Source organism: Gossypium arboreum, chromosome 9, assembly GCF_025698485.1.
Source record: "Gossypium arboreum isolate Shixiya-1 chromosome 9, ASM2569848v2, whole genome shotgun sequence".
Lineage (NCBI taxonomy): Eukaryota > Viridiplantae > Streptophyta > Magnoliopsida > Malvales > Malvaceae > Gossypium > Gossypium arboreum.
Window position 1 is genome coordinate 8,335,386 of NC_069078.1, and position 72,089 is coordinate 8,407,474.

General features: G+C 32.3%; 4 protein-coding genes across 4 annotated transcripts; 1 reads left to right on the forward strand and 3 right to left on the reverse strand.

Annotated features, from left to right (window-relative positions):
- Positions 1–11,428: 11,428 nt before the first annotated feature.
- LOC108454746 (uncharacterized) lies at positions 11,429–15,284 on the reverse strand. The gene is made up of 2 exons (XM_017753304.2): positions 14,349–15,284; positions 11,429–11,629 (listed from the first exon to the last, which is right to left on the reverse strand). Exon 1 carries the CDS (start codon positions 14,923–14,925, stop codon positions 14,374–14,376), a length of 552 nt encoding a protein of 183 aa, XP_017608793.1. The 5' UTR covers positions 14,926–15,284; the 3' UTR covers positions 11,429–11,629; positions 14,349–14,373.
- Positions 15,285–25,385: 10,101 nt separating this feature from the next.
- LOC108455737 (60S ribosomal protein L27a-3-like) lies at positions 25,386–26,052 on the forward strand. Its single transcript, XM_017754279.2, has one exon. The coding sequence runs from the start codon at positions 25,449–25,451 to the stop codon at positions 25,887–25,889; it is 441 nt and encodes a 146-aa protein (XP_017609768.1). The 5' UTR covers positions 25,386–25,448; the 3' UTR covers positions 25,890–26,052.
- A 9,647-nt stretch (positions 26,053–35,699) lies between these two features.
- Positions 35,700–36,686, reverse strand: LOC108455623 (protein PHLOEM PROTEIN 2-LIKE A9-like). The gene is made up of 3 exons (XM_017754163.2): positions 36,571–36,686; positions 36,328–36,446; positions 35,700–36,254 (listed from the first exon to the last, which is right to left on the reverse strand). Exons 1-3 carry the CDS (start codon positions 36,619–36,621, stop codon positions 35,870–35,872), a joined length of 555 nt encoding a protein of 184 aa, XP_017609652.1. The 5' UTR covers positions 36,622–36,686; the 3' UTR covers positions 35,700–35,869.
- A 27,898-nt stretch (positions 36,687–64,584) lies between these two features.
- On the reverse strand, positions 64,585–66,469 carry LOC108456209 (WAT1-related protein At5g40240-like). The gene is made up of 7 exons (XM_017754804.2): positions 66,183–66,469; positions 66,026–66,091; positions 65,823–65,936; positions 65,490–65,727; positions 65,237–65,395; positions 64,976–65,127; positions 64,585–64,892 (listed from the first exon to the last, which is right to left on the reverse strand). The coding sequence occupies exons 1-7, from the start codon at positions 66,374–66,376 to the stop codon at positions 64,745–64,747; spliced, it is 1,071 nt and encodes a 356-aa protein (XP_017610293.1). The 5' UTR covers positions 66,377–66,469; the 3' UTR covers positions 64,585–64,744.
- Between the last annotated feature and the right edge of the window lie 5,620 nt (positions 66,470–72,089).

The window sequence follows — 72,089 nt, forward strand, 5'->3', positions numbered from 1 at the left end:
CCTTTCTGAATTTACCACACATGTTAAGAAATGGAATAGATCTATTTATGGTTTTATAGGTACTCGTAAAAGACAGTTAATGAAATCTCTTTCCAACATTCAATTGCCTTTAGAACGTTCTCCCTCTAATCGTTTAATTTAGTATGAGATGGATATTCGCAATGAGCTAGAAAATATTCTCATTCATGATGAGCTACTTTAGAGGCAAAATGCGACTAGTTGCATTTAGGTGATCGCAACACTAACTTTTTTCACAACCGCATAATCCAAAGAAGAAAATTCTATCATATTACGGCATTGCGTCTTGGTAATGGGGAATAGAGTTCTGATCAGAGCATTCTTAGAAATGAAGCAATGGTTTTCTTTGAAAAGCTTTATAATGAGATACCACAACCTATGAGACATCTTCCATCCAACATCTTTTCTTGGCTAGATCCCTCTGACATTAATTCCTGGAGAAGTCAATTTCGAATGATGAAATCAAGAAGGATCTTTTTGATATGGCCCCGCTTAAAGCCCCAGGAAGTGATGGCTTTCATGTGCATTCTTTCCAGAGTCAGTGGGACACTTTTGGTAGTGTTATTTGTCAGTCGGTCTAAGAGGTTTTTGCTGGCAATGCCATCGATCCAGAACTATATAATACCCTGCTTGTGCTCATTCTGAATATAAATAATCCTAAGACTTTCACCCATTTTCGTCCTATTAGCCTCTACTCTATCTTATATAAACTGGTTATGAAAGTGATTGCTAATTGCTTTAAAATAGTATTTCTTAACTTTAATTCGCAAGAGCAGGCTGGTTTCATTGCTGAGCGGAACATTTCTAGTACCATCATCATAGCACATGAGGTTATACATTTTATGCGAAGGAAATGTAATAGTAAAAATTAGATGGCGATTAAGCTAGATATAGAGAAGGTTTATGACCGATTGAGTTTGGATTTCATTGATGTTTCTTTACATGCTATTGGGATACCTGATTTTCTAAGGAAAATGATTATGTCGGCCATATTTTCCTCTACTATGCAGATACTTTGAAATGGAATACCTACTCAAAAATTCAAGCCTATTCGTGGAATTAGATAGGGATACCTGTTATCGTCGTATCTCTTCATTCTTTGCATAGAATAGTTAAGATACATTATTCACTCAAATATTAAGGATGGAAAGTGGTTTCCTATTCATCTTTCAAGATCGGGTCCTAATTTGTCTCATCTCTTCTTCGCGGATGATCTGGTCATCTTTTGTAAAGTTGAGTTAGAGCAAGCCCGGTTATTACAATGCATTCTAAAACACTTTTGTGATTTTTTTGGGCACAAGATTAGTACTCAAAAAAGCAACATCTTCTTTCCCAAAGGTATTGAACGAGGCTTGGGTGACCAAATTAGCCTTTTATTTGGCTTTCATGAAGTTCAAAACTTTGGAACCACTTTAGGAGTCCCATTTCTTCATGATACGGTTACTAATAGTACTCTGAACTTTATCGTGGAAAAAGTAAGATGCAAATTATAGAGTTGGACGACAAGAAAATTATCCATTGTTGGTAGAGTCACTTTGGCCCAGTCAGTCCTTTTATCCATCTCAAATTACTTCATGCAATTATTGATGATATCAAAAGGTATTTTTGTTGAGATTGAATGTTTGGTGCGCCAATTCATTTGGGGTTCATTCAATGGTCATCAAAAACTCTCTTTAGTAGGATGGGACTCCATATGTCAACCAAGGTCTTGTTGAGGTCTTGGATTCCAACGTATGTCTAACCAAAACACCTCTTTCCTTATGAAGATTGGCTTTAATTTAATTTCCAAGGATAATGCCTTATGGGTAAGGGTCCTCTGATCAAAGTATGCCTTAAAGCAGCAACTCGCATATTCTATAACAATGAGTCAATGTTCACATCTTTAGAAATCACTTTCCAAGATATGGCCTCTTTTTCGTGAAAACTTGCCTAGTCAATAGGTAATGGAAACAATATCAGATGTTGGAAGGACTCTTGAATTCCGGAAATTGGTCCCTTACTATCGTAAATTCCAGCACATACTAATCTTGATTAAGATTGCACCCTTAAGGATTTTGTTATGCCTAATAACACTTGGAATCTTGACTTATTTCGTGTCTGGTTGTTAGAGGACACGATTAAATATATTGTGAGCATTCCACCTCCTTCCCTGCCTCGGGTCCTGATAGAGTTGTTTAGACATGAACGACTTCAGGTACCTTCGCTGTTCAAAGTGCTTTCTGGTCTTTAAAGCAAGCATCCTCTAGTTAGCTTCCAAGCAAAGACTTCTTACCAACTCAAAATGAACTCATCAAAGGATTGTAAATAACAGCTCTTGTTTACTTTGTGGGCATGACATAGAAGATATCATTCATGTGCTTCGGGATTGTCTTGCAGCTAAGGAAGTATGGATTCAAGTGCTTCCATTTGACCAACGACACAGGTTTTTCTCTAAATCCTTTCAATCTTCGTTTTCTTCTAACCTTTATTGTCATATGAGATTGCATGGACGTGACACTATTTGGTTGAGTCTTTTTGGATTAATCATTTGGCGTATCTGGAAAAATAAGAATTTGTTCATTTTCCAGAATATCATTTTGATTGCATCTGAGGTTATTAAAGTCTCCCTTAGTTGGGCTCAACAATATGAATCAACTCACAAAGACCTTCAAAACAATCATCATATTTCTGGCCATCGACTAGTCTCTGACGAATTGCTAGTTCATTTATTCACGGATGGGGTTGTGACTACTCCAACCAGGAATGCATTTACCGGTTATGTGGCTCGGGATCAGGAAAGAAATTGGGTTTTAGGATTCAACTGACACTTGGGTCGATGCACGCCTTTTGAAGTTAAACTCTAGGGCATTTGCAATGGGATACTCATTCTACTTAGTAGAAGATACAAACATGCCACAATTCAATCTGACAATACAGAGTAGCCTTGATTGATAATAGGATGGAAGATTTAGGCATTACAGTGCTTAGAAGGGTACGACGACTTTTGAGAACTAAAAGACAATGGTGGTTGAGACATATAACTAGAGAATATAATATAATTGTAGATCGTTTGACAAAGTTGGGTCTTACATAGAAATCAAGCTTACAAACCTTTGATACTAATCCTAACGAAGTCTCAGATATTTTTCAACAAGACAGAGCGAGTTGCGCTTTTGATCTATTTAATCTGATGTAATATTACTGTTTTTTATCACCAAAAAAATTTAAAAGGTAAATAAGAAAGAAAAATAATTTCGTCTAAAAATAAAATATAACTTTACAAGTACGTAGTAAAATTATTTTCCCACCATTAATTAGATGAATCACTGCAAACCAATCGCAATGAAGAATTATACTTTAATTTTTTTTCTATTACATTGCAAACCCATTGTAATTATTTAAATTAAATATTTATATTATTAGTTGGGATATTGTTAAAAATATTTAATTTTTTAAATATTATGATATTTTATATTCAACACTTTAACTTTTACTAGATATTTTTATATTCAAATTAAAGAAAACTTCCAAAATTTAACATTTACATATAATAAAATTATATAGTTATATTCCGCAGTTAATTTTCGACTAAACAATTTGTATAATTCAAGTTGAACACTTATCAAATTTACCATTAAAAATTCAGTGCTTAATTTTTCGACACTTAATTTTTATTTTAACAAAGAATTTGTAAATAAATATATTCTTTTAATATTAATTACTTTTTAGTATCACATGTATTGCATGTGATTTTATGCATTTAGTATTAAATTAGTTTATTTAAATTAATATTTTTAATTACAGTAATTAATGTAAATTAATAATTCTTATTTAAATTATTAAATATAATTAAAATATATTAACTTATAAATTCAAATATTATAATAAAAATTCTCAAATAATAATTAAAGCATTTTTAACATATTCAACATACAATAAAGTTTTACTTTATGTAATTAATGCAAAGTAACATTATTTAAAATAATAACTAATTAACTCTAATTATGATGCTTAGAATTATAATTATTTTTAAATGTATAATTATCACAACTTCTATTTTATTTTAACTTTTTAATTAATAATTATAAATTAAATATAATAATTATTTTAAATATAAATTTAATAATATGATGAAAAATAATAGATATTCTAATCTATTTAAAAAAATTCAAACTCGTGTTTTGTTTATATTAAAATAAAATATAAATATAATAACTTTTAAAATATCTTAAAACAATAAGCTTGCCCACATGAACCAAGTGTCACATGAACTAAGCGTAGGAAAATTTTATTTTTTACTTGAATTCAAACTAAACTAACCTCAATTATTTGGTCTTATGTTTTATGTCTTAAGATTATTTATCAAATATCTCGAGATAAGGATCCTTGAAGCAAACCTCAGCTTTGATGTCTGGTTGACTTGTAACAAAGTTTCTCTATAGCTTACCTTAGGTTCAATGTTGGCTGGTCTCAAAAAAAAATAACTTTTGCCTTGAGACAAGGTTCCTTTGAAGCATTTTTAGCTTCGATGTTGGTCTTGTCTCAAAGTAGGCATGATTGTGTCTCGAGACATGATTGGGAACATTAAAAATATGACTTAGAAACTTTTAAAAGACTTGGAGGATTCTAAAAACTTTTGTACAAAGATTAAATCATTTAAAAACTTTATTTTTGAATTTGTAAGTAAATTCATTATATCAAAATAATTGAAAATAAAAACTAATAAAAGTTAATAGTAAAAATATAAAATGAATATTTCCAAAAATTAATATTTATATTTATAAAGAAACATATATTTATACTCAACACTTAATTTGAAATTTAATTTTATTTTCAACAAATAATGCATAACTAAACCTTTTTTTTTTGAACAATCGCATTATAGGCTTTGATCATATCTATTATTTTTGACACAATATTTAGAATTATCCATAGCATCTTCCTAGTCCATAAATAGGAAAATAATGCGCTTCAGTATACTCGAACTCAAGTCCTCTCATATTGAGAACAACATTCATGTCAATTTGTTAGGAATCGACCCGATTAAGCAACAAACAAGTAAAAATAGTAGAAGAAATTGAGAAATTGAACACATAAATTTAACGTGAAAAAACTCCTCCAAAAAGGATAAAAAACCACTGGCAAAGATAAATTTACTATAATAGCAAAAGAACGAAGAGTACAAAAGATAGAGATAAAAACTAAACCCAAAAACCCGAAAACAAAGAACCCTCAAAACGTAAACACAAAATTCTCTAAATGTGTTATGAGTTTTAATCTCTAATGAGTGTGTATTTTTAAAGTTGTAAAAGAGCCTATTTATAGGCTAAATTTATAGGTCAAATAATAATAAAATAATCTAAACTAATCAGTGTTTGATTGAAACTGAAAGATTATTTTTCAAATTTGACTGAAAATAGGAGTCATATTTAACAAATTTCCACCTTGATTCATATTTCCACAATGCCATCTTTGCCGAAGCCCGCCACGAGCCTATCTTGAACTATGCAGGGAATTAATTAATTCAAATTTGTGCTTAGAAAATGGAAGACTTCTAGCCTTCGACTTGTACACTGTCAAATCAAAACTAATCCGGGTCTGATTTTCACGAACACAGTGCCCTAACTTTTCAAAACCTGCATCCAAAAGAGAACCTCTCTTCAACGAAACGGCCATACCTTTTTCCCTCCTATGACCAAGTTGCCTCCGCTCCAAACGAGTTGACTTTAACTCCGTAACAGACGAGGGACGTCCAATTTCACCAATCACTGTAGAACCTTCTAGAATATAAAGACTGCCGGTTCTTTTACCTTTTAAAAAAAAGAGAGCTCCACGAGATACTTTAATGCCGCTCGACTCGATGCTAATTTTGCATCCTTTCAAGTCTAAACTACTTAAGGAGATGAGATTCTTTCGTAAATCAAGTACATACCTGACATCTGAGAGTGTCCTAATCGTCCTATCGTGCATCTTAATTTTAACAGTACCAATACCAATTACCTTACTCGATGAATTGTTTCCCATGCTCACAACTCCACCTTTAACCGAACTATATGTGGAGAACCATTCTCTATTGGGACACATGTGGAAAGAACATTCTGAATTTAGGATCCACTCAAACGTGAGCTTGGAATTATCGCTTGTTGATGCTAACTAGAAATCATCACCATTTTCATCTGCCAAATTAGCACCAGCTACATCTTCCTCGTTACTCTCAGTAGCTCTTTTATTTCATAGCTTATAATAATCTGCTTTGACGTGACCTAACTTTTTACAATAGTGACAACTTTTGTCTCGTTTCTTTGGTGCTACCAAAACGGAAGCTTGCTTATCTGTCTTGCTATCCAAATGAAGCTCATTGTCGAGTTTGTCTCTACTTAACAAATGACCCTTCACATCTTGAAACGAGAGTTTGTCTCTGCCATAAATTAGGGTCTCCTTGAAAGACTTGTATGAAGGAGGTAAAGAGCACAATAATAACATAGTTTGATCTTCATCATCAATATAAGCCTCAATGTTCTTTAAATCATTTAAAGGAGTAAATAATTGATTGATGTGATATTTAAGAAGCTCACCTTTATTTATGCGAAAGGTAAACAGACGTTGTTTCAACATTAAACGGTTAGCCAGAGACTTAGTCGCATAAAGAGTTTCTAACATTTTTCACAAGGTAGAAAAGGTCTTCTCCATCAATACCTCCTGCAATACCGTATTCGCGAGGCACAACTGGATTGCACACAAAGCCTTTTCATCAAGCTCTTCCCATTCTATTTTATTTAAATTCTCAGGCTTTTTTCTCGGTAACAACCTTTTTCAAACCAAATTGAACTAGAATTGCCATCATCCAAACTTGTAACAGATTCAATTTTGTCTCACCATCAAACTTCTCAATTTCAAATCTTGTTGCTGTCATATCTGAATGGGCTGATCTATGAAAATTAAACTAGCTCTAATACCACTTGTTAGGAATCGACCTGATTAAGCAACGAACAAGTAAAAATAGTAGAAGAAATTGAGAAATTGAACACACAAATTTAACGTGGAAAAACTCCTTCAAAAAGGATAAAAAATCACGGGCAAAGATAATTTTACTATAATGGAAAAAAACGAAGAGTACAAAAAATAGAGATAAAAACTAAACGCCGAAAACTCGAAAACAAATAACCCTCAAAACATAAACACAAAATTTTCTAAATGTGTTATGAGTTCTAATCTCTAATGGATGTGTATTTTTAAGGTTATAAAAGAGCCTATTTATAGGCTAAATTTATAGGTCAAATAATAATAAAATAATCTAAACAAATCAATGTTTGATTGAAACAAGTAAATAGAATTTAACTGAAAGATTATTTTTCAAATTTGACTGAAAATAAGAGTCATATTTAACACAATCAAACTAAAATTTAATCGACAACTAAATCTATTCTTTTAATATTAATATAAGTATAATAGCTTTTTAAAAATAAAAACATAAACTTATTCAAGGAGGGAGCAAATAAGCTTGCTCCATATGAGTTAAGTCGAGAAAATTTTATTTTTATTTTGGATTCAAATTAACTTAACTTAAATTATTAATTAATAAAAAACAAATTATTAATAATTTTAAGAATAATTATATTCCTTCATTGATACTATTTATTAAACTTATTCAAACCAAACCTTATTTTAATTTTTTTATAAAAACAACAACATTTTTTAAAAAATGACACAATCAAGGAACACTTTTACTACTAGAGCACTCAAAATAAAATTATTATTAGTTTTTGGAATTTCAAAAAATAAAGTAAACAAAAGGGAAAGTCAGTGTCATAAAAGGGACAGCATTAAGTGGTGTGGGGTCAAAAGAAGTTAAAAGTATAGGTTTCCCCCATGTGAGCCTAACTAATACAACCCCTTTTGTGGGACTTTAGGATATATATATCATTCTTCATTTTATCTATTCTTCCCCTATTTTCCTGTTTTTGTTAGTTATTTACAGTTGGAATTTTAACCCAACCCCTCCCCCACTTGTAAAAATTTAATCAACTTACTATGTTTAGGTTTCCATTTAATAACTCAAAGTTAGAGGTGGCTGAAATGGGATTTTAGTGGTGAAAGTATATTAGAGGTTGTTATATTAGGAGTAATATTGTATTTTATTTTATTTACTTAAAAGAATAAATAAATTAATTTTTATATGTTAGATTAAATAATAAATTAGTTTTTTGTTAAAATTTTCATCTATTTCTATTATTAAAATTAATGTGATTGATGAAATAGTCAGACAATTACGCGTGACTTAGCATTATTTCTTATGTTGACATACAAAGATTAGTTTTTAATAATAAAAACGGATGAAACTTTTAATAAAAGAATCAATTTGATCATTTTTTTTAAGTAGAGGTAAATGGAATTCGACTTCTATTATAAGGATCTCCATGATATTTTTTACCAAATTTCAATATAAATATTATCGTTCAAGAAATCACTCTTTTAACAGTGTTGGTATCAGTTAATCAGATCTTTTGTGGATAATTTTTTGTCATTTTCACTAAAAAACTATAGGAATTAAAAGAAAAAACCAAATGGGGTATGTGGTATGGTGATAGTGTGTCCTAGCAACCATGCATTTGCTACTCAAAAAAGACTCATCCATGGAAGCCCACAAGTAGCTAACAAGCAAGCATAAGAACATGGCTAGAGCTAGAAGATATTTTAAATTTTTTTTAAAATTCAAATTTGAAAAAAATTGGGAAAAAAGGAGGCTCTTTGGGGGTTATTTGGCAAATTGGCATGGCGTCACATGTGAGAATGGCTGTCCCCTGCTATTAATCCCATGTGATTAGCTACCCTGGCCATCGCTGTACCCTGCAATTTACTATAATATCAACTTCTAAAAACCTGAATTATTGATTTTATATACATACATATATCTTACAATGTATTTGAAGAAAAAATATTTCTATCATTCCATGTCAGTAAGATGAGTTTTTTAAGATCTGGATTTTTTACATATATTATCGTATTTGAGTGTAAATGTTGAATATTAATACGAAAAATCGAATTTAGATGCAAGTGTTGGATATTAATACGAAAAACAAAAGAGTTTGCAGGAAATAACACTCGACAAATGAAAAGAAAAGCATCAAATCATTCAAGTGTTCAGATAGTGCTAAATTTAGATACTCTTTTCAACAGTAAGCAAAATCAAGATGTGATCTATTCTGTCTTTGCAAAACAACAACTGAAATCATAGGATATAGGATCATTATAGTTTATGCATGTATTTATTTGCATCTTCAATGAGTTACATTTTCATTCATGGGGCATCTTTCAAATAATTGAACTCAACTTTTAATTTTGATTTTTCTGAAAATATTTGGGGAAATTATTTTAGCACTCAATTTAATGTTTCACTTCTTTTAATTCTTAAATTTTCGTTGATTGTCAAATCACTCTAAATTAAAAAGAAGACGTGACATACATGTAGATTGTCATAACAGATCAACAAAGTTAACAAATGTCAACTTTTTCATTCATTCTAGGATGACTTGATAAACATCACAAGTTTATGAACTAAAAAAATTACTAAAATGATTTTTTTTAGTTAAATTGAGATGTCAAATAAGTCATTATGTTGTTTTAATGATATTTAACTTAATGATGGAATTACCAAATCAAACCATTAGTAGTTTATAAATTGATTCGATTTTTACAATGCGGCATGACCAAAAATGGAAACCTAACTAATTAACCAAAAGGTGATACTAAAAAAGATCCAAAAGCTCTACAAATGGTTAAAAATGGAGGGCCAACAAATTTTTTTTTTTTCCAGTGTTGGAATTGCAAACAAAGAGAGGAGGTATTTAACATCTGTATCACCAGCTGCCGACAAAGAACATTTGCTGATTGTCCATCACTGAGTTGAATTATGGAAGTAAACTAAACCCCAGCGTATATCTCTGTGTCCTTACCCAAAAACAACCCCTTTTTATATATGTCTTGTCTTTATTGTTCAATTGATAAAAACATTGAATAGCCGCAAGAAATCTACTTTTACTGCAAGCCTTTATCATCCACGTAAGCTGACAATACTTGCATGTTATGCTGTTCCACCTCTTAATTATTTTTATTTAAAATATATATATATATTTGACACATATTTGAATACGAGTATGTCGAAAAAGGTTGGCGTTGGATGATAGAGGAATGGGGAGGAGATGGTTAAGATAAGAACAGAATGTGAGAGTGGCTCGACAATTTTGTCGAGATTCTAGCTAGTTTGGTGAGATGTCCCATTTCTTAACGCAAATGGTTCATCATGATTGAACCAATGGCTGCCCCCCCATGGCCTGTTTAACTACAAAAAAATGTGGTTCAAATATATATATATCTGCAAATTGCAGAAGACTGGCAACCTTACTGTGTCTTTTGACTTGCATCGTTGTTTACCTCGACTTTTCATTTTATCTGTAGTATTTCATGTTGAAATTTACATGAGGTTTAAACTTAAGCAGGGGATGTTTAGTGTCAGGTAGCTATAACATGGCCTCTAAAACAGGTGCTTAACCCATTATAGTGGATCTTGTCCTAAAGGCCCTGCATTTTTGTTCAATAAATGGATTGAAATTCCAAACTATGTAAACAGCTTAAAAAGATTCCTGATCCCAGCTGCACATTTTGATGTTTGTAATTTTATCAACGAGGATGAAGTTTAGATGCTATATTTAAGTTTGCGATTGAATGAATCAACTAAATTAAATTTCGAGTTTTGCTTTTTAACACTCATATGCCACTGAAAAACTATTACTAACTTACCGAATATATCAAGTTATCTGATTTTGATTCTACTTTCAGCCCTGTTCTGAATTTATTTTATTGAATCAATACCTAGTTTGTAATCTTCCCTGGAAAGGGAAAAAGGGCCAGCACTTGCTACAATTATTGAGCATTTCATCAATAGAATTTCCCATTAGTTGTAAAAAGCTATCTAGAAGTACAACTAGTTAGAATTTCAATCAATTAGGTGATGGGATTAATTACTATTGAGGTGAGATTAAAAGCAGTGATGAAGTGTTTAGTGTGTGTTTTGATTTAAATGTAAATATAATGATGAGATGAAAATAAAAAAAATTGATTATATTTAAATTTATTGTTACACTGACAGTGTTCTTTTTTTATTTCACAAGTAACCTTAAAAAATTAAGGTGCGTCTCTCTTTTTTAAATTCCACTGACAGTTTACTAAATATTTTCTCATAAAAGAGTACTTATATTATATATATATATATATTAAAATCATTGTATAATAAAAAAATATTAATTAAAATCAGTATTATATTAATGGAGGGGTAAATGAGAATTATACCAATAATGGGCAGAGATGAGTTAGGCCCAAGTACCTGGAAGAACAATGGACTCATGTATGGCTCTCACTTGTGAATCTAGAACTCTTTACAACAAACCATAAACATGCATTAATAGTTTCAGTTCAGGTTATTCAGAGATAACTGAAAACAAAAGGAAAAACTGTCAATTTCCTTTTTTACTAGCTTAGTTTTCTGATTTTTTACCGACTTCTGAAGAAAACTCTCCGGTCCCCTTTGATAGAATTTACCTGTGTCATATCCACTGCCTACTCAGCTCGTCACCACCTGACATCAACAAGACGTAGCAGAAACAGAAAATGAAACAATTGCACCAAAAAGAAAAACACGATATCGAACTATTATAGACAAGTCAAACATCAAGATTCTGACGGAAAACCCCAAGTTTTTGTCAATAGAACTGACCATTTCTCCATCCGGGTGATTTTATTGCCATCTTACTAAGAATGTCTCATTGCAAGTCTCAATCTACAGGGATTATGATCTCATTTATTCCTTCTATTGAATGAGTAGTTTCTGGTATTTTCTTTTGATGTTGTGACTAACAGGGACATCAAGCCCGGGTTCATGTAACTTTGTCTGTTTACAAGGGTCTAGAACCATGTCCTTATGTTAGCCTCGTGTGATGGCTGCTTGCATATTGTCTGAACAAGCACACCTTGCTACAAGATTAATGGATTGCCCTATTTCATAGTAACAGTAAGCAAACATAACTTAATTCTATAAAGATTTCAGGATTGGAGCTCAAAGGCTATATTACCCAGACTTGGGATGAGTATCATTACGAGCGTGCTCATATTTTCCAAAAATTTTCATATTTAAAGGATCGTATTTGTACCTCCTCCATACTCATGTTGGAATGTGTCAAAACACATGGATCGCGTACCTATAATTTAGAAAAAGTTTGGATAACACAGCTCAAGGGATCAAAGAGAATAAATTGTACTTTGATTCGGTACAAGTACCACAAAACTTATGTACTTGGGATTTAAATTACTTTTTATCTCCTCTACTCAAAAAATAAGTAAATTAGTTTCTTACATTAAATCAAAGAGCAAATTGGTCCTTTTTATTAAAAGTTTCCTATATTTGTATTGTTAAAAACTAACATGGTTGACAGAATAATTAAACAGTGACGTGTGACATGTCACACCTACCTCATGTTAACGTATAAAGATTCATTTTTAATGGTAGAAATAGATGAAATTTAAAAAAAAAAACAGTTTGCTCTTTGATCAAACGTACAAGGACTAATTTGCTTATTTTTTTAGTAAAAGAGACAAAATGCAATCTTTAATTCCAATAGAAAAGAATGTCCATGTACTCGGGAATCAATCTTTATGAAATTTGGCCTGTTGATGGCACTTCTGGTACACCAGTAGCTCACCTGCTGTTAACCACATTGTTAACAACCAGCAGGATTTGGCTTTTTATGAGTTGCCATTAAGTGAGGGAAAGGCAAAATGTCAACATATAAAAAGTAGTGACCTAAATCTATATATTTTTATAAATGCGTGTATGTATGTATGCCAATAACATGTTTCTACCATGCAAACAAAAATAGCAGACTGATAAAATATATGAACCAATCCGATATATTTTCTTCCCATCCAATATTTTTCTGGCCTTTTATGGAATGGTAGAACATATACTCATCAATGTTAGACAAACATACGAGACATTAGATGCGACAGCAACAACAAAAAGCTCATTTACTAAGACAAAAGATTAACAATAGGTATCGAACACATACGTTGCATACCATTACAGATACATATCCAATCTTTAAGAAACTTGGGTTGTTGATGCCATTACTGCCTTATAGGCTTAACCATATTGCTATCAACCAGCAGGATTTGGCTTCCTATGAGTTGCCAATCCAAAATGGTGAACACAGTATATGTATATATATGTATGTACATGCCAATAACATGCTTTCTAACATGCAAACCAGATGGCATATTGAAAAATGATTTGAACCAAACAAATACATTTCTCCTCATCCAACATTTCTCTAGTCATTCGTATCATGGTAGAACAAATCATCATCAATGTTAGAACTCAGACAAACATACAAGACAAACATACAAGAAGTTTAGATGCAACAATAACTAAAAGCACATTTACTAGAAAAAGTATCATGTAAACCACAGTACTAGAACTCCGATTGCATTTTGACCCATATACTAAAAAATGGGCAAATTAATCCCTATATGTTAGATTAAAGAACAAATTGGTCCTTCTATTAAAAATTTCATTCATTTTTACTATTAAAAACTTGTCTCTATACATCAGTATAAGGTACAAGTGACATGCCATATGTTATTATTTGATTCTTCTATCAGCCACTGCAGTTTTTAAAAGTACAAATGGATGCAACAATAACTAAAAGCACATTTACTAGTAAAAGTATCATGGAAATCTCAATACTAGAAGTCAAATTACATTTTGACTTATATACTAAAAAAATATGCAAATTAATCATTGTAAGTTACATCAAAGAACAAACTAGTCCTTCTATTAAAACTTCAATTCATTTTTACTATTAAAAACTTGTCCCTTTACATCAGGTACAAGTGGCATATCATATGTTATTGTCTTTATTATTCTATTAGATATGTCAGTTTTTAACAATATAAAGTGATAAAATTTTTAAAAATTAATTTATCCAATTTTTTAGTAGAGAGAGCAAAATGCAACTTAACTTCTTGTAATTTTGCACTCATTTATTCATTGGGATCCTTTACAATTTCCACCAATCATGTTATGTAGAAGACTAGGATAAAAGATAAATAAAAGGTTTGAGTTAAACCAATCCATTTGTTATCCCATCAAAACATACTTTTGTACAAAAAAATGCAAGCAATAAAACAAGATATGATAAACAAGTAAACTTTGCAACTAAGAATCCAACATTTACTAATTATAGAATCTACATTAGCAACACATCAAGTAAGCAGAATGAACAGAAAAAGCAAAGACTAACACTGTATAATGGACCTTCCAAATCTCTATGTGTCTATGGTATTCCCAAGTCCAAATGAGAAATGTTCACGAACAGGTGAAAACTCCACTAATCCAATATCCATTGCATACCCAGAAACAGGCAATTTCAACTCTCTCAACACACAAAAAGCCTCAGCCATTCTTGTTTTAGGCACTTCTTGAGCTACGGGACAATAAGGGATCCAAGCATCAGCTTTAAACTCTTCCCCAATTTCAATCCCTTCTTTTTTAATTGCCTCACATACCTGAGCCTGGAATTGTAGGAGCGTCATTGTTGGAGCTGGTGAAAGGAAGAGAACATTGTTTTCATTTGGGAAAGCCCCAATTGAAGAAAAAGAAATAGGTAAAGGTTCTTGCTTTGAAGCAAAGGACTTTATAACGGATTCAAGCTTTGCAGGATCGAGAAAAGGGCTTGAAAAGAGAGTAATGTGAGGCCTTGATTCGATTTCAATTAACTGAGTGCTGATTTGACGACGAGCCAAAACATTCCAAGCTTTTAAGACCTGGTTCTCAAGTGCTGGATCGAAGTAAAGCTCAATTGAGAAACCTTGTGACATTGAATTTTTTTTTTTTACGATAACAAAAAAGGATCCGAAATTTTTTTAAAAAAAAAACGGAGATCTAAAAGTACCCAGACAATGAAAATTGGAACTTGATGAATAATTAGGGATAACCAGGGAGGGGGGAAATTCAAAACCCTAGAAAGAACATGGGAATTAAAGATGCCCAAATTAGATTTGGTATTGTGAAGGCCAAAGAAGAAGGTACAAAGTGAAAAGAAATACAGGAATTTTATGTTGTTCTTTCACCTTTTTTGGCCAAAGATAGATAATAAAGAGGGGGAACTTTGTATGGGCAATTTGGAGTATCCATCGCCGTCCATGCGGCTCGCTCATAAAAGAGGAAAATTTTCTAAATTTCAAACTGAATATATCTTTGGCTTAACACCTCTTTTCACCCTGTATTATAGCTAAATTATCACTTTGGTACCTAAACTATTTTTATCAGTTTGGACCTTGTACTTTCTTTTGTTATTAGTTTGGCCCGTATACTTTAATTCTATAATCTTGTACTCTCTCAAAATTTAAAATTTAATCCTTATACTTTAATTTTGAGACATTAAATCTTTTATTTTTTTATTAAAAATCTTGATCTCTCCATTTAAACGGTATCAACGGTAAAATAATTTTTTAGCCCTCAATATTTATAATTTTTGTCAATCAGTCCTTACACTACATAAAAATTTTAAAAAAAAAATTTCTTATTTTAAATAAAAGCATAAAATTAAAAATTAAAACTTTTTCCAAAAAATTAAAAATTGTGGAAAAATAAAATGATTCTAAATATATTCCAAAATTGAATGTTATCTAAACTGCACCTGACCAACCAGTCGGATCAGGAATCAGTTGGGATATCAATTTGACGAGAGGTAAAAATAGGTTGACTCGCGAATCGGTACAGATTGATTGAACCAAGCTAAAAATTGGTTAAACGAACAATTGAACTATTTTCGATCTAGTCTAACCAATTGATTCTCAAAACGGCCAACACGATTGGTTCAAATCAAATAAATTATTTTAAAAAAAATCAAAGTTATAAAATAGGTTCAATTTCCAGTTCTACTAGTTTTTTAGTTTGGTTTAACCAATCCATACCAATTCATGAGTCAACCAGTTTTTTACCTCTCACCAGACCAATATCCCATTAGTTCTTGATCCAATTAGTTCTGCTCGGTTTAGATAAAATTAAATTTTAGAATTTTTTTATAGTTTTAAAAATCTTTTATTTTTATTTTGAATTTTAAACTGTTATTATTATTTTTTCAATTTTTTAAAAGATTATAATTATAGTTTGAATTTTTATTTTTTACAATAAGGAAAAGAATTAAATTTTTTTTAAAATATATATATGTACTTGGCATGGATCAAGTTGACAATAAACTTCACATGTTAAAGACTAACAAAATTTTAAAAATGAAAAAATCAATTGACTGCAAATTGGTATGCACCGGTAGAATTGGGCTAAAAAATCAATTGAACTAGTAATTGAATTGATATTTATAATTTTTGTAATATTTTTATTTTAAATAATTTATTTGTTTTGATTCAGTCGGATCAGTCGTTCTGGGAACCAATTAATCAAACCAGTTTGAAATCAATTCAACAAACTTTTTAGTTTGGTTCAACCAGTTTGTACCGATTCACAGGTCAACCGATTTTTTTACCTTTCACCGAATTGATACCTCAACTGGTTCTCGATCCAACTGGCTGGTTTAGATAACATTAATTTTTGAAATTTTATTTTATATTTTTAAAATCATTTTTATTTTTTGAATTTTAAAGAGTTTTTATATTTTTCATAATTATTTTTATTTTTAAAAATATTTTTATATTTTATGTAAAATATAAAAAAATTTAAATTTTTTATGTACGTTTAAAGAGTAAGGACTATATTAACCACGAGAGTTAGGTGAGATGGCAAATGTCTCTCCTACCTTAACCAATGGCCAAGGGTTCGATCCTCGTCCTAAGTATGAAGCAACTTTAAAACTCGTGGCCAACATCTGTACTGTAATGGGTCTACAAAATATGGAGGATTAATTACTAGACTCGCTCCAGTAGATACTTTAAGAAATAAAGAAAAAGAGTAAGGACTATTGACAAAAAAATTATAAATTTGGAGAGCTAAAAAATTATTTTTACCTTTGATGTTATAATCCAATTTCAGTAACTAATATTCATAAATTCCAACTCAATTTCTCTAAGTTGTCATAAATGGTAATTTAATCAAAGAACAACTAATGGGTTGGTTGAACCAATCTTAATACGTTGAAAATCTACAAGCATCACTCCAAAATAAGCTTGCTTACCTATTAATCTACGGTGGATTATGAAGAATAATCTTCAGTGGAAATGGATGGTGATGATTATATTTAGCCACTTACCTTAACTTAATTATGGCACAATTGATTTTAAGGACATGCTAAATTATTACATAAGTTTCTCTTATTTATTTCATCATTTGTTAATTTCTTCAATTTAATCCTTATATTATTTATTTAACAACTTAATTAATTTAATTACTAAGTTAATTCCATTTCTAATTCTCGTATTTGACTTGTAAATTTTCTTAGTTTAACTTACCGGATGGTTCGACTTAACAAATTCAATCTCGAAACTAATTTTTCTAACACAGACAAAAATCGGGTCATACATTATGACATTTTCAAATCAACTTCCATATCTAAGTTTCACCTAATTGAGTTAGTTTAACTCGTTTCAGAGCATCATCAACCCCCAGGGCTTGTAATACCTAATTCGCATGATCTTTTACATGCTATCGTTCATTATACTAATATTTACATTTAATTAATCAAATCAAGCATAAGTTATACATTTCACATATAAAGTAGAATCATCAATTACATAATACATAGTTTGTGGCCCCTGTCAATCGAGCACGGACTCAAGACAGTTACACGGATCATCCTACCATCACACCATTATAAATTGCATCCATTACATCATTGGTAAATTCAAAGTAATATGCACTTTACGCCTCATTGGCATAAGCCAAAGTAATGTGTGCCCAGTACCTCATCAGAATGTCTAAAGTAGTATGCGCTCAATGCCTCATCAGTACAAATCGAAGTAATCCCCATATAACTAATCCTTATGACATTTCAACTATACTGGACTCTATCTGAGACCATGTAATATAATATTCATCATATCAATATATAACTAATCCTTATGACATGTCAACTATACCCAACTCTATCGAAACCATTAATTTACATGGCATTTTTATATCATTTGCATATATTATCATACTTTCACATGCTAATATTTCTTTCATTATCTTATCATTCTTTCTTATATATTTCAAGCATTAAAACACATCTCCATATTAGCATTCAATCACATATATTTCACCATACTTACCAATCATGAAGCAAAGTACCAAATGTTACCTTATTCAATTAGATGCTTAATAAGCTAGAAATTGAAAGTACAACATTATTTGCATTCATCACCAAATACTTTCATAATCTCAATCATGTATAAGTATAAGCTTATTTGTATATATAACAAATTAAATCATAATCAACTGACTTAGCACACACACATATATATATATATATATATATATGTGAAAATAATAAAAATAAAGAAACACACAGATTTTTACGTGGAAACCCTTTCGGGAAAAAACCAAGGGCAAAGGAGAAGAAAATTCACTAAGTCGAATTCGAATAATTACAAGAGGAATAGACTATGTCTATTTATAGGCTTGTAAAGCCATATTTTAGAAAATCTGAAACACCTTAATCTAATCAATATCAAATAGATGGTATTTAATAAGATTTAAAAAACCTTATTCTAAAAATAAAATAAAGAAAGTGTAATTCTATATGGATTTTTCTTTTATTTTATTTTACCACTATATTTTATTTAAATAAGGATTCGGGTCACTAAATTCTAACAATCTCCACCTTGACACGAATTCTCAATGAACAAGTTCTTTATCGCGAACTCTCAGCGAACAAGTTCTCCACCTCTTCCATAAAACCCCTTAAGGGTTTAACTTCAACAATGAACACCAACCAAGTCTAAGCAATGCTCAAACTTGGTTATAGGAAGTGACTTAGTCATCATATCTGCAGGATTTTCATGAGTACTAATTTTGCTTACAACAATATCACCACGAGCAATAATATCACGAACAAAATGATACCGAACATCAATGTGTTTTGTTCTTTCATGAAACGTTTGATCTTTTGTAAGAAAGATGGCACTCTGACTGTTACAAAATACTGTGCTGATTTGAAGGTCTTCATTGAGTTCACTAAAGAGCCCCTTCAACCAAATAGCTTCTTTACAAGCCTCAGTAATCGTCATGTACTCAGCTTCAGTGGTAGACAAAGTGACTGTAGTTTGCAAAGTGGCTTTCCAACTGATTGCACAACCTCCGATTGTAAAGACATAACCTATGAGAAATCTTCTTCTATCAAGGTCTCCAGCAAAATCAGCATCAACATACCCAATGACTCTATCTCTAGTTTTTCCAAACTGTAAGCAAATATCAATAGTACCTCGTAAGTATCTTAAAATCTACTGAACTGCTTTCCAATGTTCTTTACCGGGATTCGCCATATATCTGCTAACTGCACTAACTGCATATGATAAATTTGGACGTGAACAAACCATAGCATACATGAGAGATCCCACTGCACTAGAGTATAGAACATGTGACATGTACTCAATCTCATCATCTGATTGTGGAGACAAAGCCGATGAAAGTCTGAAATGGGCTGCTAAAGGAGTACTAACAGGCTTAGCACTCTGCATATTGAACCTGCAAAGAACTTTCTCAATGTACCCTTTCTAACTTAGGTACAATTTACTTGCTTTTCTATTTCTGAGAATCTCCATACCAAGTATCTTCTTTGCTGGTCCCAAATCTTTCATCTCAAATTCTTCACTTAGTTGGGCTTTGACCTTTCTTATCTCTCCTTTATCTTTTGCTACTATCAACATGTCATCAACAAAAAGAAGTAGATACACAAAAAGAACCATCACTGTTTTTCTTAAAGTAAGCACAACTGTCAAAACTACTTCTTTTGAAATCATGAGAAGTCATAAAGGAATCAAACCTCTTGTACCACTGCCTTGGTGACTGTTTCAAACCGTAAAGAGACTTTTTCAGCAAGCAAACATAGTCCTCTTTTTCTGAGACTGTAAAACCCTCTGGTTGTTGCATGTAAATATCCTCTTCAAGTTCTCCATGCAAAAATGCAGTTTTTACATCTAACTGCTCAAGCTCCAAATCATGCATGGCCACAATACCAAGCAAAGCTCAAATCGAACTATGCTTTACAACTAGGGAGAACATATCTGTGAAGTCCACTTTTGAAATTTGACTGTAACCCTTTGCAACAAGCTTTGCTTTATATCTGGGTTCTTCAACTACTAGAGTCCCTTCTTTCTTTTTAAACAACCATTTACAATGAACAGTCTTCTTACCTTTAAGAAGTTTCACAAGATCCCATTTTTTTTGTGAAGTGATTCCATCTCCTCTTGCATAGCAAACATCCATTTTTCTGAGTTTTCACAGCTAACCGCAATCTTCAGCCACATTTAAAGCATAAGCAACTAAATAAGCTTCGGGATACTTCTTTGGAGGTTTAGTTTCTCTTCTAGTTTTGTTTTTGGCGATAGGGTATTGTGGTGAAGAAGCAACTCTAATCTCAATTTTTGTACTGGCTTGAAGAGTTGACTCTGTATTAATCTGATGCTCCATCTGCTTTTGATTTTTTTATTGGAAGAGTCTTTAAGAGATAAGTAAGGTAGCATAGCAGTTTCATCAAAAACAACATCTCTACTAATCACCACTTTTCTATTTTTAGGACACCATAACTTATTACCTTTTACACTAGCTTTATAACCAAGAAAAACGCATTTAATGGATCTCGGTTCCAATTTTCCATTATCAATATGAGCATACACAGGACACCCAAAAATCTTTAAATTAGAATAATTAGCAAGATTACCAGACCATACCTCTTGTGGAGTCTTTTTCTCAATGGCAATGAATGGAGATCGGTTGATAAAAAAACAAGCAGTAGAGGCTGCTTCTGCCCAAAACGACTTTGGTAAGTTGGCATTTGACAACATACATCAAACCTTCTCCATGATCGTTCTGTTCATTCGTTCCGCAATGCCATTTTGCTGTGGAGTATGGCGAGCTGTCAAGTGTCTCACGATCCCTTCTGACTTGCACAATCTATTAAACTCATCAGAACAGAACTCTAAGCCATTGTCTGTATGAAGGTATTTTATTTGTTTTCTCGTCTGTTTTTCAATCATAATTTTCCAAGACTTAAATACAGAAATCACATTACTTTTCTGCTTTAGGAAGAACGCCTAAACTTTTCTGGAAAAATCATCAATAAAGGTTAGCATATAATTAGCTCCACCTCTTGAAGGCACTCTGGATGACCCCTACAGATCAGAATGAATATACTCCAACGTTCTCTTCGTGTTATGGATTTCTCTGGTGAATCGAACTCTCTTTTGCTTCCCAAAAACACAGTGCTCACAAAATTCAGTTTGCAAATTCCTTGCCCATGAAGAAGTCCTCTTTTGCTCAATTTTGCCATGCCATTCTCACTCATATGCCCTAGACGCATATGCCAAAGTTTAGTAATATCATCATCTGACAAGGAAGAGGAAGCGACAGTTGCATCACTAGTAACAGTAGAACCCTGCAAAACATATAACTTAGCAATCTTTCTCTGCCCTTTCATCACAACAAGGGAACCTTTGGAAATCTTTAAAACCCCACTTTCAGCTGTGTATTTGTACCCTTTTGAATCAAGAGTACTCAACGAAATTAAATTTCTTTTCAATTCTGGAACATGTCGTACGTCACTAAGTGTTTTGACAACTCCATCAAACATCTTAATTTTAATTGTTCCAACACCTGCGATTTTGCACGAAGCATTATTTCCCATCAAAGCAACACCTTCAGACACTGTTTCGTAACTTGTAAATCAATCCCGATTGGGACTCATGTGGAAGGTGCAGCCTGAACCAAGTATCCACTCATCGCTTACTTTAGAATCATTGACAGAAGCGACTAGAAGTTCATCATCGCTGTAGTCTTCTACAATATCAGTTTCACTGAAATTTTCTGGTTGTTTTCCCTTTTGATTCGCAGCTTCCTTTTTAATCTTATTCTGTAGCTTATAGCACTCAGATTTAATGTGCCCTTTTTTCTTGCAGAAGTTGCAAGTTTTACCTCTATTTGAAGACTTTGATCTACCCTTAGATTTACCACGAGAATTTCGTTCCTGTGTCCTTCCACGATTATTATCAACATTCCGATCTTGTATCCCACGAACAATAAGACCCTCTCCCTGAGAGTCGGGTTTAACCACAAGATGTTTCATCTTATCATACGAGATCAAAGAATCATAAACCTCATCAACTGTGAGAGACTCGCGACTATATAAAATTGTGTCTCTAAAGGTTGAATAAGACGGGGGCAACAAACAAAGTAGAATCAACCCTAGATCTTCCTTATCATACTGAACCTCCATGGCCTCCAAGTTTGAAAGAATTTCTTTAAACGCTGTTAAGTGTTTGTGTACAGACGCACCTTCCTCCAAACGATGAGCATAAAGACGCTGCTTCATATGCAACTTGCTTGTTAGAGTTTTCGACATACATATTTGTTCTAGCCTCTTCCATAATGCAGCGGCAATCTTCTCTTTCATCACATCCTGCAAAATTTCGTTGGACAAATGCAGATGTAATTGTGTTAATGCCTTTCGATCCTTACACTTTTTCTCTTCATCTATTAATGTCGAAGGCATCTTATCTATCCCTAGCAGGGCATTCTTCAGATCCATCTGCGCAAGAACTGCTTGCATCTTAATCTGCCACAACGCAAATCTGGTGTTACGATCCAACAGCGGAATTTCATTCTTCAAGATGTTATTTCCGTAATCGAGATGAATAACCCGGAAACTCGGATACCAATTTGTGAAAAAATAAAAATAAAAATAAAAATAAAGAACACACAAAGATTTTTACGTGGAAACCCTTTCGGGAAAAAACCATGGGCAGAGGAGAAGAAAATTCACTATGTCGAATTCGAAATCGTTATAAGAGGAATAGACTATGTCTATTTATAGGCTTGTAAAGTCATATTCTAGAAAAACTGAAACACCTTATTCTAATCAATATCAAATAGATGGTATTTAATAAGATTTAAAAACCTTATTCTAAAAATAAAATAAAAGAAGTGTAATTCTATATGGATTCTTCTTTATTTTATTTTACCAATATATTTTATTTAAATAAGGATTCGGTCACTTAATTCTAACAATATATATGTAACATGATTCCAACCATATGTCAATTATTATAAAGCCCATGTTAGCATATTTGACTACATGAACAAGCATAACTCATCATTCTTCTTTATAAATTGTTTATGTATTTATTGACACAAACATACACATATATATCATCTATTAGACTATTATAATTTCAACCATTATCAATCAAACTTTTCATGAACAATATCAACAGAAGATAATATAGTTCCATTCTATTATTTATGACTTATATTTTAATGACCTAATTGCTTAAAATTTATAAGTAAAGAAATCAAATTATGCTAGCACAATCTGATTTTGCTATCATTACCCGTTCCGCTTTTGTCCCTCGACATCCCGACTTTGTTGTTAACTATATACATTAATTTGTTTACAAAAAATAACATTAGATCATATTCAACAAGGCATAACCAAAAACCAAGCATATTTGTACATTTTATAATTAGCTCTCTTTTTAATTTTTATATCTAAAATGCTTGTATCTCAATATTTACTTGATTGAATTAAAATCTAATTTCATATTTATTCTTTAGAGACCTCAAACTATTAATCTATAACTTTCAATAGCTTTGTCTCTTATTGGTTTGGTACCTAATAATACTTAACTAACCTTTTGACCTAGATTTAATCTAAGCTTAATCAACAATGCTCACTATGAATCCAACAAAATCTTACCTTAATCTAAGCTAAACATCCATTAATTCATCACTTTCAAGCTTCAATTTAACCAAAACTCAACCATGGCAACTTAATTAAATATCATCAATTTCGTAATTCAACATTTGGGCTAAGCTTATCTAACAATTCTAACTATTAATCTAATTAAAAATTGAAAAGAAAACTCACTTAAAGCTCCAATTTAGCTCATGTCAATGGTGGTTTCTTAGAGAAATAGTTAGACTCAACTCACCCATACACAATCTAACCCATTCAAAATTAATTTAACCCATTATAGAACTCAACTATCAAAGGTAAAAGTACTGTGAAGACCCTTATATTAGAAATTAGATTGTATTTTGTCCCATTTATTTTAAAAAGTAAATAAATTAATCATATAAATTAAGTCAAAGAGTAAGCGTAATCTAATTTCTAAAATTAATACTTTTACCTATTTTAAAATTAAATATTCGATATAACTAAACAAAAAAATTTAAACATAATTAATTTATTCAACTTTTTTTCTTTTTCTTTACAAATTTTTAAGGAAAAAAAATTCAGAACTAGACCTGCTCATGGGTCGGGCCACCTACTTAGGCTCGAAGGCCTGCCCGAGAATGGAAGGGCTTAGACAAAATACAAGACTCGAAAATGGGCTTGAATAAAATTTAATACCCTTTTTTGTATGGGTCAAGCCTTGGGTAAGATTTTTTGCCCAAATCCAGCTCGAATATATTATGCTATAAAAATATTATATTAATTATATATGTTAAATAATAATTATATATTTATATTTATATTAAATCACTAACCCAATAACAATTAAACCGTTATCCAAAACCTAAAAAAACTTACCCAACTAAATGACCTAAAATATAAAAATTATATTTAATACAATAAGATATTTATTATATTTATGATAATGTTTTTAATATAAATACTTTTAATGTATGTTTAATATGTTAAAAACTTTTAATTTAGTTTTTTTGTGCATGTATTATATTTTTAAAAATTATTTTTAAATAAAAGTTAATCTAAAAAATTAAATATTAGCATACTTAAATTAACCTTTTTTAAATTTGATTGGGATTGAACAAAAAAATAAACCCATTTTTCGAACAAGGTCGAACCCAAATTTAAAAAATTAGTCCAAATATCTTACACAAATCCGATCTAAACTTGACTTGTCCCGACTTATGATCACCTCAAAAAATAAAATAAAATCAATTTGATTATTTCGATTTTTTTTAACGGTTTAACGATAATTGTGTTTTTTTTTTTTTTTTTTGCCAACGAGATAATTGTCAATTTATTCAAAGTTTCAAACTTTGGCAAATATAAATTGAACCGACAGCATGATCACTCTATAAAACGGTAAGGTTATATTCGTAAATTCGAAATGTCTAGAGGGTAAACATGGAAACCGAAAACCTCTCGCTATTTTTTCTCATCACATATAATCCCCACAACCAAAAACCCTAGTATTGGGCCGCCACTAACCTTCACCTTCCCAAAATGACAACCCGCTTCAAGAAAAACCGGAAGAAGCGCGGCCACGTGAGCGCCGGTCACGGCCGTATCGGGAAGCACCGCAAACACCCGGGAGGTCGGGGAAATGCAGGAGGCATGCACCACCACAGGATCCTGTTCGACAAGTACCACCCTGGGTATTTCGGGAAAGTGGGTATGAGGTACTTCCACAAGCTACGCAACAAGTTCTACTGCCCCATCGTCAACATCGACAAGCTCTGGTCTCTCGTCCCGCAAGAGGTGAAAACCAAAGCCAACAAGGATGCGGCTCCGATGATCGACGTGACTCAGTTCGGATACTTTAAAGTCCTCGGGAAAGGTGTTTTGCCGGAGAACCAACCGATGGTCGTCAAGGCTAAGTTGGTGTCGAAAACTGCTGAGAAGAAAATAAAGGAAGCTGGTGGCGCCGTTGTTCTGACCGCTTAGGTTAGGGTTCTTCGTTAATTTTCATTTGGATTTGAATGACATTTCTTTGACATTAATGTCGTTGATTTTGGGTTCACTCTATATATATGTTCTCTATGCTTGTTTCGACTTATATATTCAACATTGCTTTTTGCATTTCTAAGTAAAAATACGTAAATAAAAATATTACTTTTAATTTTTATTTTAAAATCATAAGAGAAATATAATTTTTAAAAATGAAGTAGCTCTCTTATTACAAGTTTTTGAATAATCTTCTATCCGCGATGTTTATACTCGATTTTAATTTTAGGTTCAGATCTTGAATAATATAATGAAGTATCAAATAATTTTCCTCTTTTAAAAATACATAAATCTCTAATTCCATTTTTATATTAACAAAGAACGTACAACTACTAAGTCCCAACCAATTTCCTAACCCTAAGCCACCATATTATCATTCAGGTCTCATCATGTATCAAATCATTCGTTTAAGCTTGAAGATTCGTTTAAAAAGCAAAATGATTTGTATAAATATATTTTTCAAAAAGTGACATAATTAGTAGTTAAATTTGTTTTTTTTATAAAAAAATAAAATCAAATCAAGTGTGAGTTTGGATGAGCGGTACGTTTAGCTACGATTAGTTTAAAAACAGCGGTGGCAGTGAGATTAGATACTGTAGTGATACTGTAGCGTGAAACAAAAAGTAAGCTAAATGCACCTCACAGCAGTCAATCGCCCATCCAAACGAAGTCTAATTTTGAGAGGAAAAAATGCGATTTGACCCTCAAATTGGAACAAATTGGTTTAACCAACTCTTATAATTTTGATAATTATTTTTAAAATTTTTATGAATTTTAACAATTTATTTTATTTGAACCGAATGGATCAATCAAATAAGGGTCGATGGTTTGACCTAGAGGTGCTCATGGGCCAAGCCGGATCGGGTTCGAACCGGGCTCAATTAAAATTTTAGGCCCATTCATTGGGTTCAGGTCGGCTTGGCCCAAAAAAGGGCCTAAAATTTTGCTCAAGCCCGACCCAAATAAAAATACTAAAACCCGAGCTTTACCCGGCCCGCCCATATTTTTTTTATTTTTTTATATAATTTTTTAAATATATATAATACATCAAAATACTAAAAAATTAAAATAAATATTTTCCAACAAATTGAAAATAAATTTTAAAAATATGTAGACTTAAATAGCATTAAGATAGATGGAACTTAACAAGCAAATACCTCTAAAATAATAATAAAATTAACAAATGCCTTTAAAATAATAACAAAATTAATAATAAAATAAGTTTTATACAATATCCAAATAATAACAACAAAATAGGAGCAACTAGTAGTAATATGGTAGTAAAATAGGGAGAAAACAATAAGAAAATAACATTCAAAAACAAAAAAAAAATAGCAGATTTTTTTTGTCATTTAGTGAATTCGGGCCGGGCCGGGCTCTGGCCAAAAATACCTTGCCCGAGGCCTGACCCATTTTTTAAACGGGCTTCATTTTTTTGTCCAAGCCCATTTTTCTGGCCTATATTTTAGCCCAAACCCTCTCACATTTCGGGCGGGCCTTCGGGCCGGGCAGGGTAGCTTGACCCATGAGCAAGTCTAGTTTGACCAGTTTGGTTATTAGTTTATTTTAAAAATATTGGTTTTTGTATTTGTACAAGTTGATTAGACTTGCCCATAGGTTAGGTCAAAAATCTAAAAATTTTCAAGCCCACACTCGACTCTGTCGATCCCGCCCCAAATACCTATATCACTATTTTAAAATAAAGGTAAACTAAAAAATGGTCACTAAACTATTGTCATTGTTTTATTTTGGTCACTAAACTTTTAATTTTTTTTTAAAGATTAAACTTTTTGAAAATAAATATTTTGATCATTCCCCCCATAATTTGGTTGCAACTTCTTCAACCTTGCTTTCTAGATTTTTGTCTTATCTTCTTTAGTTCTTTCCCTACCCTACAATGGAAAACAAATTGGAGCAAATCGAAAATCAATTCAAATATATTTAAATAAAATTAAATTAAATTTTATTTAGATTAAATTATGATTTCTTTCCTTTTACTGTGTTTAAGTTTGGGCTTTAGTCGGGATTTTAATTTAGTATAATTTGATCTCATTACTTTTATAATATCGTTAGTTGATTTGAATGATTGACAAAATTTGTCATTTGGGTTAAAAGTTGAATTTGTTGAATTTTTTAAAATTAGAACTAAATTAAAAATTTTCTAAATTTTGAGGACTAAATTTATTGAATTTTTCAGAATTCAAACTAAAATGATAAATTTTATAAACATTGAGGGTGAAATTTCTTGAATGTTTTATATTTAGGATCAAATTGATAGAATGCGTAAATATTGGAGGGGTAAATTTGTTATTAGACCAATTAAGAAGCTCGCATCAATGTTTCGCCACTCATCTAGAGACAACTAACCAAAGAGTGACCAAAATATTTGATTTTGAAAAGTTTAGTGACTAAATAAAAAAAAAAATAGTTTAGTGACCAAAATAGAATAAGAGCAATAGTTCAGTGATATTTTTTGGAATTTACCCTGAAAAAAATGTTACTAAAATATATTATTTTATATTAATATTTATTTATCTTATAATTAAATTTAAAAGAAATATTAAAAAAACTTATTTAATTTAAATCGGGCCGGCCCGATTGAGGGACAAAATCTTTGCTCAAGTTGGGCCGAGCCAATCGGGTCCGGTGAGCCACCTAATCCATGGATAGTTCTACTGTTAATATGTATTTTTTATTATTTTAAATTGGTATTGAGTAGACAAATTTCATTTTCATCAAAATTTTGATGTGTCTTGAGTATTTTAATTATTTAGATTTTTTAGGCAATATCGACCTATCGACTTGTCCAATTGAGTATAAAATTTTGATATTTTTAAATTAATGTATTGTTTGATAAATTAAAAATTAATGCCATATTTGATAAATTATTGAAAATTTTCAACATTTAATATTTTAAATATGTTTGATAATCATTTTAATTTTTTATTTAATATAAAATTTTTAACAAAAAAGTGTCGAATTGATTTTATTTCATTAAAAAATTAAAAAATTATCATTTTTAAATAAAATGAGATATTCAAATTACCATATGTATTTTTTATCCAAAACTCTCAACATAATATAAAATATTATATTAATCAGATTAAAATTTTAAAAATAAATAATCTTTTAAAATCAATATTTACTTTTCTTAAATAGTATAATTATATTTAGTACTTATATTTACTAATTTGCTAAACAAAATTTTAATATAAATTTAACACTTATAAAATTAGGTGTCGAAAAATTAAGTTTTGCATTTAAATTATAAAATATGTCTAGTATATTATTTAAAATTAAATAGAAAATATAATTAAGTTGTTTGATAAAAGTAATTTTTAATTAAGATTTTTTTACTTTTAATATTTAAAAAATTTAAATGATTTTAACTATAAATATAAAATATTTCTAATAAAATTATACTATTAAATATAAAATATTATAAAGTTTTCAGAAAAAAAGTAAATATTATATCGAAAACAATGTCATTTAATATATATATATATAACCTCAACATTGATTAATCAAATTGAAATCCCCAATTGCAAAACCCAACAATTTGGGTGTTAAAAATTTAATGTCAACAATTTGGACTAAATTTTCTATATTAAAATATAAGAATTGAATCTCAAATTAAAGGGACAAAACCATAATTTAATCCAAAACACTAAGGGAAACTAGGTTTTAGCATTTATAAATATGTTTTCATGTAAATAATTTTAACAAAAATTTTAATTGTTTAGGTGAATAATCATTCAAAGTAAGTAAATAATTATTCTTTAACCATTCATTTGTGTGCTTTTTTTTTAAATAATGAGTTTTGCTTTCAAATGTAGCCTTTAATTTCTTGGATGAATCTTATTAGTTTAACAACATTGTTACCTTTGATTTCCTAAATTTTTGATATAACAATATTTGAGATAAATTTTATTAACCAAGTCGTTTAGTGTTCAAATATTTTCAAAGCTTTCAAGATTAACAAAGTAAAAAAAAAATTCAAATTTGTTTTAATTTATCTAAATGTCTTTGAGTCAATACTGAAGTTTTTTAAGCATTTAAAATATGTTAAATGCATTTTGATAGATAAGTATCGATATTTAGGTTTGGTATTGATACATTGCAAGTTGATCTGCCGTAATTTGATGCGTCAAATTAGGCTTTCCATTACACTTGAAGAGCTTATTCTCAAGCAATTTGGATGTCTTTTTCGTGCTTTTATTTAGTTTTAGCTTTTCGCTTGAATAAGTGATTTTGTGTGATTTCTACCATTACTGAAACTTGATTGGCCAAATGTGCCATAAGGAACCTAATGAGTCAATTGGGTGTTGTAGGGAGTTAATGGTGGCTCGAACGTGAAGAAAACATTACCTAGAAGGGTATTGTGATATCGAAGCATGGAAGTCGTGATACCCCTGACAGTGTTGAAACGAGAAGAACTGAGACTATTTTTAATGGTATTGCAATACCAGCCATGGGTATCGTGATACCGAGACACCCAATAACCTCATTGTCAAGACTATCATCGGTATCGCATTACCCTTGTCGAGCAGGGACAAAATATTACTTAGGGGTAGTCATTGTCTAACCTCAACACCAATTAAAATTAGACGCTGAAAGGCATTTTGGTCACAAAAATTGGGTTGTAATCAGCTGAAAAGCTATCTTTTGGCTGAGAGAAAAAAACATACTTTCACATTCTTCAAATTTTATTATCTTTTTTAGCTTAGGGTTTATTTACATTCTTTATCTTTTTAGGATTTAGACTTTAACTTTTCTGGTTTTTTGTTAAATAGTTAGTTAATTAAGTTTTTGTAGCTTGGTGCTAATTACTATTTAGTACATTAAACTTTCTTTGTATTTGCACTTTAATCCTTAGTTTTAGTATAACTCAACTTTGTTTTATTTTTATCTGATAAAAATCTCATCTATTGTGCTTTTATTTACCACCATTGCTGCCATTGTTGTTTTCCTCAAGTTTTTGCAAGAAAGCTTGAATTGTTATCAACCTTCTCTTGCATTTACTTTGATGTTTCTTTTGCTTGAATGTTGGATATTTGCTTGTTTAGGAATGAATATGAGTAGTTAAATCCTAGATGGTTGGTTGATAGAAATATTGTTTAGTTAATTTTTGGTTCAATGACTAAATAAAAAAATTTGGACTAAATTGAATAGACTTCAAAACTTAGGATTGACGCCCCTAAGAGAAAATTTAGATGAGTGAGACCGAGAGGAGATCTCATTGAGCACCAATTTGATAGTCATGAATTAGTTTGGTAATGTTGAGAGATAAACTGAACTAATTTGTCTAACTTGATAAAATTGAGACCGAGAGGTAAAATTAAACCAATTTAGGAGTGCAAGTGATTTAGATCCCTAATCCGAAAGTTAATTAACAACATGAAAGTTAACCAATTACTATTTTTATTGATTTATTAATTTTGTAATTTTTCTTGTTTTACAATTTAGTCATTGTTAGTAGTTAGATAATTAATTAGCACACTTAACCTCTATTATGGCTCGCAGTAATATGACACTTAGTGAGTAGTTAGCTAGACTCCTTAATTGCTTGCTAATTGTTTAGAGATCACTTAATCCTTGACTCCTTTAGGTTCAATCCTTGGAATACTTGGGTGTTCCATTAAACATTACGAATATTACAATTAGCTTATCACACTTGCAGATACTGCATTATATTTGATTGTTTAGTGTTGATTCTTTGCCCTGGTGTTCGCATGCCGATAGAGGAAGCAGTTAAGTTGTTGGTGCCATTTCCAGGGAGTCAGTGCATGATTGAGTGACTTTTGTGTGATTGTTACATGACTAAGTCTATAGATATGAATTTTGTTTTGTTTTGTTTGTTTGTTATTTGATTTGAAAACCACTTGTTGATTTGTTGGTGTTCTTTTTGTTTGAAGGGGTTGGTGTATGACTTGGACTGGTAATAGGGTTGTACCATTCGAACTGGAAATAGAAAGAATCTTGACACATGTTTGAAGGGGCCAACTTTCGAGAGGAGTCCAACCTCTAACGATAAACCCATTGATTATCGATCATTTGATCGACAATTCGAGAGTAAAGGAACGTGCACCCCCACTTCGCCAAAGACAAATGGAGCAACGCACATTGCGAGACTATGCCATGCCCAACCTAGAGGTAGCCTGAGGGAGCATTAATCGTCCTGCGACTAATGCAAACAACTTTAAGATAAAGCCGATGATGATCCAAATGATTCAAGGGAACCTTCAATTTTGAAGGTTGATGAATGAGGATTCTAACCAATATTTTAAGTGATTCCTAACCTTATTTGATACCTTTAAGTATAATGGGGTATCTGACGATGCCATACATCTTCGATTATTCCCTTTCTCTTTAATTGACAACGCTTTTATGTGATTAGACTCGTAACCGATAGACACATGGGATGAGTTGGCTAATCGGTTCCTAGCCAAGAATTTTCTGCTGTGCATAAAAATCATTTTTGAATTGAATTTTTTTCAATAGAATAATGGTTGACTTCTTTCTTGTGCTTTGCCATCATCTTTAAACACATTATCTTCTCTATTTCCAATAAACAATCTTAATTTACCACACACTTGACAAGAGTCTCGTTCTTTTCAATCACCCTAACAAAGCATGTAGTTGATTGGACAACTATGAATTTTCTCAAACTTCATGCCAAAATATTTAATAATCTTTTTTTAACTCTTTACACAAGTGAGGGAGCTTGGAAAAGGAAACACGTCTTTAAGTAACTCTAATAACAAAGTGAAAGAGTGTCTTATCCAACCACCTAAGCATTTCAACTAAAATGGTCAAACACAAAAATATAGTTTTGAATGTTTCGGTCCCCTATAAAGTTCTTCATTAGTTTAATCAACTTACAAAACTTTGCTGCTTCTCCATTTGGTTGTTGATAAGATGAACCTCTATCCATTTTAGGAGAATCATTTGATGGACGAGCTTTTTAAAAAGAAATTCCAAAAACAGGGTCTCACATGTTAAATGCATCCCACCTCTACATACCACTCCGACCATCCCATCACACCATTGGGCTTAAAAACACCCACTTATCCCTACACACCATATAGTGTCGAAACGATACGTTACAGATAATATGCAATCAAGCTGCTAGAATATAGGCAAAGTGTCACTGTACAAATCACTTTCTCCACATATACAAACCCATCCTAGTCACAGATACAGAAATAATAGATACAGTATTATCATGCATAACATGCTCATAAATAGATGTCATGTATATAGAACGTATATACTCATCAATATCCTACAAAAGGCAGACTATCAGAATATCAGATCACATAGTTTAGGGTTTGGTTAGCCCTTACTGACCCTACAGTCGTGCGAAATAAACCGTGTGACCCTAGAGAGAATTTCAAAATTATGGGCCCATATGCCCATGTGGCTTGCCCGTGTAGGCTCATACACCCAGATTGGCCTTGCCCGTGTGGCCCATACGGCTTGGCCCAAAACCCACACGTCTGTGTGGCATTCCTATATGGGTCCACAAGCTTGTGTGGCATTCTCGTGTGGGTCCAAAAGCCTGTGTGGCCCGCACACCCAACTTGGCCTAGTCCGTGTGCCCCATACGGCCACTCTCACACCACCACACGGTCGTGTCTTGCTCACGACCATGCCCTCGTCAAACACTCCGTCCTGTCTCGCACACAGCCAACCACACGACTAGGCACACTCTTGTGTGGCGTCGACAGTATGCACTTTCGGCTTTCACCGAAGCTTAGTTTTTCATGTTTCAGGTACACACCTGGTACAGTTTTGATGCAAAATCACACCCGAGCCGAACAACACCTAAAATCGATACAACAAATCTTCCAAAATCCGTCTTAATTCACAATTAAACCAACCCACGAAACCAACAGTAGTTTAATCCGACTACGATTTCGCAAGAGGAGAGCCCCTTTCTTCATGATTCACTGCTGCCAAAACTAAACATCAACTAACAGAAAGAAAAGAATATCATTGATTTGAATAGTTTAAAACGATTCCCCCCAACCCACACGAAAAACACCCCTAACACTTACCAAACCTCGCAAAAACACCGAAGAACTGAAAAAAAATGGGGATCAAATGACAAGATTGTGATAGGATTGTGATAGGATTTCAGAAGCAAGGAAACAAAAAGAATTTTCCAATCAACAGAAAAAGGAACGCCAAATTTGGGAGTTTGAAAGAGAGAGAAAATAATAAAAAAGAATAAAAATTAAAATAATAAAACAATGTCTCCAAATTCCTCCCCACTAACCCACTAACAAACAGCTTTCTCAAAATCCCAACTCCACCAAAACTCTAACACACAACCAAATAAATTAAAAGACAATTTTATATAAACTCACTTGACAAGGGTAAGGCTTGGATATAAAAATAACAAAATTTGGCAAAAAGGGGACTTGAATCCAAGATCTCACACACACACCTAAAACACTAAACCATTAAAGCAAATAAATTTATCAGGGCATTCTATACATGGTTAAGAGAATTATAAAAAATATATAAAAACTATTACCGAATAAAAAAATATAAGTCATATTATTTGATCAGTTTTGTAATTCAAGCTAGTATTCATCAAAATCTCATAAATTAACAAGAAGAATTATTTTAAGATATTTTCGTATTCGTTTTTCATATGAATTATGGGTACAATGAGTATATGCAGATTTGATTTTTCCTTAACTAAAAGTTTGACAAGTTCAATAGGCGAGCTCTTTGGGATGAATTTGATTTTTATATCATTATATTAATATATTACATTATTATATATTTTATATAATAATTAAATTTAAATAATTATTAACTTTGAATATTTATTATACATATATAATAATTACATTAAAAATTATTTTATATTCATAAATAATGTTTTTAAAATTTATTTTAATTTAATATAAATATGTATTGTTATTTATAATTTTTAATATAATTATATAATATTTAAAATATATTTTCATAATTCAGATTTCTCAGGTTTTAGATCGGATCAATCTTGAGCTTGAGTTTGGATTGGTCTTTGGTCGTTCTTGGACCGTTTTCAAACTCGGGTTTTATGGAATTAACTCTTTTTAAAAAGATAATAAGAGCAAAATTGACAAAAGGTCAATCATATATTACAAATTCAAAAGTTCCAAAGTATAATTTTTAAATTTTTAATCCATAAAAAATGTAAATAATAGAAAATCAAAATACACAAGGAAAAAACAATCTAGGTTTAATGTCCAAAACATGAGGAAATCTTGCCATTAATATTCCATTTAAGATAAAATCTATTTAATTATTGAGGCCACTTTGGAGGTTAACTCAAATTAAAGCATTACACACATTTCGACTGATGATGGTAATTGGATGCGGGGAATAGGAAGAAGTATTGGTAGATGTAGTGTATTATAAGCTGAGTTTTAGGCAATCTATGATAGTCTCCGTTTGGCTTGGGAAGCTAAATGAGCTAATGTTATTAGACAGATAGTGCGCAAGTTATTAAAGGTGTTCATGAAAAACGTAGAGGACACAATAATAGAGATTTGATTGTGTGAATCCAAGAATTTTAATGAAGAGTTCTCTTTAAACAAGCACCAATAGAGGTGAATTTGACTACTGATATTTTAGCTGATTTGATGAAAGGTGCTCCTATTGGCTTGAAAATATTTCATGCTGCTACTTTATAGGTTGATGATTAATTGTAGACATATAAACGAGTTACGATACCCAACATAAATACTATTGTTAGCTTGTAATTGAAGCTTTTTATTTCTTGTTAAAAAAAGAAAAGGAATTATGTTAGACTTTAGATAATTTCTACCTATCCCTTTATTTAATAGAAATAAAAAAGCACCAACCTCTTCATTATATATATATATATAAACATCATGAAATCAAAGCCTGGATTTGGTTCACTTATTGATTTGTTTGACAGTGGCATTATAAACTTTCAAGCCTTTCTTCCATTTGCCACTCCACACTTCATACAAACCAAAATAAAGCCTTCTGTCTGGTTGATCAGCAACAGTTTCCACCTCTAATGGGTCTGCCTTGCTTGGAAAATCAGTGGGGTCCCCAGTCAGCTTCTCCACCTCCAGCTTTTTCCACTTGTACTTGCCTTTCTTCCCCACCTTAGCCATCAAGAAAACCGGCGCCCCAGTCCAACCAGATGCACCCTTGTCGAGGCTCAGTCGGAAGGTGATATGATATGTGGATGGACTATCTAGTTTGGGGGTTATACCGGTTACTTCCAGCCACGACACCTGAAGCAGCTCTGCAAATTCCTCCTCATTTTTCCTATAATAAATGAAAAAGGAAAATCTTATCAGTTAAATATCCATCCTAAAAAACCAATAAATAAAAGTGGCACCTTGACGTAGATGGGCCAATAGGCTTAGCAATGCGCCAACAACGGTTGTCATTTCCCCATACAATGTAAAATGCTCTGGGTTTAAATATAAAGCACTCCAGTGAACCATCATCCTGCAGCTGCAATAAATTGTATGTAACTAAGATATTAGATTTTACAACATATTTTCAAACTCATTTTAATCATTTTCCTGGTAACCAAACAACAAGCTAATATTTTTCGAAAGTCATCGTGTGCTATTACCCGTTCTTCCATATAATCATAATTTGCTCTTTGATGAGGTTCTCTAGCCATTGTGAAGATAAAGGGGTTGTTATGTTTTTGAAATGAAATGTGAGCCCTAATTTTATATAATGAGAAAAAGTGGAAGGAATTCTTTTTTGCTTAATTCCTGAATAGGACCACTCAAAGCAACCCAAACAAGCTGGAAACCCAAAAGAATCAAACCTTTTTTAATTTACTGAAAAACGAAAAGAATCACAACTTCTTTTTTATTGTTTCAAAGTCTTTTTAACAAGAGGATGCACTCGAACTCCGCACTGATAACAACACCAATATCAACTGAATTAAATTGAAATTTAAGTGTGGTGCGATACATTTAATTTACTTTTTCTCTCACACTATAATATTTAATCTTATCGTCACCACTATTTTACACTAATCACACATATAAAAGCACCAAAGGGACTACTATTACTTATAATCCTTTCCATGGTTAACCATAATATTGACCAATTAACTCAACACTTATATTCTTTTTTTTCCTTTTTAACTTTTTTAATTTCTTATCATTAACATCTTTGCATACGCAATTTCGAGCCAAACTTTTAAATTACATTTATATAAAAAAAATTAATTAAAAATAATAATTATAAAAAATAAAATGAATAATTAATTCATGCCTAGACTCGCTCAAGTAAAATTTTTTAGCTTAGGCTCGGCTCAGCTCGGCCCACCCGGACTTGAATCTCATGCCTAGACTTTTTTATACTTTTAATTTGTTAGAAAACAATTATTTTAATATTTCTAGTGTATTTAATTTATTATATTTTTAAATTTTTTATATAAAAATAAAAATACTATAACCAAATCGAACCAAATTTAAATAAAATTTTAAATCTATTTTTCATACAGTTACTAAAATTCAATATTAGCCGGACCCAAACCTTATCCAAACCATTATCAAGTTAAACAAAAGCTAACGCCTAAAATTTTATTTTATTTTATTTTATTAGTGAAATAACGTGGATTCGAGAACTTATTCTTGGCAACACCAACCACTTATAAGAATCATTTTGTCAATATATGTGGTAGGAAATTAGGGAATAAAGTTAAAATATTTGATATAACTATATATTCGGTCACATTTTCTTTTCACCAACCAATGGTTTAGTAATAAATCAACTTTTTATCTCTAATATATGTAAAAATAGGTTTTTGTATAAATATTCTGAAAAAATTATTTGAGAAACTAGGTTAAATTTATAAAAAAAATATCGATATATGTTGTTTGGAGAGAGAGACATCAATGAAAACGCGCCCTGTAGGATGTGTTTTTATTCTTTCTCTCGAAAACGTGTCCTACAGAGCGCATCTTCACCAGGCGAAGGCAGAACAAATTTTTAAGGGGGCAGAATGAAATTTTAATTTTTTATAGTCTATATATTTATAATTTTTAAAGGATTAAATAGAATTTTTATAATTTTAGGGGGGCCAAAGTACAATTTTACCTTTACTAATTTAAAATTTTAAAAAAAATTCAAGGGCCTAAACATAAATTTTCCAATTTAGGGGGGCCAGGGCCATTACCAGCCCCCCTGTATTCGCCACTGATCTTCACTTATCTAAATTTTGTTTTTTTTCTTGCAATTGGAAATTAAAAGTTTGTCGATTTATTTTTATCCGTGTTTGAGATAGACATAATGATAGTTTTAAAGAATGTTTGAATTTATGGTGATGTCATAGAGCTGGGTGACTTACAAATTTCATCTACCATTTGAGTATGGAGCCATCACCCGGAAAGCCGAATCACGTTGCAACTCAAGGTCTCACTTGACAGTAATTGTTGAAGTGTAACTAGGGCTTCAAGGTTACAATGGTTATGTTGTCAAATGATGGAGCATAAATGAGGCTCCACTTGGCAGTGGTTATGCAGGCATGACAACCTATTTTTCCTTGTTAAAGGAGGATGCTTTATAAAACCCAAATAGAAGTACGAGGAAGAAAAACGCATTGGTGTTTTAGTATAATCAAGTATTTCGTTTTATCTATATCCACCAAAGGCGGTGACCCCGTTATTATAACCTATGACATAATTAGGGTGTAATAGTTTTTACTAATAGGGTCACTGCCTTTGGTGGACATGGACAATACAAATTACTTGATTATACTAAAAGGCTCATTCGTTTTTCTTCTTCTCACTTCCATGTGGGTTTTATAAAGCATGCTCCTCTGACGAGGAGAAACGGTTGTTGTGCTCGCATAACCATCGTCAACTAGGGCCCCACTTATGCTCCATCCTTTGACAGCATAACCTTCATAACCTTGAAGCCCTAGTTACACTTTAACCCGAGACGGTATAATCACCACCAACTTGGACCTCGAATTGCAAAGCGATCCCAGTTTCTCGAGTCATGGTGCCATACTCACACGACAGGTGAATTTTGTAGGTTAACAAGCTCCATGACATTACCTGAACCCAAACACAACTTAAAACTGTGACTATGTCTCCCTCACAGCGAGAGAGAAATAAGTCTTTAAACTTGAAATTTTCAACATGCAAGAAAAAAGAAATAAAAATTTAGGATACTGAATTAGGGGGATGGGAATGTGCATTTATATAGGGTAAGGAACAGGATAAAAGAGGATTTTTTTTTATCTCAGGAATCCCAAGTTGCAGAGGCTGAGAGGCAAGAGCAATCGAGTTGGTTAGGGGGTTGAAATGGCCAGAGAGAAAATGCTTCCTCAAGGAGGCGTTTTCATCTAACATGTTAGTGAAAACGCTTCTTATAGGATGTGTTTTTCTATAAGATGTTAGTGGAAATGCATTATGTAGGGTACATTTTCTCTTTGGCCATTTCAACCTCCTAGCCAACTCAATGCTTTTGCCTCTGAGCCTCTACAACTCAAGATAAAAAAATTCTGGTTCCCTGTCTCATGCCTCTGCGAGGGAGCATTTTCTCCCCCACAAAAAAAACTATATAGAAAGAACTCACTACAAGCCTTTGATTTTTTATACTAACCTTCGAAGTAGCTTGTTGATATGAAGGATGGTTGGCACTAGGAGTAATTAGCGTTGTTGTGAAAATTTGAATTCCGTTGCTACGTTGATGTCAAAGCAAAGGTAATTCATTAATTTACGTTTAAGTTTAGGGTTTTGGGTGATTAGTACTATATTCTTTTACTATTTTCTCGATTTTAAACATACGGAACATGCTAGTTGGTTGAAGATGAGTAGACGAGTAAGAGTTTTTATCCATTAAAACGATCAAATTTTTTAGACTAAAATTGGCCCCGTTTTTGTTTCAAAAATTTGACATTCAACCGAACCATAACATTAAAAGAGCTTCGAATAAGTATTAAACGCAAAGTGGGGATCGAGAGAAGAATTTCGAGCCTCAAATCTAGATACCTTTCGTCATTGGAAACCACTAGATATGCTATTTTTTAGTTCAATAGGGACAACAATCTGGAGCAATTGATCGAATCCTATTGCTCTAATGGGAATGTTGTACTAGAGTTGTATGTTGACTTCATCATGAAGGACGAAGGTGGCCTAAGCTTGGTTACACATTTTCCACCAAATCTTACACCCGATCAAGAAGTTGAATGTCCCACCGCATAGTTGTGTGGTGGATTCACATAATTGCTATAAAGCTCATACCGAGACCCACTGGAATTATCATCAATGGCGAGACATTTATTAATTTCGCCCATCGATTACTAGGATGGGAGACAGTCGGGGGTATTTGGTCATCAGGCCTACATCACACCCGCACGAAATTTTGTCAGTGCATTTGATTTTAACTTCGTCACACCGATGTTTAACATTAGTAATACTCAGATGGGCACGCCATCAAGTTACTAAAGTAGGTAAAACATAAGTGATTTTGGGGTTGACATCGAATTTACAAGAATGAATGATCTACTCCTGTAATACCCCATACCCGGCCTAGACGTTACGGCCGAATCTAGCGATGTCACATGAAAGCGTTTGAAACTAAGTTGTTACGATAAAATAATTTTCATTTGTTTACACTTTTTGCCCTCAAAATCATTACTTGTTTAGTCAATCGCTTTAACACATTTTGTTGTGGAAGCTTTTAAAAGTCGTTTTGTGTAAATCGTGTGTTTAGAATAAACTTTGCCATTTTAAAAATCGAGTTTTTAAACGTCTAGCAATTATAATCCAAAACTAGTAAAAATCCCAAAATTAAGGAAAAAAGCGTAGAGGCCATATTACAGCAAAATAATCCCAATTAAAAATAGAATCATAAAGAGGTAATAAATAGCGTAATAAAAGACGTGTGGCCACCACTGAGTTCTCTGCCGCATCGGTCCACCTATTTCTGGGGATTACTTGTATAGATTAAGCAAAAAGAGTGAGTTTACATAAACTCAGTGTGTAATCCCCATACAAACAATCAAACAGTAAACATATAATCACAGTCTGGGCCTAAGCCCTTTACAATATCAATATCAGTATCAGTTTGGCCTTAGCCCATCTCAGTAATAATAAGCATTAGGGCCTTAGCCCATCTCAGTAACAGTAAGCATTAGGGCCTTAGCCCATCTCAGTAACAGATATGAAGATACAAAAATCCTACCCAACCAGCCTCTACACTCCATCTCTATCCAACCCTACACCTCATGTGGGGATAATCAACCCACCCATCCCTATACTCCAATTAGTACCGAATACGGTACTAAACAATGATTTACAGCTGAGCTGCCAGTAAGTTAGGCTTGAAGCCTTTCAATACACTTCCTTCGATCAATATCAAACCCCAACCCGATGCAATGCAAAATATAATCATGTCATGCTATCCTATAGTAACAGTTCATACAATATTAGTTCAGTGAAATATTATCATGCTTAAACACTTATGTACGTGTAATAGTCTTTCAGTCGTTTCATACAATTAGAGGCCTAGGTAAACTTACCGACCCTACAGTAGGTTCACAGTCGTCTCTGGCGACCCGTGCAACTTTAGCAACAAATCAGTGAAAATAGGCTCACATGCCCATGTTGTATGCCTGTATGGGCCCACACGGCCCAAATTGGTCTTGGCCTTGTAGATTACACGGCCTGGCCCAGAATTCCACACGCCCTTGTGGTTTACTCGTGTGGGCCCACACACCTGTGTGGCCCATACTACCTAAGTCGGCCGAGCTCGTATGTCACATATGACCCATTTGGCCCTCACATGGCCGTGTCCGGTGCGCACAGCCTAGCTTGTCGATCACACGCCCATGTACCATCACACGGCCTACCACACGAGTGACCACACGCTAGTGTAATGTCGACAGTAAGCTCTTTTAGCTTTTTGCCAAACCTCATTTTCTGCATTTCAGGTACACACATGGTTTTGTTGAAAGCTAAACCGAACTCTGAGCACTCCAGAACCGCAAAGCTTTGAATCAATTTGCTATGAAACAATACGAAGAGAGTCTTAATCCTTGCGATGTGTTGCGATACGATAGATAACGAAGCTTAAAAACACAGGAACTCTACAGTAAAATCGGCAAAATTGGGAATAAAACGAAATTTAAAAGAAATGAAGCAAAAAAAAAAAATTTTGAGGTCAATTGATTTTAGGAAAATAGAGTAAATTTTAGGGAAATGAATCAAAATGAATTTGAAACAACTCCCAAACGTCCTATTTTTCTCCCACTAATCCACTTCTCAGACTTTTGGTTTGACCGAAACTCTCTCGGTCAAATGAGAAAAAAATAAACTCCCTTGCTTGAGCAGGGATTTGAACCCCAGACTACCAACACACCAACACTCCACTTAACCACCAGACTAGCAGACCCATTCTGATATGATTCTACCAATAATTTAACATAAACCTATGTAGCAAGGTTAAGGCTTTATTCAGGAAAAATCTCAAAATTTGCCAAAGACATGGCTTAAACTTAGGACCTCACACATATACCCAGAACACTTAACCACTGAAGCAGATACACAATTTTTAATTTAACCGGGATAACAATATAAATTTTAGGGCGTTACAACTCCCGAAAACCTCGATCGACGAGGGCACATTTAACCCTAGACTTGCAACCGAGATTGATAACCAAGAGGGAGAAGAGAAAAAAGAGGACCAAGAAACAAATAATGACCCAATAAAGAAGATAGGGCCCGATAGTGTAGAAATTGTGATAATTTTAGAATAGGATATCGTTCCTATTGAAACAAAAGGAGGTGGATCTGACGGTGAAGCTACAGACATTTCTCGATGGGATGACTCAGGTTTCACAGCATACTAACCTCCACCCCAAACGCGAACTTTCAATCTTACTGTTGAGGGAGATTTAGAATTTCTAGACCTCCCTTATAGAAGACCAGGCTATGAGTTTTGGTCAACAAATTTTGTCCATTTAAAGATTGGGATAGAGTTTAACTCCAAATATGCTTTTGTAGCTACTATCAAATGGTATAGCATACAACTTGGTGTCAACTTCACCGTCAAATACTCTTGATCTGAGAAATATGAGGTGAAGTGCGCAATGTGTGGAACAAGATATCCATGGAAAATCATGGCATCTATAAGGAAGAAGTCGTCGTTTTGGATGATCAGGAAGTTTACCGTGCCACATACATGTTTTGTAGCTAGAATGTATCATGATTAACAACACCGACTCAAATTCTGACCTTTTTTTTTTATATTCTACTACGTATGGTGACCTAATTTATTATTTTAAAAACATGTCGAACAATCATCCGAAATTATATTCGGATATGATATATAACTTTATATTACCTATGGTTAAAGTGATTCCTAAGATTTCAGTCTCTATTTTGATTGCACACATCTGTAGCAAGTTAGGTTACACCATCTCCTACCACAAAGCATGGTTGGAAAAGCAAAAGGTGTTGGAAAATATGCATAGTGGGTGGGATAAATCCTACAACAAATTATGGTAATGGTGTTAGGTACTGGATTGGTATGTACTAGGTTTCATAATCAAGATACAAACAGAGCTTATGTATTACGGTGATCGATTGGTCCTTAGAAAAAAAGTTTTCTATCTTTTTTTCTGGACTTTCAAGTAATATGTAACTGAATTCTGGTATTGTAAGTCACTAGTCCAAATTGACGGAACATACCCAAATTGACAGAACATTCCTGTATAAGAAATATGTTCATAAGTTGTTAATAGTTGTTGCACAAGATGGTAACCAAAGAATCCTACCAATAGCTTTTGTAATAGCTCTAAACGAATTAGGTGATAACTGAGATTTCTTCTTGACTAACCAAAAAAGACATATTATGTCGTAGCCCAATGTTTGTATCATTTCTAACAGGGGTACCATAATGCAAGTTGCATTCTATCGACGTTCAAGCCTTTGGGATCGTGCACACCATAGGTATTGTTTGTGTTACACAAGGTCTAACTACATGGGCTGATACCATAAGGATGTGGAGCGGCAACATGTCATTAAGATGGGTACATTGTGTTGGGAAATTTTCCCATATTGTAGTAAACATGTATTTGTTTACTATTTATTTGAATGATGAATAAATAAATAAAATTAATTTCACATTTCACTATTATATTTTTTGTAGTTCTATCTTTAATATTTTGCATGCATAGCAAAATTATGACAAGAAAATATTAGCTCATTGATTGTCTAAGTTCAAACTGAAGATAAGTGGCATTATAAGAACATTTTCATTGAAAAAAAAATAACTTACTTCAGTAGATAATCTAAATAAATTCGTAATCCCATAAAAGAATCAAAATAAGCATTTAATTCAAATACTGAGAAGGATAATTATGTTGTTTACAATTCTAATTGAAGAGATGGCTAGTCTTGGCTATCAGAGTAGTTGACTCCATGAGTAGAGACATAGATGTATTCATTGGTAGAATGATATATTGGACTGGACCCAAAATAAATTAATTTTGAATCCGTTTGTGAATTAATTCACTTGTAATGTTTATGGTGTGATTTACCTAAATCTTGAAGTAGTCACTGACTATGCATATGCAACTCATATGCTTTGATATAAGTGGAGGCTTATGCTCTAAAGATGATCGAGCCCATGGCCGGTATGTTGGGTACATGACTTGTGTATGGCATGATTTTATTAGCAACAATGGAATTCATAATCAATTAAAGAGTTAATGATATCCTATCATTGGCATTGTGTGGATTGATAAATATGGAACGTGGCCACGGGTTGCTTGTTCTTGAACGAGCAATTTATCATAGTAATTTGTTGACAATGATCATATTAATCATTAAGAAGACACAATGGTGACAATGAGATAAAATATGATTGTATTGAGTGAACGGATTTAACTCAAAGGAATCAAGGATATCATATAAGGGTAACACACACATGACGAGGTAATTAGACAAAACAGTTGGATTAATTGTTTTTGTAAAGAGCATACAATAAGGAGCTTTCAATCATTGTACTTCTTATGGTCAGACTCCATGATTAAATAATTGCAAATTATCAGAACAATACTTTTGGACATAATTGCAATTACTCAAGCCTAATTGTATAAGTCTGATTGGTCCCTCCGCTAGGTTAGCAAAAGCTCAATCGGACTGCATTTGAATTAGAAGAAAATTCTATAACTTTGAAAATAATTTAATTGAGTCAATTTATTTGATGTGGAATTAAATTAGGTAGTCATGAGAATTATTCAATTAAAGAATTTGATAAAAGAATTTTCTTGAAAAATTAAGTTGGAAAATCTAAGTGATTTTTGGAAAAATTAATTTTGATCAAGTAAAATTAGATTAATCAAATTAATTAAAATTAATATGATATTTTTGAAAATTAATTTTTAAGTCAGACAATTGGCCCAATGGGTAATTGAACATGAAAATTGGACTTGAGATCGCCAATTGGGCTCGAGAGCCCAAAACCAAGACCAAGACCCAAAATCTGGTTGAACCGGACTGATGGTCCAATCGGTCGTTAGATCGGATAGGTCGGGTCGTTATTGACCCAGACCGAATCGATAGCAGTCGAACTGAATTAGGGTGCCGTAAAGGTATCACACCTGTATCATTGAACAGGACGGTGCTGGCAGCTGCGACAACGGTGTCCTGGTGGCCGGGGGCAGTTGGTTTTTGGTGGTTGAGTAGTGGAAGTGTTACGCTCCTATTAGGACTCTACCAAAGAATTTGGTTTCAGATTAACTATTCCAAAAAATAATATTATTTTAATAGTTTAATATTAAATTTAATTTGATGTTTATCTTGTAGATAGACATTCTATTATTTAATAAAATTTAATATTAAATTAATCAAGATAAATATTAGATTAAATTTAATATTAAAGTGATTAAGTTTAATTATAGTTGAACTCTCTAAACTCTTCCTATATAAAAAGAGGCTTACGTTATTATTTGACACATACTTGAATTCAAGAGAAAGTTATAGAGGGGAAATTCTCGGAAGAGATTATTTCAGAAATTTCTAGAGATATTTTTCAGATTTACTACTTGACCCCAAATTTTAGAGAAATTGTGAAATTACCCCACTGGTAATTTTTGTGAAAATTTTTCTAATTTGAAGCGAGCTCACACTCGGCAGATGTGAGCTTGAGGATAGTATAGAAGACTGCTTGGTCGAAGTGTTCATCCTAGACGAATCGAAAAGGTACAATTTTGATTAATTGTTTATTACTTTAGATATCACAACCAAGATCTTATTTTGGAAAAAAATTTAAAACTCTTATTTTTCCCTAAATTTATTTTTCACTGCATTTTCCAAACTCATTTTTTCTAACACATTGTGCATAGAATTGGTTTCCTGTAAAATAGTGTAACACATACATTTTGGGTCACTTTTCTTGAATGCATTGTTGATTATCATCGTCAGGGTACGAGTTCGTACAACATCGATTCCATGAAATGTTTGAGAGACTACGGGCTGTAAACCAACTGGGTGCGCGGTACCTCGATGAGATATCGAAAGAGTACTGGACACAATCGTATGATAGAGGAATAAGATATGGACACATGACCTCGAACCTATCGGAATGCGTTAATTCCGTATTGAAGAGGACATGTCATTTACCGATAACCTTGGTGGTCAAGGAAACATATTTTCGATTAGCGGCCTTGTTTCCAAAGTGGCCTAAAACATAGGTGGGACAACTAAAGGGTGGGCATATTTGGTACAATTCAATGCTGAAAGATATTGGGGAAAATGTAAAAATCGTCAACTCAATGACTTTAGTATGTCACTCGAGACTAAATCTAGTATTCTAGGTTAAGCAGCCCTATAGACCCGACTGTGGAGTTATCGATGGAGCGTACTGCGTAGACCTCAGACGTCAACTCAATGACTTTAGTATGTCACTCGAGACTAAATCTAGTATTCTAGGTTAAGCAGCCCTATAGACCCGACTGTGGAGTTATCGATGGAGCGTACTGCGTAGACCTCAGACAAATGTCCTGCGATTGTGGGAGATTCAAGCACTTCATTATCCATGTACAAATGCAATTGTGGCATGTGCATTGGAATGTATAGATTGCATGACCAATGTTGACAAAGTTTACAAACTTGAACACTCGTATAATGTTTGAAAATTTGAATTCCCACTTATCTCGGATGAAAGCGTGTAAACACCTACCTCACATGCTCCTTTCGAGTTGGTACTAGATAAGAACTCGCGGCACTAGCCAAAAGGTCAATCGAACTCAACTTGGATACGAGGAAATATGGATATTTGAGAGCATCGAGACACATCGAGGTTATGCACATACTGTAGGAACCCAAACCATATGATGCCAACATGTCATACAACCTGGGAGCATCAAGGAGAAGAGCTAATTAAAACACTGACTTAATCATTTATTCATTAATTTTTCTTTAAGTGTAAGTCATTATTACTTTTTTAAGTAAGATATATTAGAATACGCAAGCCAAAATTTTAATCTGAAATTGGGAAGCTTTTGAGCAATTCTTTGCTTTGTTTGCTTTGTCAAAATATTGTACTTAACAAATTGACGGAAAAAAAACTTAAATGAAAAAATAACATAAATAATTGTAAATTTTAAACTCAAAATATGATATGTTACAAAGCAAACCAATTTAATAGAATTGTTTCATATATTGTAAATAAGTGTACATTTAAGATGTAAAACAAATTATACAATTTGGGAAAATTACAAATAACCTAATCATCCAGGTACATTGAATGGATTACTAAGAAAAACACGTTCTATAAGACATTTTCACTGATGTGGAAGTGAAAAGGGGCCTTGTAGGATGCGTTTTTATTCTCTCTCCTAAAAATGCACCTTGTAGGATGCATTTTCTTATAAATTTTAAAATTTTCAACCTACTTTCTCAAATGCTTTTCTTTTTCAGCATATATGTAAAAATTAGCCGTAAAAATAAATATGATTTTTATTGTTGATTATATTACCCAATTTATCATTTTAATTTTTTATTTTTTATATGATTTATAACAAAATTGTTTTATTAAAATATTAGATTAAATAAATTTACTTGATAGTACTTATAAATGAGAATTCATATTTTATTAAAAGAAGTTATATAATAAAAATAAAACTTAAAATTTTGTATTAAATTAGTTTATATTAAATTATTAAATTCTTATTAACCAAAAGTAAAAGTAAAAATATATATTATTTTAGTTTTAAATAGAAAATTTTAATTGTTTATATAATAACTAACTTTATATTATATATACTTAATTTTATGAGTAATAAGTTTATATGATTAATAATATCATTATTGAAGAGTGAAAAGAAAATAAATGTTTTAATAATGATTTATAATTTTTTATTAGCATTATATTTGAATTATCAAATTAATTGATATTTAATATGGTAAAAATGCTTTAATTATGATTTGAAAATTTTATTATTATATATACTAGAATTATTAAATAATTTTATTAAAATATTTAGTTAAAAGAATTTACTTAATAAGTTTGTAAGTTTGAATGCAGTTTTATAATGTGATGAGTTATGTGGAAACAAAGTGGGAAGTCATATATGAAGGATTAAATTTGTTTTGAATGAATCCATGAAGGCTTGATGTGTTTTCAATATCTTTTCCAATGATCTCATCTCATGGTTGAGCATGTTTTGGGATGATTTTTGTTTGTATTTCACTAGTCTTTAATTAAGTTTGGAGGATAATTTTTGGAGTTTTTTTAGTTGCTCATAAGGTGACGTACCGATCTCGCCTCATTCGCATGTGACGCCATGACGTCAATTCTTCTACGTTGCCACTTCGTCTACTGTTTCAGTATTTTGGCACCACTTTATTTTTACTCTTACTGTTTTGTCCATTTTGAGTCTTAGTAACACCTCCTATCTTCCCTCAACCACTCCTAAATTATTTTAAATTGTTTCTAAAGCTTTAAATTTTTTAAATAAAATTTTTATGATTTCTTAAAAATGTTTAAAGCTCAATATTTTAAGCAACTTTGAGATTTTCCAATAGTATCTCTTTCTTACAATATGTCGAGACGGGTGAGAGTGTTACAAAGATTTTAGCGCATTTCTTTTATATAAATTAGTATAAATTTGTTTGTGTCAAATTATGGAGTAAAATTTTGAATGTTAAAATATACTTTAAGTCTCTATACACATTGCACATTTGGAATCTAATTCTAATTTAATTTTCAGAATTTAATTTTCTACTTTTTAAATTTATAAATTTAGATTTAGTTGTTATCACTATTAAAAATATTCTATTAAATTTACTAAAGTGACATTTTCAAAGTAAAAAAAATTACATTCACTCGATAGTCATGCAACAATAAAAATAATATTGAGAATATTGATTAGGATTTTTTCTTAAAAGCACTAATTTAAACTCATCATGATAAAATAAATTTTTTGTTGCACTTTCTTAAGAAAAATGACGTCATATTAACTATTTAGACTAACTAATGACAACATAAAATAGAGGAACCAAATTACATAAAAAATTAAAGCATATATATATATATATTAAATCTCAAGTTTCAGCATAGTATAGGAGCTAAAATTGAAACTTACTCGTTATCTTATAATGTAAAAAATAAAGAGAAACTCAAAAAAAAATGAAATGTCACTTATCGGTCTCTAAGATTTTTAAAACATTCAAATTATATATAACCACGTAATATTGTAAAAAAAGTTAACAATATCAACTACTTAGACTAATTAATAATATTATAAAAATAAAAAGCAAAATCAAAATTTAACCACTAATCTATAAAGTTAAAAATACACTATAAAAAGCCATGTCTGAATAGAAGGAAAGTGGTTTGGACCTTTCTTTTGTATATACTGTTTATAGATAACCGCCACCAAAATCATTAAAAAATTATCAATTTTGGAAACTTTTGAAAAAAAATAATTTCATTATTAACGCCTTCCGATTGTTAGTAAAAAAACTTTGATGAGGAAAATCCTAAACATACGAACGAAATACGAACAATAACTCGAACAGAAAACGAAGAAATATAATAAGGCTTCAAGGCGTGTATCAAGCCACTGTCTTTAATGTTCTATTCACCCCCACATATACTTAGTGTGCAAATGAGTTTCAAGCAAATGAACATCAATGATACAACGAAGCCTGATGAGTATTTGCGTTTTGCACTGACAAAAATAGTCTACTAAGCACTAAGCAATGTATAACAAGAAAATCAATTTCTATAAAGAAATTCTGCAGTAATTCTTTATAGAATAATCTAATAATAGAAGAATATGGAGGAATGATATAAAGAACTATTGAGAATTTTTTGGTATGTTTTCCAAATGAACTCTCACTCCTATTTATAAGAATTTTCATGTCTATTCATAAAAACATCTTTCAATAAGAGCTCTGAAAAGCCCCAAAACCCGGCTTAGAAGTTTAGACCTAATCCTGGAGGTTACATTTGCCACGGAAAGTGGCGGAAACAAAAACTTTAATTTAAACCAAGAAAACCTTTTTGTTCATTAAGTTTGAAACAACATTAAACCGGCGTCAAACATTCAGAAATAAATCCACAGTTTCTAAAGTTCAGTCCACAGTTTGTATAATCATCTCACAAACAGACTTAAAGTTTTCCATATATAACTTATGAGATTTTACTTAAACCGAGACAAACCATATTTGTCTGAGACTTCCGGTATGCCGAGTCCAACTTCAAAACACGAAAAGTACCTGAAAGGGAAGACACTATAGAGATGAGCTATGCGAACTCAGTGTGAGTCTGAAACATGAACAGATGACAATAGACGAAGTGACACAATAAATACTTAAAACAAGCATGTGCATAAAAATATCACTTACGAAAGTATCAATCGGTATGTCAATTACAGTATCAAACCATAGAAATGATTTTCAAGTCATATGCAATAATCAGATCATATTACATGACATTAACTATATTGTCAATAACCAAAAGGCCACACAAACAGACAATCGACGTATATTCAGATGTGGACCGATGCACAATTCAAAATCCTACCCCACCAACCAAACTCCACTTCGTCCATCCAGCACACCACATAAGGGCTATGGTAGTTCACCATGCACACCACATAGAAATATAATAGGTTCATCCAACCAACACACCACAACGTGGAACAATGCCACTTGAGTAACTGTATAAAACTGAGCTGATATACGTAGAGGATAGTACGACAAACCACTAGACAAAAGTATCGCAATTAAAACTGCTAATTTTGTCTTCTTTCTCTTCATAGCCAGATCCGAAAATTTTCATGTTATGCAATAATGCACACATTATGCAGATATTATACAAAAACTGACATTAACATTTCCAGTTGAACAAATTCAAATTTAATCACACTTGTATTCAAATATTCAGTTACGACAACAATAATGAACTCATACTTATTCATCACATAAATGAGCAATAAAATTAAAGCCCATAAATGCACATGTATATACAAATCAAACTAAACCGAGTCCCAAACACACTTACTGAGGCTTGACCGAGGGTCAGATTACGCAGAAACATAAAACATACAATTTATAACTCAAAACAAAAATTCTACAAAATAATACCACATGGCCAAGTGCCCCGGCCGTATGGAGGCCACACACGCCCGTGTGGAGGGGACACACACCAGTGTGAGCAGCCCATGTAACTCATTGTCCAAAAATGCCAAAAATAAAGAGCAAAAGCGACACAACCGTGTGGAGATCTCACACGTCAGTGTGGGTCACATGCCCATGTGGCACCGAAATTCGCCCAAAAACCCTAATTACCAATTTCACACAGCCGAGTGAGCCACCCATATGGGGCACACGCCTGTGTGGCCATCCGTGTGGTCATGAACCACACCAAAATAGCCTAAAATTTGTGTTTTTGACACCGAAACAGTCCCGATCCCTTGGAAATCCAAATATATACTGAAATATGTTGAATATCATGCAATCCACTGTAACTTTAACACTTAAAAACAACAGTTTCAGAAACACACCTTAAATCGGAATTACAAACAACCAAGATTAATTGCTTCGCTTGCACAAAATTATTCTGACTCACATCCGATAACACAAAACACACAAGAGTACTCTCCTTTGACTGTTCTGTAAAATAGAAGAAGCAAACGAAATAAAAATAAAAAGAACAGAAAAAGATGAACGATGGAGAAGAAAAAGAAAAGTAAAAATGGAGAACGCGAAACCTGTTTTCTATTTTAACATTAACTTCCCCTTTTAAAAAAATAAAATAAAATAACATAAAAAAATAAATATAAAAAAAACTTACAGGGATTCGAACACGAGATCCAAAGATACACTAACACACAACTAACCACCAGAGCAGCAGACCCATTCTGACTTAAAACACGAAATTGAACCCAAAGGGTCAACCCACTCACTGACTTTAACCACAAACCTCAAAACTTCTAACTGTAGATTTTGGGATGTTACAACTCACCCTTCCTTAAAGAAATTTTGTCCCCGAAATTTCCAACTAACAGAATAACAGTCTAAACACAAAACTCACCACTACACTCCCACTGCGCACTCTAACCTCGGAACACTACCATAACATACTAAACATTAAAATTTCACACTACCATAACATACTAAACATTAAAATTTCGCATACATACCCAGAACACTTAACCACTGAACCAGATCAATTTACTTTTCTATTACACATACAACCACAATGCCATATTCAGAAAGCCAAATCATTCACAAACAATAGCACACAAGTCAACAATATTACACAACCATACCTGACTTAATGTTGTCGAGGACAATCCCTAATCTGATGCCCCGTATACCCGCATTTGAGACATGCTCCCAACATTTTCCAACAATCGCTTGGATGGCGCTTTTTATAGTGCTCACAAAACGGAGCACTCACACCACTACTGGAACCTCTCACATTACTCTTACTAACATTTCGCTGAGACTTGACATGCTTCACAGATTGAGGCTCTAACCTCGAAGGATTGCGATCTCTTTTCTCCCTACGATCCGCACACCTACCTTAAACTAGCCTCGAAAACTTTCTCTAACATTTCTCTCACAACCGAAATCAACGCCTCAGTGCCAACCTTCGGGTCATTACTACCCGAAGCTGGCAAAACTGCTTGCGACTTCTGAACAGACACACGTCCCGGAGAAGCTGATGGCTCCTCCAAAATCTCACCAGACTAACCCTCACTATCTTGTTTAACACTAGAATCCATATTGAACTTCGAATTAGCCTCAAGAATCTGCAATACCAAAATCGAACACAAACATAATTGTCTAAACATTATCATTCTAATATTACAGAGCTAATTTGAGAAGTTCAGAGTTTCGCACGAACCAGCATCGGAGTCTCAAACATTTTATTTTCCAAAAACTTTTTCGAAACACGGTGGTACAATTTTTCAAATTTTGTTTTTTCAAACAACACGCGCGTACACGGATACGTAAAGACATAGGCCATGTTTTTACAAACCTGGCTCTGATACCATTAAATGTAACACCCCAAAACCCGACCTAAAAGTTTAGACCAAATCCTGGAGGTTACATTTGCTACCAAAAGTGGTGAAACAAAAACTTTAATGTAAACCAAGAAAACCTTTTTGTTCATTAAGTTAGAAACAATATTAAATTGGCGTCAAACATTCAGAATTAAATCTGTAGTTTCTAAAGTTTAGTCCACAGTTTGTATAATCATCTTACAAACCGAATTAAAGTTTACCATATAAAACTTATGAGATTTTACTTAAACCGAGACAAACCATATTTGTCTGAGACCTCCGATATGCAAAGTCCAGCTCTAAAACACAAAAAGTACTTGAAAGGGAAGATACTATATAGATGAGCTATGTGAACTCAGTGTGAGTCCGAAACATGAACAGACTGCAACAGATAGAGTGACACAATAAATACTTTAAACAAGCATGTGAATAAAAATATCACTTACAAAAGTCTCAATCGGTATGTCAATTACAATATCAAACCACAGAAAATATTTTCCAGTCATACGCAATAATCAGATCATAATACATGACATTAACTATATTGTCAATAACCAGAAGATCACACAAACAAACAAAATGTTTTGACAAACAGACGTATATTCAGATGTGGACGGATGCACAATTCAAAATCCCACCCCACCAACCAAACACCACTTTGGCTATCCAGCACACCACATCAGGTCTATGGTAAGCCCGTTCACCATGCACACTACATATGACCATAATAGGTTCATCCACCCAACACACCACAACATGGAACAATACCACTTGAGTAACTATATACAGCTGAGCTTATATACGTATAGGATAGTGTGGCAAACCGCTATACAAAAGTATTGCAGTTAAAACTGCTAATTTTGTCTTCCTTCTCTTCATAGCCAGATTTGAAAATTTTCATGCAATGTAATAAATCACACATTATGCAGATATTATACAAAAACAGACATTAGCATTTCTAGTTGAACAGATTCTGAATGAATCGCATTTGTATTCAAATATTCAGTTACGACAACAATAATAAACTCATACTTATTCATCACATAAATGAGCAATAAAATTAAAGCCCATAAACGTACATGTATATACAAATAAAACTAAACCAAGTCTCAAACACACTTATCGAGGCTTGACTAAGGTTAGATTACGCAGAAACATGAAACAGACAATTTATGTCTCAAAACAAAAATTCTACAAAATAGGGCCGCATGGTCGTATGCCCCAGTTATGTGGATGTGCCTAGGCCTTGTGGGGGTCTACACACCCATATGGAGGCTACACACGCTCGTGGTGGAGGGGGCACAAGCCCGTGTGAGCAGCCCGTGTAGCTCACTGTCAAAAAATGCCAAAAATAAAGAGCAGAAGCGACACGGCCATGTGGAGATCTCACACGCTCGTGTGGGTCACATGCCCACGTAGCACCAAAATTCACCCAAAAACCCTAATTCCCAATTTCACATGGCCGTGTGAGCCACTCATGTGGGGCCACGCCCGTGTGGCAGCCCGTGTGGTCATGAAACCACACTGAAACAACATAAAATTTGTGTTTTTGACACCTAAACAGTCCCCATCCCTTGGAAATCCGAAAATATACTAAAATATACTGAATAGCATGCAATCTACCATAGCTTTAACATTTAAAAACAACGGTTTTGGAAACACACCTTAAATCAAAATTACAAACAACCAAGATTAACCGCTTTGCCTCCACAAAACTATTCTTACTCACATCCGATAACACGAAACACACAAGAGTAATATCTTTTGATGGTTCCGTAAAACAGAAGAAGCAAATGAAATAAAAATGAAAAGAACAGAAAAAGATGAACAATGGAGAAGAAAAATAAAAGTAAAAATTGAGAACGTGAAACTTGTCTTCTATTTTAACATTAACTTCCCCTTTAAAAAAACAAAACAAAATAACATAAAAACAAATAAATATAAAAAACACTCATAGGGATTTGAACCCGAGACCTAGAGATACACTAACACACAACTAACCACCAGAATAACAAGCTTATTTTGACGTTAAAAATGCGAAATTGAATCTAAAGGTTCAACCCACTCATTGGCCTTAACCATAAATTTCAAAACTTTTAACCCCAAATTCTGGGATGTTACAACTCTCCCCTCCTTAAAAAAATTTCATCCCCAAAATTTCCAACTAACATAACAACCGTCTAAATGTAAAACTCACCACTACGCTCATTTTTATTATTTCGCGAATTAACCCCCAAATTTCTTAATTGAATCCAATTTTAGTCCTTTTTTAAAAAAAACGTTAGTTATATTGTTTATTATTTTTAACATTATATATACATTCATAAATTTCATTATATGTTGTATTTTTTATTTTTTATTTATTTGTTACATTATTACTATTATTATATATATACCATATTATATTTCATTATAATTATTTATATTTTATTACATACTATATCTTATTATATAACATTCCTTATAATATTTATTTTTCTTATATATTCTTTTATATATATATTTTATTATGTATATATTCTCTTTTTACTAATTATGCTACAATACTTTTATATGCAAAATACTTATTATATTATTATTATTATTATTTTATATTTCCTTATTTTATTCATATTATATTATTATACATAACTTATTTTAAGCATTTTTAAAATTTATATTTTAGGTATATTTTATCAATAATTACTTACCTTGTATTACATTTTAATATACATTAATTCTTTCACATATATTGAACATATCATTTATATATTAAATCTTGTTTTGTGATTATTATTAAAGGTCATATTTTAGAATTGACATGTATGTTGATATTATTTTAGGAATGTTTATGTTAAATTGTATATCATGCATCATTTTTATTAATATGTTTAAATATATGTTGAATTACATGTTTATGTGTTTTACCTATTCTTCTTAAATATATATATTGTTTTTTTATATTTTACTTATTTAAAATTTGCCATGTTTTATTTCTTATATATATATATATATATGTTAGTTAATGTATGATATTTATGCTATTGTGCTTTTATTTACCTATTATTATAACATGTTGTCTCGTATATGCTCCTTTATACATCGATTTTAAAAACAAGACTCTAAAGTTTTCAAAAAAAAATAAAGGCAATGCTTGGTGTTTGGAAGTTTCGAGAAAAATAGTGCCCTAACTTACTGGGTTGCAACTTTCCTCGTTGAGTTCAAATAATCAAGCACCTTTCTGAGTTTTTAAGGTTTTTAAAATGCAAGCAATGGTCTTGGAATTTCAAAGCGTTGTGTCCTAACTTACTGGATATGACGTTTCGTTGTTTCGAGATAGGGATTTCCAAAAGGACTAACTTAGTGTCAAATGTCTTAAAAATATTGTTTCCTAACTTATTGGATGTAATATTTTGATTCATTTGATACAAGTGAACCTTAATTTTCAAAGTAAAAAATATTTAAAAAGGATTGCATCTTAAATTTTTTAAATTTTCGACATTAAAGACATTTTGATAATTAGTTAGGTACCAATTTTTGGGCGTTACGAAGGTGCTAACCCTTTCTCGTACGTAACCGACTCTCGAACCTATTTTCTGATTTCGTAGACCGAAACTAATGATTTTTAAACAAAAATATTTTAAAAGGTGATCCAATCACACCTAAAAAGGTTGGTGGCGGCTTCTGTTTTCGTTTTTCAAAGTCGAACCCCGTTCGATTTAAAAATGGTTTCGACAATTAGCAGATGTTTTATGCATAACTTATCAGAAGTTCAGAATTGTTTGCAAAGGTTTCATTCTCTAACTATTCTGTATAGTTTCAAAAAGTACTAACTACAATGTTTCCAGAGTTTCGTATTGAAAATTCAGAAATACTTACAAGATTGGTACCAAAGACTCGGTCTACACCATACTTCCCAATTTATCCAAAAATATTTGAAAACCAATTCTTTTTGAAATAAAATTTGAAGCCCAAAATTTACAGCTGAGTTTTGTAACTTGACTCTGATACCACTAAATGTAACACTCTAAACTCGGCCTAGACGTTGTGGCTGAATTCGGAGATGTCACAAAGAGGGGGTCTTGAAAAAGGGGTTGTTACGTCAAATCATCTTAGTCTATTATCTAAAAATCTTTATAACCATAATCGAAAATGTTAATTAGTTGTTCTCTTTGACAAAACTTATTTACAGCGGAAGTTTTAATAAAACCGATATCTTTCAGAAACCTGATTTGTATTTTTAGAGAAAAACTTTATTTGTTTAAAACCGTCGTTGTCATAAAACATTTCATCGAAGCATGCGAGTTAACAAACAATCCAAAACCAAAAACCAATGGTTAAAAATCCATACAGTCCAGGGAGTCCTAAAAATTACAAACTCTCAAATAATCTGAAGTTAAATATAAAAGCCATAAATTATTAAATTTAGCAGTTTACGGTGGAATGGCCACTATTGAGTCTCGATCGTACCGATCCGCCTAAGTCTATGGATTACCTGACAAGATAAACAACAGATGTGGGTTTACGAAAACTCAATGTGTAACTCAACAGAATTAAGCATGCAACATACAAAATCATATACATAGTCAGAAACATATACAATTTTAGATTCAGAATCAGATCTAGAAGTAGATATACGTAAATCCTACCTCCATCCTCTACACACCATCTCCGACCATCCCATCACACTATGTGGGGTTAAAAACACCCACCCATCCCTACACACCTCAATACGTCATTAAAACATATAGTAGAAAATATGTAGTCAAACTGCCAAAATATAGGCGATCAATGCCGAATAGAATACTTATTCCTCATATACAAATCCCACTCTAATGACAGATAGAGAGATTCGGATTCAGATTTAACAAATTAAACATGCTCAATATACTTTATACAAATAATAGATATACAAACGTCATTATAGTTAGACATACATTTAGTATCTTACACAGATCAGTCTATCAGAATATCATTGCATGCAAATCAGGGTTTAATTAGCTCTTACCGACCTTACAGCAGAATTATGGACCCACATGCCTAGTTTGGCCTTTTCCCCTGTAACCTACACAGCCTGGCCCAATATTTACACACCTGTGTGACATGCCTGTGTGGGCCCACGTGCTCGTGTGGCCCATATGCCCAACTTGGCCAAGCCCGTGTGGCCCACACAGCTACACCCAGGCCACTACACGGTCATGTGCTGCACACGACCATGTTTTTGTTGACCACAAGGCCTACCACATGGGTGACCACACGGGTGACCACACGCTCGTGTGGCGTCGACAGAACATTTTTTTGGCTTTTTCCAAAGTTTATTTTTTTGCGTTTTGGGTACACACCTGGTTCATTTTCACTGTAAAATCACTCCCGACACCACCAATACCAAAAATAGAATGTTCCAACACCCTTTTAGTAGTCAATTGTGAGTCTAACACAATTCACCCAATTACGCAAACCTACCTACCACTTAAGCAAAAACGACCACCACCTCGAATCAAACCGTTGAAGCACGATTTCCTACCTCATAGCCTTCTCCTAATCACAGAATCCACCAATTAACATCACCATCTAATATTGTTAAACCCAAACCAGAAATTAAAGAGGACGAAAAATTAACTTACCCACTAGATTAAGAACCAGAAGCCGCAATAATGATGTTTGACACAAGAATCAAGAACCGAATCAAAGGGGCGAACAAGGGTTTACGGAAAAGGGAAAGATGTCAAAGAAAAGAATGGAAAAGAAATTTGACGTCAGAATTTAGGGATTTTTAAGAAGTGAGAGAAAAGAAAAGAAAATAATAATAATAAAATAATAATATAATTAAAATAAAAATAGAAATTAAAGATTTCAAATTCCTTATTTTTCTCCCACTATCCCTCCATATCACAACCTTCTCAGACTCCCACTTCATCGAGACTCTACCATATAACAGAGCAAAAACATTACCCAAGCTTGAGCATGGATTCAAACACAGAGCCTCCAACATACCAACTCCCTTACCACTCGAACCAGCAGGCTCATTTTGATATGAAATTACAGAAAATTAAATAAAGGCCCACTGAACAGGGATAAGGCTTGGATCTAAATATAACCAAAATTTCCAAAGGTAGGGCTTAAACTTGGGACCTCTCACACATACCCAGTACACTTAACCAATGAAGCAGATACACATTTATGTCAAAATTATACAGAAACAGAAATAAGCAAAATTAGGGCGTTACATTTGTTTTCCTTTTAACCTTAGGGAAAGAGTTTCTAGTAATTTTAATTAACATACATGTATTGCATTTTTCAATATTATTATTAAAAATAGGAATTAAATTTAACTTATACATATCATTCAATTTTATATAATTCAAATGACCAAATTTATAATGCCATAAACAAGAAGATTCAACCATATAAGCAAAAACAATATTTTTAATCTTATTAATAATATTGAGTTTGAACATGTCATCATACATATACCCTTTCCCTACAAAAATTCCTCCCTTAGATAGAATAAACTTATTTGCCTCAAAAACAAGGTTGAAACCAAACTTATTCAATAGACTTTCAGAACTAAATTCTTCCTACCATCTGGTACATAAAATACATCATTAAAGGTTAAAACCTTTCTAGAAGTGAATTGTAATTCAACAGACCCTTTGCTTTTGATTGTTGCGGTGGAAGAATTTCCCATGTACAAGTCATTGCCATATTCACATTGTGTGAACTTTGTTAACATGCTTTTGTTTTTGCACACATATTTGGTTACTCCAATATCAATCTACCATGCATTATCATCTTGTGTCATATTAATTTCAAAAATCATGGGAATGAACATTTCATTATTATTAGACTTAGAAGAAGATTTATTCTTTAAAAATCAACATTCATTCTTGAAATTTTTCAACTTACCATGCTGATAGCCTGAGCCCTTTTGTTTCTTTTTGAACTTAGGTGCTCTAGCAGTCTATTTGAACTTTCTCTTGGATGGTTTAGTAGTCTGTACTTCCTCCATAACATGCACTTTGTGTTGGGAAATGTGTCCATATTGTAGTAAACGTATAACTATTTTCTATGTATTCTAATGATGAATAATGATAAATAAATAAATAAAGTTAATTTCACATTTTCACTATTTTGTCTTTTGTGTTTCTGTCTCTTGTATTTTGCATACATAGCGAAATTGTGACAAGAAAATGTTAGCTCATTGATTATCTAAGTTCGAACTGATGATAAGTGGCATTGTAAGAATGTTTATATTGCAAGAAAGACTACTTACTTCAGAAGATAATCTAAACAAGTCTGTAATCCCGTAAAAGAATCAAAGTGAGCATTTGATTCAAATACTTAAAAGGATTATTATGTCGTCTATAATTTCAATTGAAGATATGACTAGTCTTGGCTATCAGAGCAATTGACTCACAGGTAGAGACATAAATGTACTAATTGAAAGAATGGTACATTGGACCAGACCCAAGTTGAATTAATTCTAAATCCGTTTGTGAATTAATTCACTTGTTACATGAATGATGTGACTTACCTAAATCCTTAGTTAGTCACTAACCATGCATATGTAACTCATGTGATTTGATATAAGTGGAGGCTTATGATCTAAAGATGATTGAGCCAATAGTTGACATGTTAGGTACAAGACTTGTGTATGACATGACTTTACTAGCAAAAATGGAATTCATAGCTCGATTAAAGAGTTAACGATATCCTCTCATTGGCATTGTGTGGATTGATAAATATGGAACATGGTCACGAGTTGTTTGTTCTCAACCAAGTAATTAATCACAATCATTAGTCGACAGTAATCATATTAATCATTAAGAAGACACAATGATGACAATGAGATAAAATAGAATTGTATTGAGTGAACGAATTTAATTCAAAAGAATCAAGAATATTATATGAGGATAACACATACATGACGACGTCATTGGACAAAGTAGTTTGATGAATTGCATTCGTAAAGAGTATACAATAACTGACTCTATGATTAAGTAAATTGTGAATTATCGAAACGATACTTCTGGACATAACTACAATAACTCAAGCCTAATTGTATATGTTTGATTGGTCCCTTCGCTAGCTTAGCAAAAACTTGATTAGACTGCATTTAAATCAAAAGAAAATTTTACAACTTTAGAAATAATTTAATTGATTCGATTTGTTCGATGTGGAATTAAATTAGGTGGTCATGTGAATTGTTCAATTAGAGAATTTTATTAAAGAATTTTCTTGAAAAATAGTTTGAAAAATCTCAGTGATTTTTGGAAAAATTATTTTTGATCAAGTAAAAATAAATTAATCAAATTAATTAAAAGAAATATGATATTTTTGGAAATTAATTTTCAAGTTAGACAATTGGCCAAATGAGTAATTAAACTTGAAAATTGGACCCAAGATAAAAAATTGGACCTAATAACCAAAACCTGAGACTGAAACCCAAAAACTAGTTAAACCAACTCTGTGTATGAAATCGGATCGATAATCCAACTAGTGGCTAGACCAAATCGGTCGGGCCGTGACTGGCCTGGATCGAACTGGTAACATCAAAACTAGCCAGACCCATTTGGGAAAAATGGGGACGATTTGGAGTGTCGGGGGAGTTGCGCCGATGATGACACTACTGGGCACGATACTATGATGCCGTCGGCCAGCGGATGGTTGGTGGCAATGGTTCTTCAGTGATAAAGTAGTGAAAAAATTAGAATATTAATGGGACTCTACTAGGTAACTTGATTTCAAATTAACTTTTCCAAAGATAATATTGTTTTAATGAATTTAATATTAAATTAAAATTTAATATTTATCTAGATATTAATTTGAGATATAATTAAATTCAATATTTATATAGATAATATTTTATTAATTTAATATTAATGTGGTTAATTCTAATCCTAATTAAACTATCTCTAAACTCTCCCTATATAAAGATAGCATGTGTCATTATTCTCATACACTTGAATTCAAAAAAAGTTGTAGAGAGAAAATTCTTTGAAGAAATTATTTCAGAAAATTTCTAGAGATATTATTGTTATTTACAACTTGACCTTAGAAGTTTAGAGAAATTATGAAATGCTCCCACTGGTAATTTTGTGAAAAATTTTCTTCAAAACGAGCCTACACTCGGTCGATGGTTAAACTCTGGTTTTTCATTAAACCTATTTTCCTCTGCGTTTTTCAAACCTGATTTTCTAACACTTTGGCATTTTCAGAATCTAGGTTTCGATCTTGCTTTCAATATTCTTCTTCAATATGAAGATGATTTACCAAAGCCTCAAGATATATTTTCTTTTTTTATATTTTAGACTTCTTTTAAAATCTTTTCAAGATGGAAGAATTTCATCTATAATGGAGGAAACAATAATCATTTCATCCATTTTCACTTCATGTTGCTTAATTGATTCAACAATTTTTCAATATCACAAAATTGCTCCATAATAGAACGATCATCAATCATTCGATAATTATTGAAATGACTAACAAGAAATTTCTTACTTGTAGCATCTTCAGTCATGTATCTTGTCTTTAATTTGTCCCATAGTTCCCTAGCAATGACCTCATTCTGGTAGGCATCAAACAAACCATCAGATAAATCATTCAATATGTGGCCTATACACATGTAATCAACATTGTCCCATTTTTCCTTTCTCAGATTGCAGCAACAGATTCATTTTCATTCTCTTCCTATCTTGGAGTATTCAAAACATAGGCAATCTTCAAAGTTGATAATAAGAAACGCATCTTTTTTCGAAAATTGTCACCATCAAACTAATCAAGCTTGACAAAGTTGGAAACCAACTCCCTTAGTGTTCCACTTTCATGTCTTGTAGTAGTCATCATGAAATAGAACCTTAAAATTATTAGTAGGAAACTTTGGTAAGAAAAATCTCAAACACACGAACGAAACACAAACAACAACTCAAACAGAAAACAAAGAAATAAGACAAGGTTCCAAGGCGTGTATCAAGCCACTATGTTTAAGGTTTTATTCGCCCCCACCTATACTTGGTGTGTAAATTAACCTCGAGGATACAATGAAGCCAAATGACTATTTGTATTTTGCACTGACAAAAATAGTCCACTAAGCACTAAGCAATGTATAACAAGAAAACCAATTTCTATAAAGAATTTCCGCAATAGTTCTTTATAGAACAACCTAATAATAGAAGAAGGAGGAGAAATGGTAGAAAGAATTTATAAGAATTTTTTAGTATGTTTTCTAAATGAAATTTCATTCCTATTTATATAATTTTTCATGTCTATTCATAAATACATTTTTCAATAGGTGTCTTTTCTAAATAATCACATATCTAAAAGAGACATAATTATTCATCTAACATCTCTCGATTAAACATAACTATTCAAATAATATTGATTGAATAGTTATAATTCTTTATTAAAAATCAAGTGATATAACCTTTTACCAATAACCAAAAGATATAATTTTTTATTAATCACATCTTTTCATTTATAGTTATTGAAACATTATAAATATTTGAAAATGCTCCAACATCAATGAATACAATGATTAAATATAATATTAAGGTTGGGTTTGCCTTTGTCCAAGAATTTGGAAGTCGATCCCATAAAAGGATAAATAAATAGATTTGAATAAACAAACATTTAAGATTCTTTTAAAAGGTTTTTGTAGAAGAAATTGTACTGAGGATGAAAGATTTTAAAATTCAACCTACTCGTTGAGGTATTTTTTTCTATATTCTCTTTTTTTGGTGATATTTATTTATTTATATGATATAGGTATTGTTTATTAAGATGACATGCTAAATAAGCTCCATGCATACAGACACATACCCTACTCTAGATTTAACACGTGTTACAAATTCTCATGCATGTATAACTTTGTAGGTGAGTAGGCTCGGCGAGCGAGCTCTGCCTGTGAACTCAGTTTGCGACCTTATGGATTTAGACCGATGCCGGCCCAACCGAAATGGGTTTTGAACCGAGAGTGGTAACTATCGTATCACTACTAAAATTTTTTTAATTAGGTGATTTTTCAAATCATATCTTAATTTAAACTTTAAGTTAGTAATTTGTTTTTGTTAATTTTCAAACCCTCAACATCAAAGTTAGAAATAAGTGTTGGTGAAGAAAGGCTAGTAAAATATTGATTTATCAAATAAACTTAATCGAAACTGATTAAATTCGATCCAATTGGATCGAATGGATAGGCATTGAGTAATGATTGTTTTTAGGATGCCAGGGAGAGTGGAAAAACATTCAAGAAAGGTAAGCCGGTTGTTCAACTTTGTTGGCTTCGCAATAAAGGGACCCTTCCATTAATGGGCGTGCTTAGGCCACAATCATCATCAATCATTTCTTCTTCTTCTTTTGCTTTTCCCCATAATACGCAATACAGTCCCGTACATAAAATTAGGCTTCCAATCACACTGTAAAATATTAATGGATACTATCAGGACATGTTAAACAGAAAAAGAGAGTTGAAACTGTAAAACAATGGTTGATTCAGTACCTTCCAAGAAATATTGCTTCGCCAAGGAATATGGCACTCATAACAACTGCAATGGCAATTGAAGTTGGCTTGAAACTTGCAACAAATACAGGCCCCTTCAAGTGTATGCCCCATATGTGTACAACGCATAAAAAGGAGAACCCAAAAAGTCCCTAAACACGTAAGAAGCAACAACAAAGCTGCATTCAGATCCTGATCAAATTGTATGCTTCATGTTTGGGTTAATTGTACCAAATACTAAATCAGAACTTAAGGGCTTACCGAGTATAAGACAGCAACAGCAGCTAAATCAGAACTTAGTCTCCAGGAACTTAAGTTTGGTTCAGCAAGGAAGCATATTGGTAGAGAGATAATGGTCCCGAACAAGTTGTAAAAGAAATTTACAGTAACCTCTTCAGGGTAAATCTTCATTATTTGAGACTGTAACTTGCAATACAATTCAAAGTTTAGTTTCATGTAAAATACATTACATGATTAGATTAATGTATTTGGAAAGCTTGGAATCAGTATTTACCTGGATAATATACCCCAACGAAACAAGAACAAAGGCAACAGCTAGTAGGAGGCCACCAATGATCCAATTTGATTCAGATGACATTAACCCTAGAGGCCTTTGGTGTATAGCAGATGATGATAATGAAAAAACTTTGGGGCCCTTGTAAAAAATAATCACTAATGCACCACATATTGATGTAAAGGTGCCCATGATTTTAGCTCGACTGCTTGAACTTCTAAATGCTACTTTTTCAATCCTTGTATGTGCAAAAACATGGGGAAGAAAGGGTCTCAGGGAACTTTTCTCAAACATATAAACATCTTAAAACATGACATGAAGACAATAAAAGACCTGAAGAAGACAGCAAGTATGAAGGTAAAAGCTGGTGTGAGATTGCTAATGGCTGAAGCCAGAGTTGGGGAACTAAGTTGTAAGCCTTTGTACATGCATAATTGACCTGAAAACCTGTCTCCGAAACATGAAACAGATTCATGGGGTTGGGTTTTTCTTTGTCAATCATTATATGTAACTTAAAAGGGAAAAGAGATCCATACCCAAAAAGTCCAATAAGGAAAATTCTGGAAAAAAGAGGGAACTTCAATTGAGGGAGCACTGATTTGCTGCAAACAACAACAACAAAAAGCATCAGATAAACAAAGAAGACATGAAATTTATGAAAAATACACATTAAATTTGATGAAAACAGAAGACCTTTTAAAGAGGGAGAGTAGGATGAGGAAAACAAGGGTTCCTAAAATATAACAGTAGGCAGTGAAGACGACGTAGCTCATCCCTTTCACAGAAGCAGCTTTGATTAGAATGGTGGCAATTACAGTGGAGCACTCTACAGCAACCATGGCTATGCATGGTAATACTAATTCCTTCCATCCATTCCTGCTTGCCATCTCCCTCTCCTGTTTCTAACATATATTTTCATTCATTATTTGTTTGCTAGTAATTATAGTGTAATGTGTGGGAAGTGGGAACCCCACTTTGACATGGGGATAACTGAAAGAATATTATATGTATATATATAGTCTGTCAGCTAGTTTAGATATTTGTCCAAAAAAGATACTCTAGTTATAAAATCTTGAGAGAGAGTGAAAGATGGAATCATTTTGTCTTTTTTCTTCCAAGGGGTTTCACAAAAAGCACATTTATATACCAAATTATTCTACAAAAGTTTGATTTTATTTGATTTCTTTCCAAAAAATTATTGTATGATCCTTCCTACCACCTCATATATGATTTTAATCAATTATTTTATGTTATATCAGCAATTTTTTCTAACTTAAATTAAAAGGATTAAAACGATTTTCACGTCAAATTTCTTCATCTTTTTTAAAGTGAAAATTTCCTTTCTCGATTTTTTTCATTTTTTTTCTTTCTTCATCGTCTTTTCATTGTTAAAAAAAAGTATTTAAGGTTTTGGGTAATTCAAAATTAACAATGGAAGAATTACAGGCTAAGTAAAAAATTGGAGGGATCACAGAATTAGGTTCGTTACTATTTTTAGTTATTAAAATCAATGATTTTTAATCTTTTCATTCAACTATCAAATGATTTTTGGATTTAGTTCATAACAATTATTTTTATTTTTTATTTATTAGAAAAAAAAGAAGCTAAATTGAAGTAAAAAGTGAGAGGAGCCCTTTTCAAATTTCTGTCAATATATATGTAGTGGGGAATGGCTAGCTTCTTGTTCGTTTTATTTTTTAAAGTTTTGGTTTATATCTAAATTACAAATATGTTGCAAATTGCATCTTTACTGTGTCTTAAGTGCATAATGAAATTCTTGTTGGAGCCTTTGTATGAATTCAATTTGTAGTGTAATGTTAGTTGCTTTGGATTACTCGCCATTTATTATCATGTTATTGATGTAATTCCTGTTTATGTAGATATCTGGTGCTGCACTTTTTTTCTTTGAAGTCTTTCAATCAGTTTGGGTCTTCTTTTCATAATGCTATTATTGTTTTCTCACTTTTACATTTAAACAAAGGATTTTGATATTTACTTCTCTACTTTCAAGTTTGCTAAACCAAAACATATTGTGTTTTTGTCCATGGTTTTTAAGTTTTGGTTTATATCCAGATCGCAAATATGTTGCAAATTTTCTTTTATCTTTTTACTTGGAATTTATTTTATTTAAGAATTGGGTGTTTGGATCATGTGATTGAAACTTTAGTTTCTGTTTGGTTGATTAGAATGTGAAAGAACAAAAAGAAAATGTAAGGTCTTTTTCAAGTTTGAGGTGAGCGAGAAATTTTTTATAATTTTGTCTCTTTTTTTATTTTTTATAAATTTGCACAATATCTAGGTGGACGAGAAATTTTTTTTATGAATCCTCCTTACCACATCATTCATGCTCGTTATTGATTTGAGTAAATTGAATTTTTTTAGATTCTGTAATTGTTCTATTTAATTATATGATTAATTTGATGCAGATATGTTTCATGACATGGATGAAGAAAATTCTTAAAGTTTTACTTACAAGGATAGAAATTGATAATGCTAATTTGAAGGGACTTGTGGTGAATAGTGAAGATGAAGCTTATAATTTGTATACAGATTATGGCCATCGCATTGGTTTTAGTGTTTGAAAAGGAAAAAAATAGATATATTCCTGACACAAAGATTATTCGCACTAAAGACTTTTATTGTTCCAAATAATGTTTCAAAGAATTCGAAGATGTTGCGGATACACAAAAACATAACAAATTGGAAACAATAATTGGATGTTCGACAATAATTCACTTTACAGTACAAGATGACCAATAGAAAGTCACTCATTTTATTTCTGAGCATAATCATGAGTTAGCAAGTCCTTCAAAATGACATCTACTCAAGTCAACTCGATCAGTTTCGATAGCTAAAGCTAATACCATTAATTCAATGGTTATTGCTGCTATACGTCCTACAAATGTTTACTCCTACATGTCAAATGAAGTAGGTGGAACTAAAAATATTGGGTTTACAAAACGAGGTTGTTATAATTACATTAACAAACAAAAGATAATGATGATTAAAGCCGGAGATGGTTAAAGTTTACTTAACCATTTCAAGGTTAAAGCAAGTGAAGATCTAATGATTTTTTATACAGTTCAAGTGTATCAAGAAAATCGAATGACAAACTTTTTTTAGAGAGATGGTAGATTAAGAATTGATTATGATTGCTTCGGAGATGTTGTGGTTTTTTATACAACTTATCGTACCAATAGAAATAACTTAATATGTGCTCCCTTTGTGGGTATTAATCATCATTGACAAACAATAATGTTTGGGTGTTCATTTTTGTTAGATGAGATTGTTGCTTCCTTTCATGGTTGTTCAAGTCTTTCTTGCAATCAATGGGTAATCAATCACTAAAGACTATAATGACTGATCAGGATCATGCAATTAGCAAAGCAAGAGGAGAAGTTTTTCCTAATTCATGTCACAGATTATGTTTATGGAACATTTCTAAGAATGCCCCTTCACATCTTGGTAGTCTCAATGGAAATGCTGATTTTCATGCTTTGTTTCATAAGTGCATGCAAGGTTGTGAATCCGAAATATAATTTGAGAAGACATGGGAAAAATGATAAATTATCATAATCTTCAAGATCATTCATGGTTGAAAGGTTTGTACAAATGCCATGAAAAATGGAATATTACTTTTAGCATTGTGAAAAATAAAATAAAGAACACACAAATTTTACGTGGAAACCCTTTCGGGAAAAAACCACGAGCAGAGGAGAAGAAAATTTACTATGTCGAAAATTTTGAATCAATATAAAAGGAATAGACTATGTCTATTTATAGGCTTGTACAGTCATATTCTAGTAGGATTGAAACACCTTATCCTAATCAATATAAAATAGACGGAGTTTAATAAGGTTTAAAAAACCTTATTCTAAAATAAAATAAAAAAAGTCTAGTTCTATATGGATTTTATTTTATTTTATTTTCCATCGTATTTTATTTAAATAAGAATTCGAGTCACTTAATTCTAACAATCTCCACCTTGACACAAATTCTCAACGAACAAGTTCTTCATCATGAACTTTTAATGAACAAGTTCTCCACTTCTTCCATAAAACCCCTTAAGGGTTTAACTTCAACAATGAACACCAACCAAGTCTAAGCAATGCTCAAACTTGGTTATAGGAAGTGACTTAGTCATCATATCTGCAGGATTTTCATGAGTACCAATTTTGCTCACAACAATATCACCACGAGCAATATTATCACGAACAAAATGATACCGAACATCAATATGTTTTGTTCTCTCATGAAACTTTTGATCTTTTGTAAGGAAGATGGCACTCTGACTGTCACAAAATACTGTACTGATTTGAAGGTCTTCATTGAGTTCACTAAATAGTCCCTTCAACCAAATAGCTTCTTTACAAGCCTCAGTAATCGTCATGTACTCAGCTTCAGTGGTAGACAAAGTGACTGTAGTTTACAAAGTGGCTTTCCAACTAATTGCACAACCTCCGATTGTAAAGACGTAACCTGTGAGAGATCTTCTTCTATCAAGGTCTCCAGCAAAATCAGCATCAACATACCCTATGACTCCATCTTTAGTTTTTTCAAACTGTAAGCAAACATCAGTAGTGTCTTGCAAGTATCTTAAAATCCACAGAACTACTTTTTAATGTTCTTTACTGGGATTTTCCATGTATCTGCTAACTGCATTGACTGCATATGATAAATCTGGACGTAAACAAACCATAGCATACATGAGAGATCCCACTGCACTAGAGTATAGAAAATGTGATATGTACTCAATCTCATCATCTGATTGTGGAGACAAAGCCGATGAAAGTCTGAAATGGGCTGCTAAAGGAGTACTAACAGGCTTAGCACTCTGCATATTGAACCTGCAAAGAACTTTCTCAATGTAACCCTTCTGACTTAGGTACAATTTACTTGCTTTTCTATCTCTGAGAATCTTCATACCAAGTATCTTCTTTGCTGGTCCTAAATCTTTCATCTCAAATTCTTCACTTAGTTGGGCTTTGACCTTTCTTATCTCTCATTTATCTTTTCTTGTTATCAACATGTCATCAACATAAAGAAGTAGATACACAAATAAAGAAGTAGATACACAAAAAAACTATCACTGTTTTTCTTAAAGTAAACACAACTGTCTAAACTACTTCTTTTAAAATCATGAGAAGTCATAAAGGAATCAAACCTCTTGTACCACTGTCTTGGTGATTGTTTCAAACTGTAAAGGGACTTTCTCAACAAGCAAACACAGTCCTCTTTTTCTGAGACTATAAAACCCTCTGGTTGTTGCATGTAAATATCTTCCTCAAGTTCTCCATGCAAAAATGTAATTTTTACATCTAACTGCTCAAGCTCCAAATCATGCTTGGCCACAATACCAAGCAAAGCTCAAATCGAACTATGCTTAACAACTGGAGAGAACACATCTGTGAAGTCCACTCCTGGAATTTGACTGTAACCCTTTACAATAAGCCTTGCTTTATATCTGGGTTTTTCAACTGCTAGAGTCCCTTCTTTCTTTTTAAACACCCATTTACAACGAACAGCCTTTTTACCTTTAGAAAGTTTCACAAGGTCCCATGTTCTATTTTTGTGGAGTAATTCCATCTCTTCTTGCATAGCAAACATCCACTTTTTTGAGTCTTCACAGCTAACCGCCTCAGAATAATTAGATAGCTCTTGATTCGCATCTATATCTTCAGCCACATTTAAAGCATAAGCAACTAGATCAGCCTCGGCATACTTTTTTGAAGGTTTAATTTCTCTTCTAGTTCTGTTTTTGGTGATAGAGTATTGTGGTGAAAAAGTAATTCTATTTTCAATTTTTGTTCTAGCTTGAGGAGTTGACTCTGTATTAATCTGATGCTCCACCTACTTTTGATTTTCTTTATTGGAAGAGTCTTTAAGAGATAAGTTAGGTAGCATAACAGTTTCATCAAAAACAACATCTCTGCTAATCACAACTTTTCTATTTTCAGGACACCATAACTTATACCCTTTTACACCAGCTTTATAACTAAGAAAAACGCATTTAATAGATCTCGGTTCCAATTTTCCATTATCAACATGAGCATATGCAGGACACCCAAAAATCTTTAAATCAGAATAATTAGCAGGATTACCAGACCATACCTCTTGTGGAGTCTTTTTCTCAATGGTAACTGATGGAGATCGGTTGATCAAAAAATACAAGAGAGGTCGTCGCCCAAAATGACTTGTAAGTTGGCATTTGACAACATACATCGAACCTTCTCCATGATCATTCTGTTTATTCGTTCTGCAACGCCGTTTTGCTGTGGAGTATGACGAACTATCAAGTGTCTCATGATCCCTTTTGACTTGCACAATCTATTAAACTCATCAGAACAGAATTCTAAGCCATTGTCTGTGTGGAGGTATTTTATCTATTTTCTCGTCTGGTTTTCAATAATAATTTTCCAAGAATTAAATGCGAAAAACACATCGCTTTTCTGCTTCAAGAAGAACGCCCAAACTTTTCTGGAAAAATCATCAATAAAGGTTAGCATATAATTAGCTCCACCTCTCGAAGGCACTCTGGATGGCCCCCAGAGATCAGAATGAATATTCTCCAACGTTCCATTCGTGTTATGGATTCCTCTA

Bases quoted from the DNA above. Each gene is read 5' to 3' on its own strand.
- LOC108454746 (XM_017753304.2), bottom strand. From the start codon at position 14,925: ATGTCACAAGGTTTCTCAATTGAGCTTTACTTCGATCCAGCACTTGAG.
- LOC108455737 (XM_017754279.2), top strand. From the start codon at position 25,449: ATGACAACCCGCTTCAAGAAAAACCGGAAGAAGCGCGGCCACGTGAGC.
- LOC108455623 (XM_017754163.2), bottom strand. From the start codon at position 36,621: ATGGCTAGAGAACCTCATCAAAGAGCAAATTATGATTATATGGAAGAA. The intron at 36,447-36,570 runs GTAATAGCACAC...AATTTATTGCAG, and splicing joins ATGATTATATGGAAGAACGG to CTGCAGGATGATGGTTCACT. The intron at 36,255-36,327 runs GTGCCACTTTTA...CATTTATTATAG, and splicing joins ATTGGCCCATCTACGTCAAG to GAAAAATGAGGAGGAATTTG.
- LOC108456209 (XM_017754804.2), bottom strand. From the start codon at position 66,376: ATGGCAAGCAGGAATGGATGGAAGGAATTAGTATTACCATGCATAGCC. The intron at 65,728-65,822 runs GTCTTTTATTGT...TGCACATACAAG, and splicing joins ATACTTGCTGTCTTCTTCAG to GATTGAAAAAGTAGCATTTA. The intron at 65,128-65,236 runs GTAAGCCCTTAA...TTACGTGTTTAG, and splicing joins CTGTTGCTGTCTTATACTCG to GGACTTTTTGGGTTCTCCTT.